Genomic DNA, 63,221 nt, shown 5'->3' on the forward strand with positions numbered 1-63,221 from the left:
TTCTGCTTTTCATTTAAGTCATCCCAATGAGGGGATAAGGCAGCCAAAACCCACTGGTTTGGGGGTTTTTTTGGTTTTTTTTTTTTTTTTTTTTAAGCTTCAATTTAAAAAATAACATACATGAAATGTGCAATTTTTATTGGGGCAGGCAGAGCTCAGAGCAAAGCCCGGCCCTGGGACTCTGACACTGTCCCAGCCCTGCCCTGAGCCCAGTCCCCTCCTCATTTCCCATCTGGCACAAACTGGGAGCAGTCATTCCCTCAGCGGTGCCCTGCTGAGTGGGGACACAGGAGTGACACAGATTTCACATCATCCCCGGAGTGAAAAAATTACAGGGATGGGAGGAGGCACAAAGTGACACAAAAGTCACAAAAGTGACTTTTTTTTTAATGTGTTTAATTGCTGTAACCCAGCCCCTGGGCACGCAGGTCTGAGGAATCGGAGGGATTTGTGTCTCCTGGCTGGACGCGTGGAGCAGCAATGACATTTCCAGTGGGAAAAACCCCCTTGGGGAGCAGCCAGGGGATGGCACACAGCGGGATCAGTGTTTGAGGGGTGCAGCCGCAGGTGAGGCCTGGAGCCTGCCCAGCTGCAGGCCACAGCTGGATTGGGAATTCCAGAGTGGCTCTGATGCCCTGGGGGATGCCCTGAGGTAGGTTCAGTCCCTGAGGAGTTGCTGGAGCCACCTCTGTCTCTCCTGGGCCAGGGCTCATCATCACCATCATCATCATCATCACCATCATCATCCTCTGCAGCCCCTGTCCCACCCCACAGTGATCCCTGCCCCTCTGCACAGGAGCTCCGTGCCCAGCCTGTGCCAGCCTGTCCTGGCAACTCCTCACCAGGCCAGGGGCTCCTGGAGCCATCGTGACATTCCTGTTCATTGCTGATCTCATTTAAGAGTTAATTACACGGCAAACAGACACAGCCCTAATGAGCTTGGAAAGGTCCCAAGCAGGGCTGGAGCAGCTCATCCTGGGGGTGGGAGTGCAGGAATTCCCAAATTCCCACACCTGCTGCTCACTGGGAGCTCCAGAGCTATAATGTCATTTGGGGTGGGGAATGGGGCACCAGCTCAGCTCCTGGAGGAGGGGAACACCAGAGACCCTCTCCTGGCCTCAGCAGGTGAGATCCAAGGTTGGACAGGGCTTGGAGCACCCTGGCATGGTGCCAGGTGTCCCTGCCCACGGCAGAGGTGGTACTGGATGGGCTTTAAGGTCCCTTCCCACCCAAACTACTCAGGGAATTCCTGATTCTCTAATTTCTTGCTTAAAATACATCCACAACAGGCTCGCTGCGTGGTTAAATCACACTTTTTCAGCCTCAAACCGTGCCCCTGGGGCATGTTTCCCTGGTGCTGGGCTGGGGGCTGTGCCAGAGGCTCTGGGACAGGCTGGGGAGCCTGGAGGGAGCAGCAGCACCCCCTGAAGTGAGGATGCTCTCCCCAGCTCTGCCCTGGGGAAGCCTGGCCTGGAGGAGAGGCAGGATGGACTCTGTGCCCTGAGACAGGCCCAGCTTGTCACCTGGGCTGGAGAATCCCGTCCCAAACCATCCCCAAAGCAGGCAGGACTCACTCAGAGCTGTTCCCAATCCAGCAGAGAGCAGCTGGGACTCATCCTCCTTCCCCTGAGTCACAGCCATGAGCTCCCCGTGGCCGTGCCCAATCTCTGTGGGAAATGGCTTTTTCCAAGCAAATCATTTACAAGTTTCCTATTTTTATTTTTTTTTTCCAAAGGGGGAAAAAAAAAATCTCCACCCATTTAGGAGCAGGGGGTGTTTTCCTTGTTTGCCATTAACAAATCCTGTTGCCAGGTGCAGATGGCCACGTTTAGGAGTCCGTGGAGGTCTGGCTAGCTCCATGCACAGGTGGGGGGTAGCTTTCCCCTGGCTCAGGTTCAGGCAAATATCCAGTGGCCAAAGGGAGAGAAAGGTGTGGGATTGAGGATTGGAACATCTGGAGCAGAGCCCAGCACAGGGAAACACAAAGTGAGGTTTGAAGGAGAACATCTCAGATGGATGGAGAGGGAAAAGGGGATTCAAAAGGCAATCAGAAGCAGAAAGGAGGCTCCCAGTGTCCTTCTTTCAGGTGCTGCTGGGGCTGGGACACAGGAAAAAAACGTGGTGTCAAAGAGGGACACAAAGCCCAGCATTGGATCAAACCCTGGCCAGCTGCACCCCAGCCAAACCTCCTCTGTGGGCAAGGCAGATCCCAGAGTTTAATGTGTCAAAACCCGAATTTCAGCAGTAGCAGCAGAATCAGGCTCCCAAGTCAGGCCAGAATCCTGAACTTTCACCCCTGACAGTCCCAGCCCCTGAGCTCCCATCCCTGGCAGTGCCCAGGCCAGGCTGGACAGGGTCTGGAGCAGCCTGGCACAGTGGGAGCTGTCCCTGCCATGGCAGGGGTGCCACTGGGTGGGATTTAATCCAACCCAAACCATTCCTGTGATCCTCATTTCCCCGAGCACTGCCACATCAGGGCCAGGGGGTCCTGCTGGAGCCAGCACCCCACGTTCTGGGTGGAAAACCCTCCTTTTCAGCAAATCCTCGGCTCTCCCTGGAGGAAGGGGCAGGGCAGGGCCGGCTGCCCCCGCAGAGCCGCACCCGGGCCGGCCCCGCTCATCGCTCATCGGCTGCGGGGCAGGAGCAGCAGCAGGGAAGGAGGGAAGGGCTGGAACGGCTCCAGAGCCGGCAGGGCGTGGGGCACGCTCGGCTCCCCAGCCCCGGGCTGCAATTCCTCCCGATCCAGCAATCCGGGATTGCCCCGGATCAATTCCTCCTGCTCCATCAATCCGGGATTGCCAACACACCTCTGGGATCTGCCCCGGATCAATTCCTCCCGATCCATCAATCCGGGATTGCTCCAGATCAATTCCTCCCGCTCCAGCAATCCGGGATTGCTCCGGATCAATTCCTCGCGGTCCAGCAATCCGGGATTGCTCCGGATCAATTCCTCGCGGTCCAGCAATCCGGGATTGCTCCGGATCAATTCCTCGCGGTCCAGCAATCCGGGATTGCTCCGGATCAATTCCTCCTGCTCCATCAATCCGGGATTGCCCTGGATCAATTCCTCCCGATTCAGCAATCCGGGATTGCCCCGGATCAATTCCTCCTGCTCCATCAATCCGGGATTGCTCCAGATCAATTCCTCCCGCTCCATCAATCCGGGATTGCTCCAGATCAATTCCTCCCACTCCAGCAATCCGGGTTTCCCCCACACCTCTGGCACCAGGATCTGTTCCGGATCAATTCCTCCTGCTCCATCAATCCGGCATTGCTCCTGATCAGTTCCTCCCACTCCAGCAATCCGGGATTGCCCGCACACCTCCGGCACCCCTCACCCCCCGGGGAAAGCCCCGTTAGGGACCGAAACCTCCTGGTGATGGATGTTCCCTTCATGGATCAAGCCCTGGAGCCCCTGGAGCAGGGAAGAGCCAACAGCCCTCTCTGGAGGGAGCTCAGGACCGGGACATGGCTGTCCCCACCCTGGGTCTCAGCCACCACCAGCTCCTGGGCACAGCTACAACCAGGAGAGCCCAGAAATCCAAAATGCTGGGGACAGGTTTTAGGATCACACCTTGGGGTGTGATCCTAAAAAAACCCTGGCAGAGCCCTGTGTGTCCCAAATTCCCTCCTGCACCAGGGCTGGGTCCCCATGGCAGTGCTGAGGGACAGGAGCAGCCTGGCACAGGGACCAGGGCACGGGTGACCTGGATCTTTTCCAGGCCCTTCCTCAGGAGCTCAGGCCACAGACAGGATTTGCTGGAGAGCTTTGGAGGCAGCCAAGAGGCAGTCAGGGGCTGAAATGCAGGGCCCAGTGCCTGCCACCCCTGGAGCTGGGACAAGGCTTTGGGATCTGCCCTGATGTGACTCCCAGAGCATCCCTGTCTCTTATGTCACCCCCACCTGTGACTCTCATGGCTGTCAGAGCTCCTCAGAGCATCCTCTGCCTCCCCAGAGCACCCAGGGCTGCCTGCTGGGGTCTCAGGGGTCTCCTCAGAGCCAGGAGTGTCCCCACCCCAAGCACAGAGCAGGACACGGGGCCAGCACCCCCCCGGGCCCCCCGTGGTCATTGCTACCCTCAGATCTTCGGCGTTATTAACAGCACACGTGTGGGTCTGGCCTCCCCTGGAGGGACAACATCTGGGGCAGAACATCTGGGGGACATTCATCACGGCCCCCGCCGCCGGCCGGGGATGGGTCACATCTGAGCTCTTGATGTGGAGTCATTACCATCGCAGCCTTCCAGCCCAATTACCCCGCAGATGAAATCAAGACCCGCCGGCCTCATTGTTCTCGTCTGGAGCCGCGCAGCTCGGCCCCGGCCGCGGCGCTGCCCGCGGTGCCTGCATCTGGAGGGGCTTTGCTTTCCCCCAGCCTGGCACACGGCAACACATCAAACACGGCCGGGAACGAGCCCAGCGCTCAGCTCTGCCCCTCCGAGAGGAGGAGGTGTCCATTTCCCATCCCAAAATCTCCGCCGGAGGTTCCCTCTCTCGGCCGCCCCAAGCCCAGGTGGGTCCCACCCCAAACCTGTTTGCAGCTCCAGTTTTGCAACCGAAGTGCTGCGATTTTCCCCGGCTGGTTTCGCACAAAGGAGCAATTATGCTTCGTTTCTACCCATTAACACATCGCGTTTGCTTTAGGAGGGGAATAAAGGCAATTGCATCAGAAATATTTGTGGTGCTGAAGTCAGCACGCAGGTGTTGGGTGACTCTGCCAGCGCCAGCCCGAGCAGAAATCTCCTAATCCCGGTGATTACGGCACGTAAACACGGGGGTGGGGATGGGGCTCACACCCCGGGCAGCCCCCGGGGTCGGCCCGGCCCCGGAGGTGTTGGTTGGAAGAGGAGAAGTTCATTTTCCTCACGTGTCCCTCGCTTTGCTCCGCTTGAGGAGCGGCTCCAGTGCGGGATGGGAAGCAGGGACCCCCAGAGGAGCCCCGAGCCCTCCAGGGCCACCAGGGCCAGCCTCGGGCAGAGCGGGGATGGCCCTGGGTGCTGCAGGAGCGTCATCCCCTGTGCAGAGTTCTGGTGTCCTCACGGTGTTTGCCTGGCATGAAAGATGCCCATCCATCCCTCATCCATCCATCCCTCATCCATCCATCCCTCATCATCCACTCATCCATCCATCCATCCATCTCTCATCCATCCCTCCATCCATGGATCCATCCATCCATCCCTCCCTCAGCAGGGGCGAGGCAGTGCCCTGGAGGCAGGCACGGAGCAGCAGGAGGAATTTGAGTTTCTTTCCCCTCCCCAAACCCATCTGTCCTTAATTTCTTTGGGGGTTTCACTCCAAATTCCTCAGATTCTGCAGCAAATGCTCCGCAGTCCTCGGCCCCTCCGCGCTGCCCAGCTCGGAGCAGAGGGAAGGGAAAACCCCAGCCCTGCCCAGTAACGGTGCCCAGGGGTTATTTCTTGTTCCGTGGGGGTTTTTTGGTTGGTTCTTTGCTGGCCCATCCCCTCCCTGCCCTGGGGGCTGTGCCAGCCCGTCCCTCCGTGCCGCAGGGGACAATAGACGTGGTGGCATGCGACACCAGCCCCTGTCCCAGCCCGCGTCCCTCCGTGGCCGCCCGGAGGCAGATATCTCCTTGCCAGAGCTCTGCTGGGAAGTGTTTCCATCTCCTCGTGTGGTTTGTAGCAACAAACCCCTTGTTTTTCCCTAAATTTGCAGCTACGAGGCGGCGGCTCCGGAGCGGGGCTCACGCCGTGCCTGGGCCGGTGCGATGCTCCCCGCAGCCGCTGCTAATTAGCCGCTAATTTTACAGACTGCTTTATGGTTTGCAGCCACCGGGGCTTCCTCGTGGGCTGCGGGGAGAGCAGGACCGCGGTGCCAGGCGGGTTATTGCCCCGGGATGCTGGGAGCAGCCTGGCCCTGCTGTCCCCAGCTCCCTTTGGATGCTCCCACTTTCCCCAGATCCAAAATATCCCCCCCGTTCCCCACCACCCTGCACAAACTCAGCCCCTGCACAACCCTGGGTGAAAACAATCCTGCCCCAACAGTGACCCACACAGAGAGGTTCAATTTGAGCCAAATTCGGGGATTTAAATGTTTTAGATTACCAGGAGAGCACAGATCCTCCCCGAAGCCTTGGTCCAGGTTTGATAAGCATCAGGACACGGCGCTGGCCTCAAACGGAGAAATTAAACAAATACCTGACATATTTGGGCGACTCACACACGTGAGCAGCTGCGATTGAGGACAGGACCCGTCTCGCCCCGATCCCTCTCGCCCCTCGGCGGGTGTTGGCAAATCCCAGCCCCTCCTCGCTGCGTTTGATCCCCGCCCGGCAGCGCCCCTGCTCCGCTTGGGAGGCTCCGAGCCCCGGAGCCCTGCCCGGCCTCACACCTGAGCCCACAAACCCTGCCCGCACACCCTGCCCTTCCTGTGCACCCCACAAACCCCTCTGCACCCCACAAATCCTGCCCACACACCCTGCCCTTCCTGTGCACCCCACAAACCCCTCTGCACCCCACAAACCCTGCCCACACACCCTGCCCTTCCTGTGCACCCCACAAACCCCTCTGCACCCCACAAACCCTGCCCACACACCCCGCCCTTCCTGTGCACCCCACAAACCCTGCTCCTCTCACCCCACACACCCTGCCCTTCTGCACCCCACAAACCCCTGTGCACCCCACACATCCTGCTCCTTTCCACCCCACAAACCCCTGTGCACACCACAAACAAACCCTGCCCGCACACCCTGCCCTTCCTGTGCACCCCACAAACCCCTCTGCACACCACAAATCCTGCCCACACACCCTGCTCCTCTCAGCCCACAAACCTTGCCTCTGTCCACCCCAAAAATCCTGCTCTTTTCCAGCTCACAAACCCCTCTGCACCCCACAAACCCTGCTCTTCTCCAGCTCACAAACCCCTCTGCACCCCACACACCCTGCCCACACATCCTGCCCCTGTCCAGCCCACACACCCTGCCCCTCTGCACCCCACACACCCTGCTCCTCTCAGCCCACAAACCTTGCCCCTGTCCACCCCAAAAATCCTGCTCTTCTCCAGCTCATAAACCCCTCTGCACCCCACACACCCTGCCCCTTTCCACCCCACAAACCCTGCCCCTCTGCACCCCACACACCCTGCCCACACATCCTGCCCCTGTCCAGCCCACACACCCTGCCCCTCTGCACCCCATACACCCTGCTCCTCTCAGCCCACAACCCCTGCTCTTCTCCACCCCACAAACCCCTCTGCACCCCAAAAACCCTGCTCCTTTCCACCCCAAAAACCCTGCCCCTGTCCACCCCACAAACCCTGCTCTTCTCCACCCCACAAACCCCTCTCCACCCCAGGCACCCTGCCCCTGTCCAGCCGGAATTCCCTGGAAAAGGGCTCAGCAGCCCAGCTCTGCCCGGGCTCAGCTCACCCCGACAGGCAGCAGGGAGCGCTGGGGGCCATCACCCCACACCTGGACACACAGACAGACAGACAGACGGACCGAGGGAGGCTGCACCTCCTGCCTGGCTCACAGCCCTGCCAGAGCCTCGGTGCTGCACCCACCGGAGCCAGCAGTTGAAATTAATCCGAGATTAAGAGATGTGGATTTCGGCTCTGGGTGGGATGCTGCGGGATTGGGTTCAAAGCAGGGGAGTTGATTTCCAGCAGAGCTGGCAGCAACAGCCCCGGCCATAAAACCCTGAGACGTCAGAGGGGAACAAAGATAGACTGTGATGCAGAAAAGATGCTCAAATTTAAAATAATCTGGGAGGAATGAGCACAGCCCTGCAGACACATGGCCCCAGCACCGCTCCCAAGAGCAGCTTTTCCTCTTTAAATAAACTCCACCACTTATTCCCTCCTGGTGGCTTTCAAGTCTTTCTTTTCCGCCTAATAATGACGCAGTTTAAAATCCCTGTACCCTCCCAGGTGCTCTGGGAAGCTCCCACCTCATCCCAAACATAACTTGGAGGTGACCTCTGAGCACCCGGAGCAAATGTGGGCTCTGAAGAAATTCTTGGCAGTCTTCCCACAGCTCCCCTACTCCTGAAACGAAAGAATAAAGCCACAACATCCCCTGCATGTGAATTAAAACGGGCTCTATTTACCGCTGCTGCTAATTGAGTTAGATGAACTCCGGGCTGGAGGATAAGCAGAGCCTGCCCCCGGTGCCTGGGTTTGTTCGAATTCGCTGTTCTGGCAAATTCCAGCGGGGCTCACAAGCACAGCATTGGGTCCTGGGCTGCTTCCATCGGCCCTGACGAGGCTGGGCGGGAATTCCGTGGGGAATTTTGGGAATTGTGGTGTGGAAGGGGTGGTGGATCCCCTGCAAAGGCTCCCTCTGGAGCTGGGGTGGCAGCAGTGTCACAGGGGGTGGCACCAGGGATGGCAGCACCTTCTCAGCCCTCATCTCTGCCGGGCAGGACCCGGCCTCACCCTCTGGCTGCTGCAGGATCCGTTCCCTGGTGCCATCCCTGCTGTTCCCACCCCGTGGGGGCACAGCCAGGCAGGCACAGAGGGCACAGCACCCCCCAAAATCTGGGGCAGCCAAGGGCTCCTTGAGGCACAGGACGGAGGTGTGGGTGGGGAAGGAGAGCACACCACCCTCCCTAACCTCACCAAGACAAACTTAATTCAAAAAATTCGGGCAGGAGGCTTCAATAAGCCCAGAGGAGCCTGCCAAGAGTCGCACTCCCCGTGTCCAAGAGCACAAAAGCTGGACATGTAAGACATGAAGAAAGCACTGTCAGGGCAGGCCAGTGCCAGCCAGCAAATCTGTAACAGTGGGAACATGAAATATTAATCACTGGTGCATAAAACAATAGGAAAAAGCTGCCTTTTGGGGCAGTCATCCATCCTCACTCAGCGGGGAACATCAAGAGACACTAATGCCATACAGGTTCTGCTTAAATATCTGCCTGCCCTAATGGTCAAGCGAGAAGCACTCGCTTTGAAGTTGAAAATAGTCTGTAAATGTCTTTTGTGTGAGATGAAACATGATAAGACATGAAACCAGGAGGCTAAACTGTAGTTAATCACGGCGGCTTTACAAGCAACAAATCACTGCTGCAGACAGTCGAGCGCAGGATGGTTTGAAAGGAGCAGCCGCGTGGGGAGAGAGCCCCGGCGGGCATCGCCCTCCGCAGCCCGGGCTTGGCGTGCTGGCACTCCGGGCTGGCCACCGGGGTGGCCACGGGGCAGCCGCGGGGCTGGCAGGATGCTCACGGGGCTGGGAGGGTGCTGGCAGAGCTGGACTGGTGCTCACGGGGCTGGGATGATGCTCAAGGGGCTGGGATGATGCTCATGGGGCTGGGATGATACTCATGGGGCTGGGATGAGGCTCACAGGGCTGGGATGATGCTCATGGGGCTGGGATGATGCTCATGGGGCTGGGATGATGCTCACAGGGCTGGGATGATGCTCATGGGGCTGGGATGATGCTCTCGGGGCTGGGATGATGCTCACAGGGCTGGGATGATGTTCACGGGGCTGGGATGATGCTGGCAGGGCTGGGATGATGCTCACAGGGCTGGGATGATGCTCTCAGGGCTGGCAGGATGCTCTCAGGGCTGGCAGGATGCTCAGAGGGCTGGGATGATGCTCAGAGGGCTGGGATGATGCTGCTGTGGGGTTGGAGCAGTGCTGGGAGGGCTGAACTGATGCTCACAGGGCTGAGATGATGCTCATGGGGCTGGGATGATGCTCTCAGGGCTGGGAGGATGCTCACAGGGCTGGGATGATGCTGGCAGGGCTGGGATGGTGCTGGTGTGGGGCTGGAGCAGTGCTGGGAGGGTTGAACTGTTGCTCTCAGGTCTGGATTGGTGCTGGCAGGGCTGGGCTGGTGCTGGCACAGGGCTGGAGTGGTGCTGGCACAGCCTGGAACATCCTCTGTCACTGTTGAGTCAGGGACAGAAAGAAAGAGTTTGGGCACAGCCTGGAACATCCTCTGTCACTGTTGAGTCAGGGACAGAAAGGAAGAGTTTAGTCTTCAGAAGGTGAATAAAGAACATTTAATAGAGAGTAACACATCTTTTTGTGATGCAACTCACTAAGCTTAGACTTGATTAGTCTCAGAGTAAAAACTTCTCACTCTAATAGTGAATTACGAATAACACACTCTAAAATATATCATAAACAATTTCAAAAAGAGAGATAATAATTGTTTAAATTCTTTTCTTTAAGTTTCTCAGGCTCAGCCTGAGCAAAATGATCTCTGTTCTTTCTTCAGCTAAACTGAGAATATCCACAATCCTCCCTGGCCAGCCCTTCCAGGGGGTGCCGTGGTTTGGGGTCACCCAGCTCCGGGCTGGGTGTGACAGCAGGGCTGTGACTGTCCCCTGCTGGCTCTGTCCCACGGCACAGGGGGGTCAGTGCCACCCCAGGCAGCTCCTGGCACACCCTCAAGGAAGCCACCCTCAAACACCTGGGATGTCTTGGGATGAGGAGGGACAGGGCTCTCCAGGCCCGGAATCATGGAGTTGTCGAGGTTGGAAAGGACCTTTAAGCTCATCAGGTCCAACCAGCACCACCGTGGTCACAACTAACTCACACCCTCAAGGGCCACCATCTCCTCCAGGGCTGCTGACTCCTCCAGGAGCTCCAGGCCTTTAAAATCTCTTCCACGGAAAAGTTTTCCCGTGATCCCACCTAAAGCTCCCGGTGCTGAGCACAGGAACACGCCTGGGACAGGCATTTCCCACCTGGGACAGGCATTTCCCACATCAAAAATGAAGCTGGTGATTCCAGGCGTGATTCCAGGCGATGCTCACTTGGGAGCAGGAGATCAGACCCCAAAGCAAGTGTCTAAGTATGACTGATTAACAACTAAACCCTCACTAATTACCTTAAAAAGTCAGATCTCGACAGCCAGGGAAGGGGGGAAAAAAAAAAAAGGATTAAAATTTTCCTCGGGCTAAACATTTTCCCGGCGTGCTCAGACTCGCTCTGGGTGTCTCCAGTCATTATCTCCCTAATTAACACACACGACAGACCCCAAACAGGCAGAGCTGGGGTTTGGGACAGGGAGGTGAAGCTGTTGTAGCTGGAATAAACCTTGGCTTCTCTGCAGCTGGAAGTGCTGGGACAGGTGAGGTGATGGAGGCTCCTCTCCTCCTGCCACCGGGAAATCACGACGGGGTAGGATTTTTATTCATTTCCATCCCTTTATTTCCTGTAATTAACACAACACCTGCATTTTCACAGCCCCCAAAAGAACCCAAATAATCCCTTAGAAGCAAACTGATGCCAAAGGGCACCAAGGGGGTGGGAGCTGGCACAGCTTGGCAAGAAGGCAAAGTCTGCTGGGAGTGACAGTGCCAGGCTGTGCTCCTGTCCAGAAGGATGTGTAACCCCCCAAAAGTGCTGCTTTGGCCTTTTGGAGCAGGAAAAACCGTGGGTCAGAGGATAAAATGAAATAAAACCACACAAATATGAAAGGAGCCATCCCTGCGATGCAGGGCAGCCGCTGGAAACGCACTGAGAATTCCAGGAGCAGGAAAAACCGTAGATCAGAGGATAAAATTCAGTAAAACCACACAAATATGAAAGGAGCCATCCCTGCGATGCTGGGCAGCCTCTGGAAACGCGCTGAGAATTCCAGAGTGCAGGAGCAGGAGCAGCCAGGCGCTGGCTCCGAGGAGCAGCGGTAATTAGAGCTTCCGAGTGCCTCCAGGTCATTTGCCTTTTCCTCGGATAACATCATTTCTATAGGGCTTGTTGTCTTATTGGAGAATTAATCTAAATCTTGGCGGGCTCTGGATGCTTTGCCGGCGGCTGGAGCCATCCCGGGGAGGGTCAGGGGCAGGTCCCGTGCGTGGCATTCGGGGGGAAAAAAACCCACAAAACTCAGAAGGGAGGTCAGCTGGAGGCTACGGGGGAGGAAATGAGCGATTTCTTAAACAAACAGGGAAGTTTGCGTCGGCCTGGAAACGTAATTTAATTTGTGTCGTTAAAGCTGGGCCGGGGCGGCTGCTCCCGACTGAGGAAAATCCTCTCGTTAAGGCAGAGCTGTCATTAGTGGGATAATTAAAGAAGGGGGAATGGCACAGGGAATGTCCGGGCCGTGCAGTGAGGGGGGAAAAGCAGAATTCCGAGTGCCCCCGGCTGAGTGTGTTCGGGGGATGGGATAATGGGATGGGATAATGGATGGGATGGGATGGGATGGGATGGGATGGGATGGGATGGGATCCATGGGACGGGATGGGATGGGATGGGATGGGATGGGATGATGGGATGGGATTCCTCCTGCGGGATTGTATCCTGAATCCTCAGCACCAGGCGCTGCCTGGAGCTCTCCACCCTCAGGTCTTCAATATTCCTGCTAAAATCCCCTCTCCAGCCAGATTTCCATGAAAATGCCCCACCCCTGTTTAAACCATCCCGGGGGGGTGGTTTTGGCTTCGGGGATATTTCCTTGTTGCTGCAGGGGTGGGTGCAGGGATCCCACAGGAGCATCCTCCTCCTTCCCTTCCCTTCCCTCCCTGGAAGGGTTGGGAAAGGCACTTGCACCCTCCCGTGCCCGCATCCACAAACTGCAAGGCAGCCTGGAATCCCGGCTGGATCCGCTGCGGGCAGGGCAGGGATGTTGGAATCCCGGCTGGATCCCTGGCACGGGCTGCTGGGCAGGGCAGGGATGTTGGAATCCCGGCTGGATCCCTGGCACGGGCTGCTGGGCAGGGCAGGGATGGATCAATCCCAGCTGGATCCCTGGCACGGGCTGCTGGGCAGGGCAGGGCGCCCCCCCCCCCCCCCCAGCCCCCAGCTCCCAGCCAGGGAGCAGAGAGGAACCCAGGGATGCCATTCCCAGCGTGTTCAACACTCCAACACAGTGAATCAGTGCTTTATTTCAGCATGGAGAGACCAGCAGTGAGCTCCAGGGGTGGCAAACCTCGCCTGGTGCCCCTGGATCCGTGGGATTGAGGGAAAACACGTGGAGAGAAAAGGCCCCAAGGTGTCCCCTGAGTGGAGCTGCACCCACAGCGCAGCCCCCAAAACCCCACGGGTCAGCAACAGCCTCTTCCCTCATTAAAGATCCTGGTGTACCCATTCCAGAGGAGGATTTGGCTCCTGGGACAGGCAGGAATGAGGCACTGGAATTCAGCAGAATCAGTGTGGCAGCCCTTGGGAGCACTGAGGCAGCACAGCCACGATTCCCAGAGCCTGAGCGGTGCCAAGCACAGCCCCTGGGCACAGGTCCAGCCTCCCTCCCACAGAGCAGGGCCAGGAGGACTCTGAGTGCCCCTGGAATTGATTGCACAGTGCTGAGTCAGGTGTAAGGCCAGGGCAGAGTCGAGGAGACTGGTGTGGAACCGTCCCTGCAGGGTGGGAGGTGGGCAGGGGGGGAAAACACCTGGATGCTGCCCAGTGGGACCATCAAACATCCCTGCCCCAGCACCCTGGAAGGGTTTATATAGGGCACTTCATAGCATGATCCCAGAATAGCTCCAGGGATTAACCCTGACCCTGAGCTCAGCTAATCCTGCCTCACTCCCTGGGAGTGCCAGCACAGCCTCCTGGACTGAGCAGTGCCTGCCAGGCTCTGGACACTGTCAGCAGCAAAGGCTCCCAGGCTCAGCACAGGCACTGCAGCTCCTGGGGTGGAGCTGGAACAGCCCCAGAGAGGAACTGGGCCAGGGAAACCTGGGGGGAACTGGGCCAGGGAAACCAGGAGAGAACTGGGATAGGGAAACCAGAGGGGAACTGGGCCAGGGAAACCAGGAGAGAACTGGGATAGGGAAACCAGAGGGGAACTGGGCCAGGGAAACCAGGAGAGAACTGGGATAGGGAAACCAGAGGGGAACTGGGCCAGGGAAACCAGGAGAGAACTGGGATAGGGAAACCAGAGGGGAACTGGGCCAGGGAAACCAGGAGAGAACTGGGATAGGGAAACCAGAGGGGAACTGGGCCAGGGAAACCAGGAGAGAACTGGGATAGGGAAACCAGGGGGGAACTGGGATAGGGAAACCAGGGGGGAACTGGGCCAGGGAAACCAGGAGAGAACTGGGATAGGGAAACCTGGGGGGAACTGGGATAGGGAAACCTGGGGGGAACTGGGACAGGGAGAACCTTGACAGGGAAACCAGGGAGGAACTGTCACAGGGAAACCAGGGGGGAACTGGGATAGGGAAACCAGGAGAGAACCGTGACAGAGAAACCAGGGGGGAATTGGAGCAGGGAAACCAGGAGAGAACTGGGATAGGGAAATCAGGGGGGAACCGTGACAGAAATCAAGGGGAACTGCAACAGGGAAAACAGGGGAACCCTGAGAGGGAAATCGGGGAATAAAACCCTGACAGGGAAATCAAGGGGAAACCGTGACTGGGAAATCAGGGAATAAAACCTTGAGGGGAACCCTGAGAGGGAAATCGGGGAATAAAACCTTCACAGGGAAATCAGGGAATAAAACCCTGACAGGGAAATCAAGGGGAAACTGTGACCAGGAAATCAGGGGCAAACTTGGACCAGGAGCATCCCTGGGGTTGCTCCTGCTGTGGGTCCCCTTGGCAGACAGTGCATCCCAGGCAGTGGAGGCAGGATTAGCCCAGGGCAGTGGCAGGTGAAGCAGCTCACTTACTTCTCCTTCAGGTCAGCTTTACCTAAAAACAGGGAGGAGCAATCAGGGCTCGTGTTTCTTCCTCCAGAACATCCAGCCCTTTTTATTTGGGGGTTTTGCTACACATGATCCCCACCACCACAGCCTGACCAGCAGGCCAGCAGCTCATGGTGTGCTGCTGCCTGGAATTTGAGGCCTTTCCACCTTTCCTTGGGAGTTTTTCCTTTCACAACTGTTTCTTCCTCCAGAACATCCAGCCCTTTTTATTTGGGGGTTTTGCTACACATGATCCCCACCACCACAGCCTGACCAGCAGGCCAGCAGCTCATGGTGTGCTGCTGCCTGGAATTTGGCCTCCTGAGGCCTTTCCTTGGGAGTTTTTCCTTTCACAACTTCCCCAGGGAGTGCCAGCAAACCCCCCCAGCCCCTCAGTGCCAGCACAGAAACTCCCTGCCCTCGCTCTGCACCCCCAGAGAAACCCCCCAAAACTCAGCCACCCCTCAAAGCCACGGAGTCCTGGGTGCTGCTCAGAGCCAGGAGCTGGGCAGAGTGAGCTGGATTTACCCCAGGAGCTCCAGCTGGGCTCAGGGAGCCCCGAGCTGGGCAGAGTGAGCTGGATGTACCCCAGGAGCTCCAGCTGGGCTCAGGGAGCCCCGAGCTGGGCAGAGTGAGCTGGATGTACCCCAGGAGCAGCTCCCTGGCCTTATCAGCCCGGCCAGGGCTGCTGCAAGCAGTGCAGCACTCACAGCATGCCCAAAACCAACTCCCTGCGCCTGGGACAGGGGCCAAGCCACCTCTGGTACCTTTGGGGACGAACTTCAGCGAGCTGCTGAATATTCAGAAGCGGGACTGGCCCCTCTTGGGGCCATCGTTGAGGAACTCGTGGCCCAGCCCGTTGCCACACTTGCCACACGTCACCTGGGGAAGGAAGGAGAGGGGTTGGCAGCAATGTGGCTTTCCAGGGGCTCACGGAGAGCCAGCCCCGGGTGGTTTTGTCCCAGCCCCGGGTGTTTTTGTCCCAGCCCGGGGGTGTTTTTGTCCCAGCCCGGGGGTTCGGGGGTCGCACCTTCAGCGCCCCCGGGCGCTCCTCACGCTTGGCCACGCTGTCCCCGCGCAGGGTCTCGGTGAAGGCTGGCCACGGCGACGAGTGCTCGTACTTGGCCCGGCTGGAGAACAGCTCATGGCCACACTTGGCACACACGTAAATACCTGCGGGGAGGGCACGGCGGGGGGACAGCGCGGGGACACGTCAGCGCGGGGACACGGGAGACCCGCGGGCTGCCGGACCCCCGGGCACCCCTAGGGAACCCCCAGGGCATCCCCAGGGAACCCCCAGGGAACCCCCAGACCACCCCCAGGGAACCCCCAGGGCATCCCCAGGGCATCCCCAGAGCACCCCCAGGGAAGCCCAGGGCACCCCCAGCGCGGGGACACGGGAGACCCGCGGGACAGCGCGGCTGCCGGACCCCCGGGCACCCCTAGGGAACCCTCAGGGAACCCCCAGGGAACCCCCACACCACCCCCAGGGAACCCCCAGGGCATCCCCAGGGCATCCCCAGAGCAACCCCAGGGAAGCCCAGGGCACCCCAGGGAATCTCAGGGCACCCCCAGGAAGCCCAGGGCACCCTCAGGGCCAGGCAGGGGGTGGAGGGGCAGCACCCCCACTCCCCACAGGGGTTCCCGCAGGGCAGATCCCCACAAGGGGCTCACACAGGGACCGAACCCCCGTGTCCCTATCGGGACCCTCCACCCTGTCGGGAGGACCCCAGCAAGCACCGCAGAGGGGGGACCCCCGCCCGGACCCTCGGCTGGAGGATGCTCGGCAGAAGGAAACCCCCCTAAAGCCCCCCTCAACCGCTCACCCGGAGGGGGAAGAGATTCTGGGGGGGGACACCCCCTGCCCGCCCCGCTGGGGACCCCCCGGGGCCCGCGGGGAGCGCCCCTCACCCGGCTGGAAGTGATCCTTGAATACCTCTCCCCCCAGGAAGGAGCAGAAGGACATGGCTGCGCCCGCCGCCCGTTCCGTTCCGTTCCGTTCTGTTCCGTTCCGTTCTGTTCCGTTCCGTTCCGTTCCCCGGCCGCGCCTCCGCCACGCCCATCCACCGGGCCAGCCCCGTGTCCCTCCCATCCACCGGTCCAGCCCCGTGTCCCTCCCATCCACCGGGCCAGCCCCGCGTCCCTCCCATCCACCGGGCCAGCCCCGTGTCCCTCCCATCCACCGGGCCAGCCCCGCGTCCCTCCCATCCACCGGGCCAGCCCCGTGTCCCTCCCCGGTCCCTCCCCGGTCCCTCCCCGGTCCCTCCCCCGGTCCCGCCCCGCCGCCCGCAGAGGGCGCTGCGGGCCCGGCGGTACCGGCGCGGTCCCGGAGCGGTCCCGGTACCGGGGGGACCCCGCTTCGAACCCCTCCGTCATCCCCCGGGACCCGCAGCTCGGGCAGCCCCGGCGGGGGCAGGGGGGGCTCGGGGCTGCGGATGCTCCGGTACCGCCGGTGCGAGCGGGGCGGGCGCCAGCCCGGCTCTGGGCATCTGCAACCGGCAGCGGGACCGCGGCGGGGCTGCCGGTACCGGCTCTTCACCGCCGGTACCGCAACCGGCGCCGCTCCGGCGCTGCTATCCCGGCACCGGCATCGCTCCTTGGATCCCGGCACCAGGACCGACCGGCCTCACTGACACCGGCACCGGCACCGGCACTGGCGCGGGCACCGGCTCTTCTTCCCCGGTGCCCCCGGTACCGGGACTGACCCCCCGTTATCCTCCCCCGGCGCTGGGACCGCTCCGATTCCCCGGCACTGCTCGTCCTTCCCTCCACCGGGACCGACCGACCCCTCCCGGCTCCCCGGCCCCCCCGCCTGCCGCAGGTACCGGCGCTGCGGGGCCCCGGGCCGGGCGGCGGGGCCGGGCAGCCCCGGTGTCCCCAGCAGGGTTGGGGGCGGATGGGACCGGGGGTCCCTCAGGCGCTCCGGGGATGGGTGCGGGCACCCCAGGGACCACCCCAGGGACCACCCTGTCCCGGGAGAGCAGAGCGGGGTCACCCGGGGGGATGCGGGGTCTGACCGGGGCCCGTGGTGGGTTCGGGGGTCCCGGGGAGGAGGAGGAGGCGACAGCCCGGCATGTGGCAAGGTGAGGGCTTTGAAGGTGAACCTGGGCAGGTTCCAAAGGGGCTGAGCTGCTGCAGCTCCCTTCTCCTTCCTGAGATCAGCACCGCAAATCCCTGCTCGGGTAGTTTATCCAAAACCTCTCTCCCGGATGAGTCCCCGGGCTTAGGCTCTGCTGGAAGCGGCACCTTCCTCGGTGGAAGAGGGAAAAAAAAAATAAAAAAAATCTTGGTGCCCTTTGGACAAAACGCGGGGTCTGGCTGTGCTGCCCTGGCCCTGCGCTGGGATGGATCCCGGCTCCCGAATGCCGAGGGACGCGCCCGGAGCTGCCCCGGGGCTGCGGGACCCCGGCGTGGGGCTGCCCTCTGCATGCTGCCGCTTTGAATTAGCTCAGGCTTCATCCCGGGCGGGCTGAGCTCCCGCCGCAGCCCCGCGATTGATGAGCCGGGGCAGGGGGAGGAAGGGGCTCCGCACGGCCGGGGACCGCACGGGAGGGAGGAGGAGGAGGAGGAGGAGGAGGGGGAGGAGGGGGATGCGCTGCTTTGAAAGCGCCTCCCGTAAGATCCACCGAGATCAGAGGAGCGGGATGTCAGGGAAAGCTGCAAATAGACTCCAGGGCCCCGCGCACCTCAGGGGTGTGGATTTGCAGGCGGTGGAAGGAGCTGCAGCTGCCAGGAGCTCTCGGCAGCATCATCCATGGGATAACTGCTGCTCCCTGCAATTCCTGCGGCGAGGCTGTGCCGGCGGGAATGGGATGGATGTGGGAAGTGGCTGGGTCCTTCCCCATGGCTGAGAGCCCCTGGAAGACGAGCAGAGACTGGGAATGGCTGAGAACGGGAGTGAGGCAGAGCCCAGAGAGAGGCAGGGCTGGGCTCCAGCCCTGGGATGCACAGGACAGGCTTTGGGAGTGGCTCCTGGGGCTGGCAGGCTCTCAGGCATTCCAAAGCCCGCCTGGCTCCTTGCTCCCCCAGCAGCACAAAACCCGCTCCAGGATCCACCAGTAAAACCCCTGTGATGTGGAACTGGGAGCAGAGGATGGAGCTGGGATCCCACACTGCCACCCCGCTGGCCAAAGTTACATCTGAGCTTGCAGAATTCCCTCAAAGCCACCCCAGTGCTCCCTGATCCCGGGATAATGCAGGGACAGAGTCACAGCCGGGCTCTGTCACGGTGTTTTGTGCAGATAATTAGAGAGGGATTTCCAGCTCCTTTGGCTGGCTGAGGAAAGCGCTGCTGTGGTGCCACGTCCCCGCCAGCAGCACCACTGCCACCCTAATTAACCACCGAGGACTGAGGGAAGTTAATGAAGTTGATATTTCAATTAACTCCCTGATCCTACAACCAAAGCAAAGACCAAGCAGGCGGTGCCCCCCCGGGAGCTCCCACCGTGCCAGGCTGCTGCCATGTGAGGGAATGTTCCAGGGGGAGGCACTCCAGGACACCAGCCCAAGCTGGGTCACAGCTTGTCTCTGTCAGGTCGTGTCAAGCCCTGAATTTGAACCAAATCTGGGAGCAAGGAGTGGAATTTTGGAGCTGGAATCCAGGGAGAGGCTCACTGATGGCCATGGCCCTGGTGTGTGCACACACAGCAAGGGGGGACATTGTCATTAGGGGCTCTTGTGGCCCTGCCCTGCACAGATGTGACTGTGCTGGGCTGGGTGTCCCTCAGCAGACACCCCACTCAGCCCCATCCTCCTCAGGGATGTCCTGGCAGGGGTGGCATCACCCCTCCAAAGCCACCATCACCCCACTGCCCCGTGACCCCACCGAGCCCACCCAGCTGCCCCCGTGACAACACTTGCAAGGACCTTCATGTCTGATTTATCCTGCAAAGAGCACAGAGATGCCCCTGATCCTGCAGGGCCACAGCCTGGGGACCAGCTGCAGGCTGGGAGGGGCCGTGCTGGGGCACCTCCACACTCAGTGCTGGCTCTCTGGAGCCTGAGGAGCAGCAAAGCCTCCCCCAAGGGTGCTGCTGGTCCAGCCAGGACAGCCAGCAGGGTCTGTCCTGCTGTCCCCACCCTCCCCAGAGGTGACTGCAGCAGCAGCGTAGCCCCCTCTGTACTCACCATCCCTGCCAGAGGAGAACTCCCATACAAACCCAGGCTATTATTATCTCTGTCTTCCACGGTGCTAATGGTCTCTCAGGAAACAGACTACAAAAAACATTTTTTTTTTTTTTTTTCTTTTTTTTTTTTTTTTTTTTTTTTTTTTTTTAGCTTTTAAAACCCACGAGTACGGGAGCGGTGGGAACGGAGAGCTGGGCACAGTGGAGTGGGGCACAAGGAGCACCAAGGCCAGCACTGGGGAGACACTGTCACCCTGACCTGGCAGGGACCCGCCGAGCACCAGCCCAGGGGCGTTCTGGTAGGAGCAGCCAGGGGTGCTGGGCAGTACTGGGCATACTGGGGATACTGGGCATGCTGGGGATACTGGGCATGCTGGGCACACTGGGCATACTGGAAGTGGGTGTGATGGGGCCACTGGGAGCCCTGCATGGTGAGGGCATGGTCCAGGCTGCAGTGCTGGGTGGGAGGTGGGCAGGGCCCTGTCCAGTGTCAGGGGAGGGCTCACAGAATCCTTGGAATCACAGAACCATGCAATGCTTTGGGCTGGAAGGGACCTTAAAGGGGCGCCTTCCCCTGGAGCAGCTTCCTCTCAGGCCCTGCTCACTCCTCCTTTGGCTGTTTTGGTGCCTTGCTGGTGGTGCCAGCAGTGCCACCAGCACCAGCCAGGCTCTGTGCCAGGGGCTGGGACCACCGGGACAACCACACGTGGCTGATCTGGGGTTAACAAGTGGCTCCTGCAAAGGAGAAGCGAAGCAAGAGCTGAGATTATATAAAGGGGGCTGGAGGCAGCTGCGGCACAGGCTGTGATTAATTCCTGGCACTGAGGAGCTCTGGAGATCCAGGGCGGCAGCCCCGGGGTCCCTGGGATGCATTCCTGCTGCTGCTGCAGGGCTGCTGTGAGGGGAAGGGGGCAGGGAGGGGCTGAGCACCCCAGGGACTCGCTGGGAGCTGACCCAGCACCGCGGTGGCCCGTCCTGCAGATCCCTTCTCCCTCCCAAAATCACAAAGGGGACATGGATCAGAGCGGGTCAGCCACGGCTGGGGCAGGAGAGCAGCAGGGAGGGGTGGTGGTGGCTGCTGGGGACAGGACAGGGGACAGGACAGCACTTCTTTGAGGTGGACCCCCTCAGGACAATGGAAACTTCGTGTTAGAAAAACTTTTGTCCTCTGCACCCCCAGTGAAGCCAGAGATTGCTGCCTGGGCACTGGGGCTGCAGCTTGGCCTGGCTCCCTTTTGGATCCATGCAGTGCTCGAAGCAGGGGCCAAACCATGAACTTTTAGAGGAGTCAGGGAGTCCTGCCCGCTGGCCTGGCAGCCCTGGGCTGGCACTGGGAGCAGTGGAATATCCCGGTGTGGAAAATCCCCCTGTTTGGCAGCTCCATTGCCCGGCTGGGGTTGATCCTCCTTGGACACGCGTGTTCCCACATGCAGCCACGGAGCTCAGCCCAGGAGCCATCCCAAAACAGGCTGGCAGGCGGGGTGAGGGTCCGGGAGATGCCCCGGGGCGATGCCCACGGGGAGGCAGGAGCGGAGCAGGGATGTTCTGTGCCCGCGGTGACACGGGGCCCTTCCAGCTGTGACCGCTGCTTCCCTGCCCCTCGGCAGTGCCGTCGGCGATGCGAGCGATGGCAGACCAGGCTGCGGTGGCAGCAGACGCCTCTCCAGCCCTGGCACCGAGCCCGGGCTCGCCTCGGCGTGGCGACATCGAGGGACCAACGCCGCACGCCGGCGGCACCGGGGAGGACGGAGGCGGCCGGGATGGTTGCGGGCTCCTTCCCACGGCCGAGGGGGACACGAAGCGTCCCCCCTCGCCCCAGCCCGGGGGGATGCTCCTGGCCGACCTCCCGCGGGCTCCCCATCCCCGGCTGAGCCCGGCCAAGTCGCGCACGGCTCCGTCGTCGCCCAGCGTGTCGCCGTCGGAGAGCCGAGCCGCGCTGCTCCGGCTGCGCGACGCCAGGCTGGAGGACACGAGGAGGCGGCTGTCGGAGGCCGTGCAGGAGCCCCTGAGCCGCCTGAGCCGCCTGATGGCCGAGGACAGCAGCCCCACGGGCCGGGCCAGGGAGCCGGGGGGCAGCCCCGGGGGCAGCCGCGGGGCCGGGAGCCGCCGGGGGCTGCGGGACTGGACACCCTGGGAGCCCACGCTGAACTGCCGCTACGAGATCTGCTCCTACGGGGACGTGATCCAGGTGGTGGAGGTGGCGCAGAGAGACACGGAGCCCCCGCTGGCAGCGGCCGAGGAGCCGGCGGCGGCGCGGTCCGGGGGCTCCGTGCCGGGCAGAGCGCTCGCCTCCATCGCCCTCCTCGCCTACGGCTACCTGGTGCTGCCGCTGCCGCCCTACGCCGCCGGGCTCTGCGTGGGGCTGCTCTGCGGGATGCTGCTGGGCTTCCTCGCCATCCTCCTCCTCGTGCCCAAGGCTCCGCCGGCCGCTCGGGGACCGTGGGGCCGCCTGCGCCCCAAGCTGCTGCCGGGGGAGCCGAGGGAAGCCCCCCACCTCCAGGTAGGAGAGGGGTGGTCCGGGATGAGGGGCTGGAGGTGTCCGTGGTGAGTGGGAGCAGCCGGGCTTCCCGCTCCCCGTTTTCCAGGGCTGGATGAACCAGCTGCACGTGTACGACCCCGAGCTTTTCCACCCGTCGCTGACGCACTCGGTGCTCGCCGTGCTGGACGGGGCCACCCTCAAGCTGTCCTACCCCAAGAGCAACATCCCGCGCCGAGCCACCTTCGAGGAGGACATCCTGGACGCCGTCTTCGTCAGCCACCGCTGCTACGACCTGACGGACGCCAAGGTGAGCCCGGAGGTCCCCAGGAGCCTCCCCCGGGGACCCCCCGTGCCCGGCCCGGGCTCACCCCGCTCTCGGTGCTGCAGGTCTTCCTGTGCCCCCCCAGCCTGGCCCGAAAGCGGACGTGGAACAAGAAATATCCCATCTGCGTGCTCCTCGCCCAGCCGGCGGAGGGAGAGGGCAGCGAGGAGCGGGACGCGGAGCCGCAGGGGGAGGAGGGGACCAGGAAGGTGGCGGTGGCCGGGCAGGGCGTCCCGGGGGACGGCAGGGACAGGTGCCTGTACCTGTTTGGGCGGACGGGGCGGGAGAAGGAGGAGTGGTACCAGCACCTCGTGCAAGCCTCCCGTGGGACAGCCAGCAGCCACGGTGACACCAGGGCAGGTGAGGGGCAGCCACCACGGCCTCTGCTCTGGGCCAGGACTGATCCAGGAGCACGGTGCCTTGGTGGGCAGCAGTGAGCGTGGAGGGACATGGAGGAGCCCAGAGTGTAGCCAAGAGGGTTCAGCTCGTCAGCACAGCAGGGGTGGCACGTCACTGGTGTCATGGACAGGCACCATGTCACCCCTGGTGCCATCCTGACCAAACAGAGTGGATATGAGGAACAATTCTTTCACGGAAAGGGCTGTCCAGGCCCAGGGCAGGGGTGGAGTGCCCATCCCTGGAGGGAGTTAAAGCCACATGGATGTGGCACTTGGGGACACGGGTTGGTGCTGGCCTGGGCGGTGCTGGGGCATGGTTGGGCTGATGACATTAGAGGGGTTTTCCAAGTGAAATGATTCTGTGATTCCACATGCCCAGGCACGGGATGGGCTCCGCAGAGCAGCGGCAGCAGCAGCGGGGGCAGCACCGAGGACATCCCAGCCACGGATCCCTCCAGGGACACGTCGGGAAGCACTGAGGAGATTTACCTGGACTATAACACCTACATGGCCCGGTTTGTGCCAGCACAGGGGGCAGGCAGCCCGGAGAGGAGCCCCTCTCATGGAGCTCTGGGCAGCCCCACGCCCACAAAGGTGAGTGGGACAAACCCAGCCCTGGGAGCGGGGCTGGAGGCTGATGGAGCCGCTTCCAGTGTGTGGTTTGAGCAGCCGAGCCCTGGGGCAGGGAGCACAGGACAGCAGGTCCCACTGCTCACGGGGCCACCTCGCTGCAGGGGCTGGCAGCTGCTGTCCCCTCCCACGAGGACACGGCGAGCATGGCCTGGATGAACGCGCTGGTGGGACGCATCTTCTGGGACTTCCTGAGGGAGCAATACTGGGCAGAGCAGGTGTCCAACAAGATCCAGAAGAAGCTGAGCAAGATCAAGGTGAGAGGCAGGAGCATCAGGTCACTCGGGGGAGCCCTGCTCCCAAGGCCCCACGGCGAGTGGTGACTGTCCACCGTGGGGGTTCCCTCCATCAGCTCCCGTATTTCATGAACGAGCTGACGCTGACAGAGCTGGACATGGGCACATCCATCCCCTCAGTGCTCAGTGCCTCCAACCCCACCATCAACGAGCGAGGTAAGAGCCCCACGGAGGGACAGGGACCCCAGTGCTGGCTCCAGGATGGCTTTACAGAGCTGCCAGCCCGGCGCCCAGAGCTGGAGGACTTGGCAGTGCACAAGCAGCTCTGAGCCCCGTGGTGCTGACCTGATCTCGCCCTGTCCCTCTCCCTGGCAGGGCTCTGGGTGGACATGGAGGTCACCTACAGCGGCTCCTTGCAGATGACACTGGAGACGAAGATGAACCTCAGCAAGCTGGGGAAGGAGAGCTCTGCAGAGGAGAGCGGCCCTACAGAGGCAGGCAGAGAGGGGTAAGAAATGTGCCCATGGATGGGCTCATCCTGCTCCTCCTGCCCCAGTGGGGCGAGGCCGCTGTCCCAGAGCAGCCTGTGATCTCCTGGGGCTCGCAGGGCCAGGCCACGGCTGATCCTGCTGGCAGACAGCGACGCGGAGTCGTCCAGCGCCGGCTCCTCCGACGAGGAAGACGGCACCGGTGCAGAGCCCCTGGGAGCCCCGGGGGAGCGGCTCCCCCCGCCTGGCACCGAGGGGTACGGGGGTGCTGGGGGTCTGTGCCACGGGGGGCACGGGGAGGGGCTGGGGACGCACGGTGCCACGTCAGCACGGGGGCATTGGGACAGTGTCCCCGGCAGGACGCACACAGCACATCGTGGCAGCCTCCAGAGGGGACTGTGTCCCTGTAGGGTGCTGTGACAGAGGGCTGGGGGACCCCAAAAACCAGCAGGGCTGAGCTGGCGCCCCTCTTGCTTTAGGCACGTCAGCGGGAACAGCACGAGCAGGAAGATCCTGCGCTTCGTGGATAAGATCGCCAAGTCCAAGTACTTCCAGAAGGCCACGGAGAACGAGTTCATCAAGAAGAAGATGGAGGAGGTGTCCAACACGCCGCTGCTGCTGACGGTGGAGGTGCAGGAGCTGGCAGGAACCCTGGCCGTGAACATCCCCCCGCCGCCCACCGACCGTGTCTGGTACCAGCTCTCCTTCCCCCCAGCACATCCTGCTGCCAGAGCCCCCTGCGAGCAGCCAGCCCCAGGGCTTTGGGCTCATCCTGGCACCAACAGCCCAAGGCTGCTCCCCAAAGGGGCGCACAGACCTCAGGCTCGATGCTCTGAGGCTGCACCCAGGCCAGCACAGATCTGGGGACTCTGAGCTGTCACCTCCTCCCTAAAAGCCAGCAGTGGCTGTGATCATCTTTGGCAGGTGATGCTTTCTGCCTGTCTCCTTTCCCCTCGCAGGTACAGCTTCCGAGTGCCCCCGCAGCTGGAGCTGAAGGTGCGCCCCAAGCTGGGCGAGCGGGAGGTGACATTCCTGCATGTCACCGAGTGGATCGAGAAGAAGCTGAAGCACGAGTTTCAGGTGCCTGGGCTGCTGCTCAGGGGCTCAGCAAAACCCTGCTGAGGCTTGGGCATTGCTGCCATCGGGGAGAGTCAACCTCAGTTCGGGCCAGTTGTTTCTGCAAAAAGCCAGCCCCTGGTCTGGTCTGGCCAGCTTGGAGCAGTGAAGATGCAGAACCCAAATAACCAGCTCAAGGGCTGAGGGAGAGTGATTTCCTCCCATCATTTGCAGGGAGGGTTTGGGGTGTCAGGCAGTCCCAGGCAGACACCCCCCAGAAGGGCTGAATCCACCTGGCCATTCTGGTTTGGGGATGTTTGGGAGATTTGCCTTCCCAAGGGTTTGTGTTCAACCTCTCACCTCTGCTCAAAGAGCAGAAATGTCCCCACACATACTTAGGGCCCCCCAAAAGCCACCCATTTGGATAGTTTCAAAATGCTTGTCCCTCCCCTCTGCTGTGACCACCCCTGCAGCCATTGAGGTGGCCAGGGCAAAGAAAAACTGTCCCTGCTTGTCCCCACCCTGATCCAGAGCTGGGACCCTCCTGGGGCTGCTGCTGTAGGGGTGGGAGCCCAGAACCTCCAGTTCACAGCCCTGGTCCCTGACCTGGGCCTGGCTCCTGCCAAGCCACCTCCAGGAGTGTCCTCGTGGTGTTCAAACCCACTGATTTGTTATTCTGGCTTCCTCTTTGTAGAAAATTTTGGTGATGCCAAACATGGACGATCTCATCATTCCCATCATGCGCTCTGGCCTGGATCCTTGGCCCCCCTCCACAGGACTGCCCCGGGACCCGCCAGCTGAGGGGGACAGGAGGCTCTGAAGCACAACTCCAGGGGCAGGGACACTGCCCAGGGCTCAGGGACCTCGCTGGGACACGGGACAGCCGGGCCTGGCCACTGCCTGCACCCAGGGCTGTGCCTGGATTCATCCTCATGCTCTGCTTCTGCAGATGAGCCTCCTGAAATCCTGCAAGCACACCTCCGGGGCACAGCCAGGCTGCTGGAGACCCAGGAATCCCACGGCCACGCTCCAGGACTCCTGGTCAAGCAGGCAGCTCTGCACAGTGGAGGGCTGGGCTTCCCACTGTCTGGTTCCAAAGAGGGTGCAGGACACCTGGATCATGGCACCGAAGGAGTTGGGATCACCGCTGATCCAAAATTCCCAGCTCCGGGCCATCCCCCCTCCCCACAGGCAGCTGGGCTGCAAGGCAAGCACGGGTGGGGAGGGTCCCAGGTGAATAAATCCATCGCTGCCCAGCCCTGCCTAGCAGCCCTCTTGTTGTGCACAAATTCCCACCTCTGCCAGGGTTCCAGCCAGGATCAGGGGGCTTTGAGTAGGGAGAAGGGTTGCACCTTCAGCTTGGCAAAGGCAGAGCTGGAGGTGTGTGGGAGGGGCACTGAGGGGACAGGCAGGGAGCCTGGGCAGAGCCAGGTCTTGGGCAGGCCCAGTATTCCCAGTGGAAACCGGGGCAGAAGTGCTGGAACGTGCTCTGCTCTCTGCTGGGTGAGAGGGAGGGGAGACTCCGTGGTGATTTGGGTGAGAGGGAAAAGTTCACTGAGGAAAGGAAAGGGAGGATCCAGAGGGCACAGCAGGCACTTGGCTGTCCCAGTTAGTCCCTGTCCATGTGTGACAGTCCCAAATGCCACTTTTCCCATCCCCACCTGCTGAGGAGCCTGAGAACAGGCAAGAGACCCCTCCAGAAGGAGAGAGGAGCAGGCATGGCTTGGAGCCCTTTTATTGCAAGTGCCCAGCCAGGCAGCCTTGGATCTCTGTCCTTAGAGCTCTTCCTGCACACCTGGCTTCTCCTTCACCAAATGTTTCTTCTGGGGGCCCTGGAAGAGAGCAGAGAGGAGAATTTGGATTTAGGGACACACAGACCTGGCCTGCATGGCTGTGTCTGGGTTGTGGCAGCCAGAAAGGCAGCTCAGGCCAGCAGATGAAAAATGGAGTTATCCCACAGCAAATCAATCCTATGGGAGCAGCTGGCAGGAATTACTTATGTCCCTCAACTTCCAGAAAAAATACCACAGAATCCATGGGATAAAATGGCAAAGAAAAGAGCTGCAGCCAGGTCAAACCTCCTCCTGTCACCGAGCTCCTCGTCACAGCAGCTCAGGGCTGGCAGTGACACAACAGGCTCCTGACACTGAGCTGAAGGAAATCAGCTTAACCTCTAAAGAGCTCTGCAAAGGCAGTGCCTAACCAATCCCCCTGCCAGCACTAAGGAGGCTTAGCCAGCTTCACATGGCATTTCTGGCTGGCAGGCCAGATCCAGACCCAGTTCACGTCTGCGTGGGACACAGGCAGTGGTTTCTTTCCCTTCTCCCTCTCCCTCTCCTGGTTTACTCAGTGCTTCCTCCTCTTCAGACTCAGACTCACACCAGCCTGGAGAAGGCTGCAAAACTCTTCAGGAAACTGCTGTGTTTGGATTATTTAATTATATTGGTTTTTGCCCTGGATTTAAGAAAAATATACTGCTTGGCCTTCTTGAAAGCTTCTGACAAAAGCACCACAAATTTGCATCTGAATTTGACCCAAACTTTTTTTCCTCTGAGAACATTAAAGCTATAAATCATTCCAAACAAATCAAAGCAGTGCACAATCCCAAGTGAAAGGCACCATATGGCCAAGACAGTGCCTGCCAAGTTAACTGCTTGTTTAAAACTTCCCATGGTGAATGGGAACTGGTTGCCCATATGGTCTTTTATTTGCTGGTTGAGTTGTCTTGGATCACTCACACAACCATCCTGTTCTTCTTTAGCATCATTTCTGCTCTGTGAACTGAATTCATGGCTGCCTTTAGGCAAGAGTCTCCCAACATTCACTTGGCTGTTGTTGTATCAAGAAACACACCACAGAATCGTGGAATCAGAGAATCCTGGGATGGTTTGGGTTGGAAGGGAACATAAAACTCATCCAGTTCCACCTCCCTGCCCATGGACACCTGGAAGAGGCTTGGTTGGAGTCAGTCAGTTGCTGTGGCCCCCTGAGGAGCTGGAGGCAGCCCGAGGAACTCACCATGAAAGCTCTCTTCTCCTGAGCTGTCTGGAAGCGGCCGTGGCCGAATTTGGAAGTGGTGTCAATGAATTTGAGCTCGATGGCTTCATGGGCCCGGCGGCTCGTGTGCACCAGGAGGGACTGGGAAAGAACAGCCACAACATCAGGAGAACGGTCACAGAACGTCAGGACAGCTGGTCTCATGGAAGCAGGGTTGGAATGTCCTCTAAACAAATATCTCCTCAAAAATCTGTGTTCTCAGAGCAACACCCTGGTGCTCAGGTGGTGGAGAGCTTGCAGAGCTGCTCTTTGCTCAGCGTTTCGCAGAATTATGACAGAATGACAGAATCACAGGATCAACCAGGCTGGAAAAACCTCTGAGATCACCAAGTCCAACCTATGACCTGACCTTGTCACCCAGACCATGGCACTGAGTGCCACATCCATCCACCAGGGACTCCACCACCACATCCCTGGGCAGCCCATTCCACTGTCACCTTTCTGCGACAACCCAAGGTTTCATTTCTGAAATGAACCACAGCCCCCAGAGCTCTGAAGCTCTCCAGCTCCATCCACCTGCTGACACTGCACCAAGGACCCACCCAGTGTCCCTGCCCAGCACTTGGAGGGTTCTCCAGGTGGGGAATGTGCTCCTGGGGAGCTGCAGCCCATCCCAGCCTGGAGCTCTCACCTTGCGCAGGGTGAGCACGCGCTTCCTGGTGCCCACCACGCAGCCCTTCAGCATGAGGAAGTCATTGTTGACCTCTCCATAATGAGGGAAACCACCCTGTGGGGAGAGCAGAGAGGTTGGTGGGCAGGAGAGCTGGCTGGGAGAGTCGGGGGGGCACAGCCCTGTCACCCCTCAGCCCTCACCAGAGGCGTGATGGTCTTCTCGGTGATGTCGTAGTGCGTCGAGGCGTTGTTCCTCACCACTTTGCCATCCTCCACGTGGATCCCGTGGCCAATGCGGTAAATCTGGGAACACACAGGCAGTGGAGATGGAGACTCTCCTGCCCCTTGCTGAGGAGCTTCCCGGGCTGCCAGAATCCCCCACAGATTCACGTGGTTTTCACCACGCTGTGCCCTCGAGCAGCAGAAAACCACCAGGAAAGACATGGAGATGTCCAGGGAAACATCCGTGAGGATGCAGGGAGCTGAGGGCACCGTGGGGAGGAGGATGTGACAGGATGGGAGGCCTGAGGGAGCTCCCCTGGGCCATACCTTCTTGTTGATCTCGGTGCGGTGGTGGTAGCCCTTCTGGCCAGCCCGGGCGATGGAGTAGCCCACGCGGGCCGGGTGCCAGGCCCCGATGCAGGCCACCTTCCGCAGGCCCTTGTGTGTCTTCCTGGGCAGCTTCTTGGTGTGCCAGCGGCTGGTCACCCCTGGGAGCGTGGGGACAGAGGGCAGGGTCAGCAGGCAGGGCTGGGGCTGGGGAAGGGCAGTCCCATGGCTCTCCAAGGGATATTCCCATGGCTCTCCTGAGGAACATGCACTGAGGGACTGTCCCATCACTCTCCTGAGGGACAGTCCCATGGCTCTCCTGAGGGACAGTCCCATCGTTCTCCTGAGGGACAGTCCCACCACTCTCCTGAGGGACATTCCCTGAGGGATAATCCCATCATTCTCCTGAAGGACAGTCCCATGGCTCTCCTGCAGTTCTCACAAGAGGCCGTGTTGGGAGGAGATCGGGAGCTGTTCTCACTTCCCAGGGCTCTGATCAGACCAGGAGGTGTTCCATGCACACACCCAGGGACACCCAGAGCCCTGCACATGTGGGGTTTGTGAGACACACACCATCACAGAGCGGTTTGGACTGGAAGGGACCATAAAGACCATCCAGTTCCAATTAGACATCTCCCATTAGACCTGGTTGCTTTATCTACTGACAGTACCTCTGAGCCTCCTGGGAGGAGGCCTTCACTGGCCTTAATCTCAGGGAAACTTTCCACCACAGGTTACCTTGTCAGCTCCTCTGTATCTGCATCAGAGGTGCCCCTGTTGAGTTCTTCCCTTGCTGGAATCCCTGAGAATAAGGAAACCGAGCCCTGCCACAACAGAACTGGATGTCCTGCTTAAGATCCTGAGGATTTTTGCTACAGAAAGTTAGGGATTCTCAGCGTGGTTAACACTCTGCTGCCCCAAAACCACCTGATGGGCAGAGCCCTGTGAGGAGGACAGCCCCAAAGCCCTGTACCTTTCATGCCGTGGCCCTTGGTCACGCCGATGACATCGATCATCTCGTTCTGGCTGAAGACACTGTGCACAGAGATCTGCTTCTCCAGCCTCTCCCGGACCCAGTCGACCTTCTCAGGCACTGTCCCCCCATTCAGCTGGATCTCCATGATGTGGGCCTTCTTCTGCCTCAGTGGCAGCAGCCTCATCTGCAGCACACAGTGCTTTAGGGTGACATGTGGCCCCTCACCCCACAGACAATGAGGGGCACAGGGGTGAGCAGAGCCACTGCTTCACCTCTCTGCCACAGTCACCCCCTTTCACAGCAGCCCTGGGTCAGCAGCTCGTTATATCTGGGATTTTACAGAGCCAACTCCTTGTCCTTGAGCCCAGAGACCCTGTCTGGCCTTGAGCCAGCTCAGCTCTCCTCCACACCCCAAAGCAGCCCTTAACTCCAGGGATCAGCATTAAAATGAGGCCCACGTGTATCCAGCAATCAGCATCTGGCAAAACTGTGCCTGCCCGTGGGGTTATTTTTGCCCAAAACATTTGACACCAGTTGCTAATTTGAGGTGATCATGAGGCCCGAGGTCCTTTGCTGACACAGGACTCAGGCTCTGCTCTCCTGCTCTCCTCCACGGGGTGTGTGAGCTCCCATAGGGATGTGGGGGCTCCCCAGTGATCCCAAACCACAGCCCCATGGCAGTCCTGGAGCAGGAGCTCTGGCAGGGCACTGGGAGGTCAGGAGGCAGCTGGAAAAGTCAGCCAGCACCTCCCATCACCATCTCACACCCTCTGCTCTCTCAGCCTCTGTGACCCCACCAAAACACCCCCTGGTCCCATTTCCAGGGGGCTGAGGAAGCCCCCGAGCCTCCTGCCCATGCCAGGGGGAGGCTCTGACCTGTGTGTGCATAATGACACGGATGACCTTGCAGTACTTCTTCATGGCTGCAAAATCCTTCTCCAGCTGCCTTTTGCCAGCCTCATCCTGCCATTTTTTGCAGTACTTGGTGAACGCCTTCTTCTTGCTCTTGTGCCTAAGGACAGAAGTGGTTAACACCCATCAGAGCTGATAAAGGGCTTGTGACAGCTCAGAGAGGGGACAGGTCACCTTGACAGCCACCTCCTCGGAGGCACAAGGAACCTGTGGATACCTGAGCCTCACCTGACAGTCAGGACCTTGGGGTGGGAAGAGGGAGGTGGATAATGAGCCGTGAAAAGGGCTTGTTCGAGGGTAATTCAAACCTTTCTGCATGAGGAATGCGTTTGTCTCCCACTGACTGACTCAGCACCGTCAAAACAGGCGCAAAATCAGAGAAAGCAGGGATCAGAGGATTGGCGTGGGTTCGTCTCCATGGCACTCACAGGAGATTCCTGCAGCCAGGAAATCACACAGGCACTTCCCTGCTACCTGTGGCTACCCGAGCCTCACCTGACTGCCAAGGGCTTCGGGTGGGAAGCGGGATGAGCCGTGAAAAGGGCTGACAGGAGGAAAAGGGGATCAGAGGCGTGTGGTGGGTGGGTCTCCATGGCGCCGTTACAGGAGACCCAATTCCTACAGCGAGGAAATTCGTGTTCCCACTTCCCTCTCTGCCGAGGGCTGTTGATATTTATGAGGGCCAGGGGCCACGTTCTGCATCAATTTTCCCCCTGGCAAATCTGGTTTCAGTCCAGCTCAAGATTCTGGTTAACTGGGGAGCCGAGGAGCCCGAGCTACACGAGGGAAAAGGAACCTGCCATATGATATTGTGGAGAGAGCTAACTTGGTTCAGCTATTAGAATAAATTTACATATGCAAACGCTGCTCCCCAGCGTCGGGCTGTCTGCAGCATCCCTGTGCATGACTAAATAGGCAGCAGTTTCACTCCACAGGAGCTGAGCTGTTTGGGCATCCCGGAGAGCCTGTGGAATTCCTGCCAGAGACAGGCAGCCCCCCAGGAAACCCCCAACTCTGGGAATCCCAGGATCACTGAGGTTGGAAAAGCCCTCCCAGACCATCAACCTGTGACTGATCCCCACCTTGTACCCCAGCCCAGGGCCACATCCAGGGGTGCCTTGGACACCTCCACCTCCTCCCTGGGCAGTCCCAGGGTTTGATCCCCTTTTTGGGAGCCCGTACCAGTTCTTGTAGAAGCGCCGCCGGCACTCATCGCTGATGTGCTCAGCAAAAACAGTCTTGAAATTCCTCAAGCCCTTGGGTGTCTCGATGTAGCCCACGACCCCCACCACCACCATCGGGGGGGTCTCGATGATGGTCACGGCCTCCACCTCCTCCCGTTTGGAGATCTCTGCAAGGCAGCAAAGGGAAGGAGAGCTTGGCATCCTCTGGGATCACTCCCTGGAGGATTCCCGCTGTCACAGAGAGTGCTGGGGGTGAGGTCGTGCTTGATCTCAGCCAGCCCCAGCCTCCCACCCTCCCAAACCACCACTCGCCATCCCAGTGGGGAGAGTTCCACTTTGACCATCCAAGGTCTGGAGACAGGCAGGATTTAACCCAGGACTGTGGGCTCCACCGCCCCTTTCCATAAAGAGCCTTTCCCAAGGAGGCCATTCCCCCCTTTCCCTCCCCCTGTGCCAAGCCTTACTGAGCCCGGGCCGGTGCACCTCCCGCACAGTGTGGGTCATTCCAGCCTTGTAGCCCAGGAAAGCTGTCAGGTGCACTGGTTTGCTGGGGTCATCCTTGGGCCAGGCCTTCACCTTGCCTCGGTGCCGGCGGCTCCGCTTGTGGGGCAGGAAGCCCAGGTGGCCGTGCCTGGGAGCCGAGAACTTGCGGTGGGACTGCGGAGGGGAACCACAAAGGGGGGCTGCACTCTCAGCTCCCCGGCAAGCGGGGAGAAGAGAAACATGATAAACACAACAAAAAATTCCCTCCTTTCAGATGGGAATGCCACAGAGATTCCAGGCTCTTCACTGAGTCCTAACAGGGCAGGGTTTTGTTCAAGCTTCTGTTGTGTACATGGAAAAATGGCATGGAATGCTGGAATGGTTTGGGGTGGAAGGGACCCCAAAGCCCATCCATTGCCACCCTGCCATGGCAGGGACACCTTCCACTGTCCCAGGCTTCTCCAGGCCCATCCAGCCTGGCCTTGGGCACTGCCAGGGATCCAGGAGCAGCCACTGCACCCTGTACCCAGAGCAAGGAAAGGATTCCTTCTTAACACCCATTCCAGATCTACTCCCTGTCAGTGTGAAATTTCTGGGCAAATGATGCCACTTAAATAAAAAACCTAACCTAACCTCCCTCCTTCAGCTTCTTCTGAAGGACTTTGAAGGAGAAATACATTCTTTACTAGGTCTGTCCTTCCGCGCTCTTAATGATGATAATTTATTTTGTTTCCTGTAGCACCAAAAAGGCCTGCTTGGAATTCCTGGGCTTCATGTCACCAAGGCAAATGGCACAAAACAAGCACAGCCATGGGTAGGGAAAACAGGGGAAAGGATGCCCAGAGGAATGGGCAACAGGAACATGCACAGGTTCTAAAGGCACCTTGAAAGCCAGACGAGATAAATACATAAACCTCAACCACAAGCAGCAAAGGGTTAGTCCTGCACCCACTGCAGCTCCTTCCTAGCTCAGATCAGTCCCAGTGCCCGGCTGTGCTTTCCAGCAAGCTCCTTTTCCAGCCTGGGTGGAACTCTGAGGATTCTGACCCCGTTCCTGTGGCACCACCAGGAGCAGAACCCAGCCCTGCTCGCCGACCCTCGCACACAAGCGGCTCCAGCAGAGCTGTACCAACCATGGGACGTCTTCAGGCCAGGGCAGCAGCAGAGAGAGGCTGTCGGGAAGTGCGTCCCCAGATTAATACTTAAGATGGGTATGGGTCTGAAGACACAAATTTAGCCGCTCGCTTCACCCGCCGCGATATTCATTTCATTCCTGGCAGGTTGGACACGACAGTTGTGGTGGGATAAAGGTCAATTGCTGCTGGCTCAGTTTACGCTTCTCCCTCCTGAACAGCTCTGATGTGAATGGGGAATTAGGGCAGTTTCCTGAATTTGGGCAGTTTCCAAAAGGGGCACCACACCCCCAGCGCTGTGAACACCTGTGCCAGGGACCCCCAGCACAGGCTGAGAATCCCTGTCAGCCCAGGATTGTGATCCTGACTGGAAAAAGAGATTGAGACAATACATCTCACAATCACAGAGCAGTTTTTAAAAATCATCCAGTGCCAGCTCCTGCCATGGGCAGGGACACCTTCCATGGCTGAGAGGGGCCCGGTGTCCCCGTGTGCGGGGAGGGACGGAGAAGGGACCAGGCTCTGCTTCGGGGGCCAGCAGTGGCACCAGAGCCAAGGCAGAACCGATCCCAGGCAGCTCCACCTGGACACCGGGCAGAACTTTATCCCTGTGCGGTGACTGAGCACAGATCCCACGGAGGGTGTGGAGCCGCCCTCAGCGGGGATGTCCCAAAGGCATCTGCTCGCAGCCCTGCGCCATGTGTGCGGGATGGCCCTGTGAGTGGGGAGGGGGACAGACAGGAGGGGGACAGACGGGATGGCCCTGTGAGCGGGGATGGGGACAGACGGGATGGGGGCAGACGGGATGGGGACAGACGTGATGGCCCTGTGAGCGGGGATGGGGACAGACGGGATGGGGACAGACGGGAGGGGGAGAGACGGGATGGCCCTCCCAGCGCCAGCTCCGACAGACGGGATGGGGACAGACGGGATGGGGACGGATATGATGGGGACAGATGGGATGGGGATAGACGGGATAGGGACGGATGGGATGGGGACAGACGGGATGGGGACAGACAGGATAGCCCTGTGAGCGGGGATGGGGACAGACGGGATGGGGACAGATGGGATGGGGACAGACGGGATGGCCCTGTGAGCGGGGATGGGGACAGACGGGATGGGGACGGACGGGATGGGGACAGACGGGATGGGGATGGACAGGATGGGGACAGACGGGATGGCCCTGTGAGCGGGGATGGGGAGGACGGATGGGGAGACAGACGGGATGGGGACAGATGGGATGGGGACAGATGGGATGGCCCTGTGAGCAGGGATGAGGACAGTGAGGATGGGGACAGACGGGATGGGGACAGACGGGATGGCCCTGTGAGCAGGGATGGGGACGGATGGGATGGAGACAGACGGGATGGCCCTGTAAGCAGGGATGGGGACAGTCGGGATGGCTCTGTGAGCAAGGATGGGGACAAACGGGACACTGTGAGCTCTGCCGACCCGCCCCATCCCGGGCTCCTGGGATCCCCTCACGGAGGAGGGACTCGCGCACTACAACTCCCGGCGTGCCCCGGGGCCGCCGCCATATTCCCGCGCCCGGCCCCCTCGGGGTCGCCGCCATATTGCCGTGCTCCCGCCCCCTCAGGGGTCGCCGCCATTTTCCCCCGCCGCCGCCGCGATGCCGGAGGATCACGACTGGGAGGCGTACAAGGTGCCGCCGACCCGCACCCCCGTCTCCGAGAGGACCACGTCGGTGCCCAATCCCGTCGACTACTTCCAGACCGCCTTCAACTATGTCCTCGACGCGCCCGTCACCTTCATCCGAGGTACCGGCGGGACGGGACATCCTCCCCCCCACCGGCGTCCCCCTCCCCGTGGGAGCTGAGCAGCGGCGCGGGGACGGGGACACCGGCATGGGCACACCGGGGCACGGGGCCAAGGCGGGGGGACACGGGCACCTGCACCGGCAAAGGACACGCGCAAGGACACAGGGACACTGGTCCTGATAGTAACAACACAGGCAGAGGGACAGGACACAGGGACACAGGGACATGGGACATGGACAAGAACACAGCATGGACACAGGGACACGGGACATGGACAAGAACACAGCATGGACACAGGGACATAGGACATGGACAAGAACACAGCATGGACACAGGGACACGGGACATGGAAAAGAACACAGCAGGGACACGGGACATGGACAAGAACACAGCATGGACACAGGGACAATGGACATGGAAAAGAACACAGCATGGACACAGGGACATGTGACACAGACAAGAACACAATACTGGTAGTGGGACAGGGACACGAGACATGTCATGGACACTGTGACAGGTACAGGGACATCAGGACACACCTCGGACACCGGGAGAGGTGCAGGGGATGCAGTGACACAGTGACACAGCGTGGACAGGACACGGGGCACAGCACAGAGGGCACACACAGCTGGGCACAGCGTGGCCCCCCTGCTGCTGCCGGGGCAGGTGGCAGAGGGCAGTGCCAGCGCTGGGGCTGCGTGTCACCGGGCTGTCCCTGCAGACTTGGTCGAGCGGTGGCAGAACAAGGACAAGTTCTACTACTACCACCAGAAGTTCCGCCGTGTGCCTGACCTGAGCCAGTGCCTGGAGGGTGACTACCTGTGCTACTACGAGGCCGAGGCTCAGTGGAGGAGGGACAGGTAGGCTGCCCCTGGGCTGTCCCCAGGCGAGGTCACAGCAGAGCACAGCTCTGGGACCTGCAGCGTTTTGGGGATGCTGGGGAGCTGAGGCAGCACCTCCATTACACATCAGTGTCCTGCTGTCCCTGCAGCACACCTGGGCATGGTGGCAGCATTAGGGTGCTGGAAGTCCCAGAGCTGACATTGCACAGGGTGTCCTCGGTTCAGCTTTTCTCGTGGCTGCTGTTGCATTCCTCACCATCTCTCCCCAGGATGGTTGATCAGGAAATCGTGGAGATAGTCCGGGAAAGGATGGCTGCGTGCAAGCAGAGGGAAGGGCCCAACCAGTTCCAGAACTGTGCCAAGGAGATGGAGCTGCTGGCACAGGTCACCAAGGCCTACCAGGACAGATGTGAGTGTGGCAGCAGCACACGGGGCAAGGGCTCTAAACCCAGGGAAGGGGCTCTGGAAGCACATCCCACTGCATGGAACACGGTGGGAGGCACTGCTCAGGCATCTCCTTTCTTTTTCAGACGGTGATCTGGGTTACCATGGCAATGCACGGACATGCCTGATGAAGCAGAAGCACAGGATGATGGAGGAGAGGAAAGCAGCTCAAGAGAATCAGTAGAGCGACAACAGTTCCTCCCTCCATGCTGACTGCATGCTGCTTCCTTGGCCTCCACAATAAACACACATCTGTACAGCTGGGCTCTGTATTCGTTCTTGGAACAGCTCTGCTCAGCTCCAGGCTCTTGGGGCTGCCACTGCTGGGGTTTGCCCTCTCCTCCAGGAGCCTCCAGAACACTCCGTGTGCTGCTCTGCCCTGGCTCTGAACTCCAAGTGCCCAAGGCCAGGCTGGACAGAGCTTGGAGCAGCGTTGTTCACTGCAAGGTGTCCCATGGCAGGAGCTGGAACTGGAGGAGCTTCCAGGTCCTTTCCAACCCTCCCATTCCATGGCTTAACCCACCTGCCCCGAGCACCACCCCATCACAGGAAGCAGATTCCTGGTTCTCTGATCAATTTATTCTGCTACAAAACCCTTCAGGTGGTGGCCACAGCGGCTGCCTGGGTCCTCTGCACCGACACCCTGGTGTGGGTCTTGGCCAGATGATCAGTGAACTCCTGCAAAGAACACCAACGGGGTTATTCCCTCCAGCCCCTCACGGGTTCCTCAGCACCCCTCCCTCGTGTGCACTGGGGCGGGGGTGGCTCTGCTTTAGAGCTACCAAACCTTCGGGTACAGAAATCCAAACGTTAGGGGCAAGAAGGTCTGAGCTGTAAGTTAGCCAAATGCTCTTACCTGGTAGGGAGACTTGGTGAAGACAGTCTCCTTCCAGAGGTCAGGAGTCAGGTAGCTGTAGGTCTTGGAGATGGCATCGAAGGTGGCTTTAGCTGCAGAGATGTCACACAGTCACACACTGCCACCCAACGGCTGCAGAACCAGCCCGCCGATCAACCCACAGCTCCAGTATCCCCCAGTCACAAAAATGTGGAATTTTGCAAGGATCAGGGAGACCAGGGAGGGCCCCTCTGATGAACCCACAAAGCTCAGGTTGCTCTCTCTCTCCAGTTACGACAATTACACCACGGCACACAGGTGCAATCGCGCAGATTGGGAGATTCAGGAGTGTTGAACCCCGCGGTTCTGTAACTCCGCCAGACCCTGCGGCAGGACTGACCGTGCTGTCAGCACGAGGCACGAACCGCTGTCACACGGAGCTGCTGTGGCAGCCCCAGAGCTCACCGAAGTTGCCCAGCGTGGCCGTGCAGCCCCGCGCTGACGTGTAGCAGTCATCGATGCCGGCCATCATCAGCAGCTTCTTGGGGACAGGAGCGGACACGATCCCGGTGCCGCGGGGGGCCGGGATCAGGCGCACCAGCACGGAGCCGCAGCGCCCGGTGACCTGCGGGGACACGGTGGGTCACAGCCCCGAGGGCACCGGGATGAGCGTGGCCGTGCAGCCCCGCGCTGACGTGTAGCAGTCATCGATGCCGGCCATCATCAGCAGCTTCTTGGGGACAGGAGCGGACACGATCCCGGTGCCGCGGGGGGCCGGGATCAGGCGCACCAGCACGGAGCCGCAGCGCCCGGTGACCTGCGGGGACACGGTGGGTCACAGCCCCGAGGGCACCGGGGCCAGCGGGACGCTCACCTTGCAGGGCACCCACCCTGCAGGGCACCCCACCGTGCAGGGCACCCCACCTTGCAGGGCACCCACCTTGCAGGGCACCCCACTGTGCAGGGTACCCCACCTTGCAGGGCACCCACCTTGCAGGGCACCCCACCTTGCAGGGCACCCACCTTGCAGGGCACCCCACCTTGCAGGGCACCCACCTTGCAGGGCACCCCACCTTGCAGGGCACCCACCTTGCAGGGCACCCCACCTTGCAGGGCACCCACCTTGCAGGGCACCCCACCTTGCAGGGCACCCACCTTGCAGGGCACCCCACCTTGCAGGGCAGCCACCTTGCAGGGCACCCCACCTTGCAGGGCAGCCACCTTGCAGGGCACCCCACCTTGCAGGGCACCCACCCTGCAGGGCACCTCACCTTGCAGGGCACCGTGTGCGGCTTGCCGATCTTGTTGCCCCAGTAGCCGCGCCGCACGGGCACGATGGACAGCTTGGCCAGGATGATGGCCCCACGGATGGCCGTGGCCACCTCCTTGGAGCACTTCACCCCCAGCCCCACGTGGCCGTTGTAGTCCCCGATGGCGACGAAGGCCTGCAGCACAAGAGGAGTTCTCACCGCCCCGGCCAGGGTGGGGTGCGCTCAGCAGGAGCTCGCAGCTCACCCCCAAACCTTACACACAGTTCTCAAAACCCGCTTTTGCCCTCAGAGTTCATCCTTCAGGCAGAACCAGCCAGGCACTGGGAATCAGTTCCCTGCTGCAGCCTCACTCTGGTCACAATTCCCCACGATTTCACAGCAGCGTTCCCTGCTTATTCCCCACACTTTTCCCTGAAAACCCAATGCTGCTGTGCAAGAATTTGACAGCGTCAGAAAAGTTTTCTTAAGAAGTTTCAAAGCCCAACTTTTGGGCCAGTGCTGCTTCAAGCAACATCTGCACACATCACTGATGTTTTAAATTTAATACATTTAACAAACTGCTAATGATCCTCACAACAAAATAATTATTTACTAGACGTGACAGTAGAAGACGTTTGGAGTGATTGAAGTGACTCTGGAAGTGCAGAAAGGGAAGATCCAGAGAAAGGGGGTTACCTTGAACCTGGTGCGCTGCCCAGCACGGGTCTGTTTCTGCACAGGCATGATCTTCAGCACCTCATCCTTCAGCGAGGAGCCCAGGAAGAAATCGATGATCTCCGACTCCTGCAAGAGTCAGCACTGAGCGCACAGGAATCACGGAATCCTGCGATGGTTTGGGGTCACAGGTCAGCTAACCCAACCCCCTCCCAAGGGTAGGGACATCTGCCACCGTCCCAGGCTGCTCCCAGCCCCATCCAGCCTGGCCTTGGACACTTCCAGGGATCCAGGGGCAGCCACAGCTTCTCTGGCAATCTGTGCCAGGGCCTCACCACCTTTACAGGAAACAATTCCTCCCCAGTTTCCTATATGATGCTGTCCCAAGTCCCTCTCCAGCTCTCCTGGAGCCCCCTTAGGCTCTGAGGTGTCCCCAGAGCCTTCCTTTCCCCAGGTGAACAACCCCTGCTCCCCCACCCCTTGGAGCATCTCCCTGACGCTTTGCTTCTATATCCACAGCAACTCACCTTGATGGGAAGCGAGAAGAGATAAATCTCCTCGAGAGACTTGATCTTCATATCCTTGACCAGGCGCCCGAGTTTGGTGACAGGAATCCACTGGCAGAGAAATCCACGGGCAAGAGTCACCGGGGGCCAGCACCCGCCGGGACGCGGCTCTGCTGCCCCATCCTGGGGCTGGCAGCGCCCCCGTCCCCGCTCCCCGCTCCCCACTCACCTCCTTATCCTCGGCTTTACCCCCGCGGGCCCCGCGGCCTCTCCCGCGGCCCGTCCCAGGCTGCTCCCAGCCCCATCCAGCCTGGCCTTGGACACTTCCAGGGATCCAGGGGCAGCCACAGCTTCTCTGGGAATCTGTGCCAGGGCCTCACCACCTTTACAGGAAACAATTCCTCCCCAGTTTCCTATCTGATGCCGTCCCAAGTCCCTCTCCAGCTCTCCTGGAGCCCCTTTAGACTCTGAGGTGTCCCCGGAGCCTTCCCTTCCCCAGTGAACAACCCCTGCTCCCCCACCCCTTGGAGCATCTCCCTGACGCTTTGCTTCTATATCCACAGCAACTCACCTTGATGGGAAGCGAGAAGAGATAAATCTCCTCGAGAGACTTGATCTTCATATCCTTGACCAGGCGCCCGAGTTTGGTGACAGGAATCCACTGGCAGAGAAATCCACGGGCAAGAGTCACCGGGGGCCAGCACCCGCCGGGACGCGGCTCTGCTGCCCCATCCTGGGGGCTGGCAGCGCCCCCGTCCCCGCTCCCCACTCACCTCCTTATCCTCGGCTTTACCCCCGCGGGCCCCGCGGCCTCTCCCGCGGCCCCTCCCGCGGCCGCGCCCGCGGCCCCGCAGCCCGGTCCCGAATCCACCGCGGAAGCCCCCGCGGGCCGCTCCCGCTCCTCCCGCAGCACCGGCGTCGTCCGCCATTTGCTGGAACAAAGCGGGACATCAGGCGGGCGGCGGCGGCCACGGATGGGGCCGGATGGGGCCGGATGGGCCGGGCCGGGCCGGGCCGCTCCCGCCATACTTACGTGATTCCCTCAGCGTAGAAGGCCGCGCTGCGGCGCCGCGCGCTATTTATACCGCGCGGGCATCTCGCGAGAGCCGCGCGGGCCCTGCGCGCTGGATGATGCATACACGGCGGGGCGGAGCGGGTGTTGTTTATGCAGTTTGCGTTGTTTATACAGCGCGCGGGGCGGGCGCGGCTCGCGGGGCCTCCGGGCGCGCGCGGGCGGAGCGCGCAGAGCGCAGCGCGGCGGCGAGCGGTGAGGAGCTGAGGGTGCGGGCGGGCGGGCGGGACGGCACTGCCGCGTCTCCCTCCTCCCCTGCGCCTTCAGCCGCTGTAAAACTCTGCCGGGAAACGGTTGTGGTGCTGCCCGAGCCGCTGCCCGGCCGCTGGAGTGCAGGGAGCGCCCCGGAAAGGCGCTCCGGGGGACGCGGTAGCGCCCGGCGCGGTCTGAAAATCACTCGGGGTCTGCTGTGGCCCCGGGTGAGATAACGGCGCCCAGAGCATCGGGAACATTAAGCTTGTTGCCCACGGCCGTGTGTGGGGAATGAAACCCATGTTCCCATAAGCGCCGTGCCGGCGGGTACGGGCGCTGCGGGTTCCGGGGCTGGGCCTCAGCTTTGCTCTCCGCCCCAGGTGCCGTTCCGGGCCGCCGGGAGCTCCACGGCCACGCCGTCCACCAGGAGCTGTGAAGAGCACGGGGCTGCCGCGATGGACGGCGACGCGGGAGTCACAGCTGGGAACGACTCGGCTTTGTGTTGTGATGTGCAATAAAAGATGAAGTGCTTAAAAGATGGAGCGTCTCGCTTGTTTCTAATTGTCAAAAGTTCTACTTCTCGCTGTGGTCAGGGAGTTCTATTTTACGCTTCCTTGGGGCGGTTGTGCTGGAGAACGCTCCGGACGGCGGAGGAGCTGCTCGGGGCCGGGCTGTGGCCGCTTGCTCGGAGGAACGGGCAATTCCCATCCCGTTCTCCGGAGCCGCTCCCCGCGTGGCGCTGGTGGCGCCCCTCGTGGCGTCACTGGAGCGGCCGGAAGCGTTCCCTCACTTCCCGGAAGTGGCGGCCGGAAGCACGTGGGCCGCGGCCATGGCGGACACGGACGCGGCCGCCGCCGTTCCCGTGCGCTTCAAGAGCAAGTGAGGGACCGGCGGGACCGGGCTGGGGCTGCGAGGGCGAGCCCCGGGTCGGGCCGGGCCTCGCCTCGCCTCGCGACCGGAGCCCCCCGGCCGCCGCCGCTCCGCTTTAACGGAGCCTCTCCGCGCGTTTCTTTCCCTTCCAGCTACGCCGCGACGCGGAAGATCGAGCCGTTCTACAAAGGAGGGCGAATCCAGGTAATCCCGGCTCTGGAGGGACAGCTGGCAATGCGGCGCCTCCTGGCTCTAACGTTCCCGATCCCTTTTCCCCAGATTAGCCGGGATGGGAAGTTCATGTTCTGCCCCTGTGGGAGCAAAGTCAACGTGATCGATGTGGAAACCGGAGCGCTCCTGCACAGCCTCCAGCAGGTGACCGGGACCGGCCTCTCCCGAGCGGTCTGCGAGGCTCCCGGAGGGTTTTCTCCCTGCGGATACAAAGCTCCCAGGAGCGAGGAGTGCAGGGAGGGTGGGAACGGCCCAAGCGCAGGTTTTGGGTGGTCCCGAGCTGTGCTCAGGGTCAGCAGAGCCCTCAGAGAAGGGAGCTCTGAGATCTCTGCAGGGATGGTTTCACTGTGGCATTCCCCTCTGTTTTGCCAGGATGAGGAAGAGGATGTCACAGCATTCGTGCTGAGCCCTGATGATGAGGTGGGTTGAGCACCTGGGACAGGCTGAGCCAGGAACGGGGAGGGGATTTTGGGGTGTCTCTGCAGGGCCAGGGCTTGGACTCGATGATCCTTGTGCATCCCTTCCAGCTGGGGATACTCCATGGTTCCATTCCATGCCCTGTGTGCTTCCTGAGATCCCCTGGGAGCCTTCTCAGGGGGTCACACTCACCCCTGTGGGTCACACTCACCCCTGAGGGGCACACTCACCCCTGTGGGTCACACTCACACCTGCCCAGAGCCTGAGCTCCCCAGCAGCTCCCTGTGCCATGTGGCACTGACAGGAGCCTAAACCCAGCCCGTGTTCAGGCTGTCCCTTGTCCCTGTGTCCCTTGTCCCTGTGCTCAGGCTGTCCCTGTGTCCCTTGTCCCTGTGCTCAGGCTGTCCCTTGTCCCTGTGTCTCTTGTCCCTGTGCTCAGGCTGTCCCTTGTCCCTGTGTCCCTTGTCCCTGTGCTCAGGCTGTCCCTGTGTCCCTTGTCCCTGTGCTCAGGCTGTCCCTGTGTCCCTTGTCCCTGTGCTCAGGCTGTCCCTTGTCCCTGTGTCTCTTGTCCCTGTGCTCAGGCTGTCCCTGTGTCCCAGGTGCTGGTGACAGGCAGCCGGGCGCAGCTGCTGCTGTGATTCAGGCTGTCCCTTGTCCCTGTGTCCCTTGTCCCTGTGCTCAGGCTGTCCCTTGTCCCTGTGTCCCTTGTCCCTGTGCTCAGGCTGTCCCTGTGTCCCTTGTCCCTGTGCTCAGGCTGTCCCTGTGTCCCTTGTCCCTGTGCTCAGGCTGTCCCTGTGCCCCTTGTCCGGCTGTCCCTTGTCCCTGTGTCCCTTGTCCCTGTGCTCAGGCTGTCCCTGTGTCCCTTGTCCCCGTGCTCAGGCTGTCCCTGTGTCCCAGGTGCTGGTGACAGGCAGCCGGGCGCTGCTGCTGCGCCGCTGGCGCTGGAGGGAGCCCAGCTGTGAGCGCTCGTGGCGAGCCGTGCACACCGCGCCCGTGGCCACCATGGCCTTCGACCCCACGGCCACCCTGCTGGCCACAGGTACGAGCCACCTCTGTCACAGAGGGCCTTTCCTGCTCCTGCAGAGCTCCCAGGGCAGGGCCAGCAGAGGTTCAGGCCCAGAGCCGTGTCCAGCCGGGATTTCTGCTGGATTCCCACGGCTGTCCCCTCCGGAGCTCAGTCCCAGGTGTCCTTCTCTTCCCAGGGGGCTGTGACAGCACCATCAAGGTCTGGGATATGGTCAAACACTACTGCACACACAACCTGAAAGGATCCTCTGGAGTGGTTCAGTAAGGAGCAGTGCTGTTTGTCAGCCCTTGGCTGTGCTGGGATGCTGGGATTGAGGTGCAGTTCTTGAGTTAATGCAACATTCCCAGCAGGTTCTGGGCTCTTCCTGGCTCTTGAGAGCAGGGTTATGGCTGATTCTGCCCAGAGAGGCAACAGTTTGCTCAAGAATTTTCAAGGAATCACAGAATTGTTGGGCAGGGACACCTCCCCCTAGGCCAGGATGCTCTGGGCCCACCCAAGCTGTCCTGCTGTGGGGTGGGCATTATTCAAAGGCCGGGGGTTTATTCCTGTGCTGTCCCTCTGCTCCTGCCCAGCCTGGTGGAGTTCCACCCCGACGCCTCCCGCCTGCAGCTCTTCTCCTCCTGCATCGATTACAAGATCCGCATCTGGGACCTGAGCTCCAGCAAGTGTGTGGCAGTGCTGGAGGGACACTTCAGTGCTGTCACCTCGCTGGCCTTTGCAGACGGGAACAGCCTGCTCAGGTACCTCCTGGCAGGGCTGGGACCTCCATCCATTCACCTCCTGCAGCGCTGGGGGATCCTGGAGGGTCTGGTGGGTTCTGCTGGGAGGGGGAAGGGGTTGTGCAAGTGCTCAGTGGGTGTGCATTGGAATCATGGAATGGTTTGGGTTGGAAGGGACCTTAAATCCCATCCAGTGCCACCCTGCCATGGGCAGGGACAGCTTCCACTGTGCCAGGGTGCTCCAAGCCCCATCCAACCTGCCTTTGTTCCTGGGAATACCCTGTGCTGGCACAGGGAATGCTGCTGCTCTCTCTCATGGCCTCTCCAGAGAGGTGTTGAGCTCCCACAGTGCCAAATTTGCACCCAGAGCCAAGCTGAACAGGTTTAGCACTAAAACTGAGCTTTTTGTTTGCAGCTCTGGCCGTGACAAGATCTGCATGGTCTGGGACCTGGAGAGCAGGCAGAGCAAACGAACCGTCCCTGTCTACGAGGTGAAACTGCTTTTTGTTCCTTCCTTTGATGCCCTCTGTCATTTCTAGGCCATGGTCTCCCTGTTCAGGGTCTGTATGTTGTGAAATCAGGTTTCTTCCCTTCCCAGGGGTTTCAGCTCTGGGTCTGTGCCTCTCTGACTCTTGCAGACCGTGGAAGCTGCTGTGTTGTTGCCTGAGGAGGGAGATTTCTCTCAGCTGGGCGTGAAGAAACAAGGGCTGCACTTTGTCACAGCTGGCAGCAAAGGTGAGTGTCACTTTTGGAGCCTCAAGGGTGGCACTCAGTCACTTCAGTGCTGTTATTCCCAGGCTGTGTGTTCTCCATGTGGCAGGAGCCTTGGGTGGAGAGCAGAGCCTGCTCCTGTGTTCCTTGGCAGGGTGGCACAGATCCATTTACTACTCAAACACATTTATCTCTCTTTTCCAACTCGATGAGTTTGATTGAAGAAGCAAAACCTCGAGGCTTTTCCAGCCACTGCATCCTGCCCAGTCTCGCCTTTGGAGCTGCGTGCCTTTTCCCACCGTGCTTTGGATGATGTTCCCTGGACATCCACTGTGTGAAGCAGTGGCTGTGCCACAGTTTCTCCTGTTTCCCCAGGCATGCTGAGGGTGTGGGAGGTGGCCACAGGTGCCTGTGTGCACAGCCAGGCCGTGCCCTTCGCGCTGCGGGAGGAGCCGAGCGAGCGCAGCCTCTCCCAGTGCCAGTTTGTGCCCGCCAGGAACGAGATCCTCACCGTGTCCATGGAGCACAACATCGTCTTCTATGATGCTCAAAGCCTCCAGCTCAGGAAGCAGGTGACAGCCCTCAGCATCCCTGTCCCTTTGTCCGTGCTGCAGGACCAGCTGTGCTGCTGGAAAAAGCACCGAGGGTGCCTTGGCTCCAGCCTGTTCTGGGATTGTTCCATGAGGCCACAGAATTCCACTGGTTTTGGGGGAATGTTGTGAGAGACCGACACAGGAACAAGAAAACAGAACAGACTTAGCCAGAAATGCCTCCTGTGTGTAGAAATTACACCCAGTATGAGATGAAAACCAGGCACTCCCACCTCTCCTTCAGCTGCCTTTTCCCTCCTGGGCTGTTTCTGCTGCAGCTCGCAGGATACAACGAGGAGGTGCTGGATGTGAAGTTCCTGGGCCCTGGTGACTCTCACATCGTTGTGGCCACCAACAGCCCCCAGCTGAAAGTGTTTGAGCTGGCAACGTCCCACTGCCAGATCCTGTACGGCCACACAGGTGGGTGACAGCGCTGCCCTGGGGGACGTGGGCAGCTCTTCCTGCATCCAGCTTCTCCTGGAGCTCTGGTGCAGAGCTGTCCCTGAGTTCTTGGTGGAGCAGCATCACAGCAGGTTTGGGAGTTGTGTGGAGAGAGGATGTGTCCCTTTGTCCCTGTCCCTGGCCTTGGTGGAGCAGCATCACAGCAGGTTTGGGAGTTGTGTGGAGAGAGGATGTGTCCCTGGTAGTGAGATCAGTTTAAACTGGAGCTGAAGGTGCAGGGGTGTGACAGGCTCAGTCCTTAGGGACCAGCCGTGTCCCAGACCTGTCCCCTGGCTCATTAACTGGGCTCATTAACTCACCCCTTTCTGTTGTCCCATCTCAGCGTTACTCTGCACCCACCAGCTTTTATTTCTTCTGTTTAGAAACAATCCTGGCTTTGGACGTCTTCAGGAAAGGCCTGATGTTTGTCACCTGTGCCAAGGTGTGTCACTGTTCTCCATTTAATGAAACTCTGCATTCCTAGTGATCCTTGTGGGCAAAACTGTGGTTTTTTAGGAACTCCAGAAAGGGCTTTTTGTTCATACAATCCCTGTCTGCTGCATGCTCCAAATAGGTTCTCCCTCTATCCTTTTTTAACATTGTCCCTGGGAAAATTGGTTGTGTTTTATTGGCCTGAAGGAGATGTTTCCTTCTCTAAACATCCTGGTCTGGTGTTAGAGTACAGAAAAGTTGTTACTGTGAGATTGATGAGGGAAAAGGTTCCAAGAGCCCTGACAGACCCAAAAACCAAAGCTCTGAGACAACCAGAGATAAACCTCCATGCTGGAGCCCCAGAGCGGGGGCTGATCTTGCCACCTGCCGTGACAGAGATGAATTCAGGCTGGAACACCAGTGACCAGTGGGGCTGAGGGAGGTGGTGAAAGCACAGGGACCTGCTGCCTCCCCAGAAAGCTGAGGCATTTCTGTCCTTCCCCCAGGACAGAAGCCTGCGGGTGTGGCGCATGGGCAGGGCTGGCAGGGTGACCTGTGTGGCACAGGGCCTGGGCCATGCCCACGGCGTGGGCGCTGTCGCCTGCTCCAGGTAACGCAGACTGGGGCAGGGAGGGAGGGAGGGGAACGTCCTGGTGGGTGCTGCCCCCTCCCAGCTGGGCTGCTTCTCATCCCTGCTCCCAGCTTCTCGTGGTGCCTGAGTGTGAAGGGGTCATGGGATGGTTTGGGTTGGAAGGGGCCTCAGATGTCATCCAGTGCCACCCCCTGCCACGGGCTGGGACATTTCCACTGTCCAACCTGGCCTTGGGTATCCCAGGGATGGGGAAGTCTCTATGAAAGAGCTTGGAAAGCCATTAAACCACTTTTCCACACCCAGCAGTGGCTGAGTGTGGAGATCCCAGTCGGGGAGGAGAAACCACGGAATTGTTTCTCTGCCCTTGATGGTTTCATTGCTCTCAGGCTGAAGGAAAGCTTTGTAGTGACCAGCAGCCAGGACTGCACCATCAAGATCTGGAACATCCCGGAATCCCTCACTTCCAAAGCAAAAGCAGCCTTGATCTCCAGTCCAGAGCCCCTCCATGCCAGGGTCACTGAGAGGGGCCATGACAAGGTACAGCTCCACCTGATCTTTCAGTGCTTCAGCCTCCCTCCTGCACTGCTTCCTCTGTTCTGTGTCCCACAGCTGAGGTCTGACCCTCTTCCTCCTCCTCTTGTGGCTCCCCCAGGACATCAACAGCGTGGCAGTGTCCCCCAATGACAAACTGCTGGCCACGGGCTCGCAGGACCGCCTGGCCAAGCTCTGGTCCTGCTCCGACTGCTCCCTCCTGGGGGTTTTCTCTGGGCACAAACGTGGCATCTGGTGTGTGCAGTTCTCCCCTGTGGACCAGGTGCTGGCCACCTCCTCGGCTGATGGGACCCTGAAGCTTTGGGGACTTCGGGACTTCAGCTGTCTGAAGGTGATGAGAACTTTGCCTCTTGCCCTGGGCAAAACCTTGGGGTTCCTTAAGGATCCTTCCAAAACATGGGGCTTATTCCTTTGGGCTTTGTGAGTAAATGGGATCCTTTGGGGTCTCTCCAAAGGCCTGGCACTGCTGAGCTTCCTTTCTGTTTTGCAGACCTTTGAAGGCCACGATGCCTCAGTGCTGAAGATCATCTTTGTGAGCCGAGGGGCTCAGCTGCTCAGCAGGTTTGTGCCTGGTTCCAGAGTTAAGGGAATGTCTGAGCTCATCATCAGCACCAAGAGGAATGACTCTTGTGTCCAGAGAATCTTTGGACAGATTTATAGGAAGATGCCATGTTTAGGCCAGGCTTTCTTTTAATCTTCCTCCTCTCCAGGTGTCCCACGGGTTGCATGTGGCTGCTGTGGCACTGCTGGGTTGGGACAAACTCAGTAGACAAAGCTAAGGGTGCATCTTGCCCTTCACATTTTTGGTTAACTCTGCTCCTCTTTGGAAGGAATTGGGATGGGACAAGTCCATCTGATATGTGAGGTGGGACAGAGTAAGAACCAGTGATTCTTTCTGTTGTGTTTCTCTTCCAAAAGTGGATCCGATGGTCTCTTAAAACTCTGGACAATTAAAACAAACGAGTGTGTGAAAACATTAGATGGCCATGAGGATAAAATCTGGGGCCTTCACTCCAACAAGAAAGATGACATGGTTGTGACAGCCTCCAGTGACTCCTGCATCACCCTGTGGCAGGTACAGCAGGGGGCTGGTTCCTCCCTGGGTTAATAATCGGGGTAATTGGAGAGCTCAGGGTCTCATGGCTTGTTTTTCTTGTGTTCTCCTTGTCTGCAGTTTGAAATTAGGTCAGCAAGGCTGACCTTGGGGTTTGGGGGTGTTTTTTTGGCCATCCTGTATTTCCCCAGAGCAGCAGATGGGCTCCAGTACTGGAGGGAAGTTGGGAATTGCTGGATTTAACATTTAAATTACTTGACCCTGAGATTTTGCTGCAGAAACTTGTCTCACAAAAGACAAGTGATGTCAAACATCACTTGATGGCTAAATCAAAACCCTTGTATATTAAAGCATGATTTGATAAAGTTTTAACCTGTTTTTTTTAACAGGATGTGACTGAAATTGAGGAGAAAGAAGCACAGGCTAAACAGGAGGAGCAGATTATGAAGTGAGTTGATCTTGTGCCATAAAGAGCTGTGAAAGGCAAACTGTGCAGTGGAGCTGTCCACACCTGGAGCCATCCAGCTCCACCTGATCCCAATATTGGTGTGAGGGCATTTATTGACGAGCACCACAAACTTCTTAACTGTTATTGCCAAATCTGCTGCTTTTTCTGTAGTTTTGGTTTTTTCAGCACCCAAAGATTGGTCTCACTCTCACCCCTGATTTGTTTTCCAGAGAGCAAGAGCTTTCTAACCTTCTCCATGAGAAAAGATACCTCAAAGCTCTGGGCCTGGCCATCTCCCTGGACCGGCCTCACACAGTGTTGACCGTGGTCAAGGGTGAGTCCAGGGCGTGTTCTGAAGGCATTTCCTGCCCTCCCTCCTTTCCTGGACACCTCTTCCAGTTAGTTCAAGGCTTCAAAGTCCAGTAATTAGTCTGAAAGCCTGAGTTTTCCCTGAGTGCCATCACCCAGGGTGTCCCTGCTGTCGTTTCTCTCTCCAGCCATCCTCAAGGAGCCTGAGGGGAGGAGGCACCTGGAGGAGAACATTGTTCGGCTCCGCAAGGATCAGAAAGGTTTGTGGCACGACTGAAGCGCTGAAAGCTTTCAGGTCACAGGCTGAAATTAGAATCCTACAATCCTGGAATGGTTTGGGTTGGGAGATTGTCCAGTTCCACCCTCTGCCGTGGGCAGGGACACCTTCCAGTAGACCAGGACCTGGTGCTGGGCACTTGCAGGGATGGGGAATGTCCGTGTGGCACCTGAACCTCTGTGAGAGCCCCGGGATGTTTCCCAGTGCGGGCTCTGCTGTGTGCCAGCCTGGCCAGGCTTCCTTCCCCCACAGAGGCCGTGCTGGCCTTCCTGGTGACGTGGAACACCAACTCCCGGAACTGCCACGAGGCCCAGGCCGTCATGGAGACGCTCCTGAAGCACGAGGCACCCGACACCCTCCTGCAGTTCTCGGGGATTAAATCCGCCGTGGAGTCCCTGCTGCCCTACACGGGTGAGGCCCTGTGGGGACAGGCGTGGCCTGGAGGGGCTGGCTTGGATCAGGGATCGTGGAATGGTTTGGGGTGGAAGGGACAGGTCGGGTAATCCACCCCTGCCATGGCAGGGACACCTTCCACCATCCCAGGGTGGGATTTCCCCATCCCAAGCCTCAATGTCCAGCCTGGCCTTGGGCACTGCCAGGGATCCAGGGCAGCCACAGCTGCTCTGGGCACCCTGTGCCAGGGCCTGCCCACCCTCCCAGGGAACAATTCCTTCCCAGTATCCCCCTATTCCTGCCCTCTGGCAGTGGGAGCCATTCCCTGTGTGCTGTCCCTCCATTCCTTGTCTCCCGGAGCCCCTTCAGGCCCTGGAGGTATCCCTGGCGTGTTCCCTTCTCCAGGCTGGGCATTCCCAGCTCTCCCAGCCGGGCTCCACGTTGGAGGCCGGGCTCTGGTGGCTCCCCTGTGACCCGAGCCCTGCCTCCCTGCAGAGCGCCACTTCCAGAGGCTGAGCCGCCTGCTCCAGGCCTCCACCTTCGTCGAGTTCATGTGGCACAACATGAGGCTGGCAGAGGTGGCCCAGCAGGACCAGGGCACTCTGTGACCCACCTGCCACCAACTGCTCTTTCCAAAGAGCTCTTTCTCACCAGGATTTTTAGTTGCTGTATTTTATAATAAATGTTTTAATTTCTAAAAAAGTCTAAACATCTAATCTCCTCAGGGATGAATGAAAGGAAAACACAACAGAAATGGTAATTTCTTTGGCCAAGCTGGGGTTTGTGTTTTCACACCCTGAATTTTCAGACTCACAAACAGCAGGTAGTTTGGGATTAAAAAAAGGCAGAATCCCAACAAGCAATTGGGATTTAAAGGGTTCATGGAGCTGGGATCTTGCTTGGGCAAAGCAGCCTGGACCAAGGCAGGGGTCTCACCCGTGCCCACCCAAAATTTAGCACCTGGGAGGAAGAGAAGCACAATTTAAATTCCCCAAAGAGTAAATTTTTAAAGCATAAAACACAAGCAGGCTTCAGAGATATTTACATGTATTTTATTTCATAGACAAAAATGTATAAAATTCAAACAACATAAACACATCTCAAGTTCTTTATAAAAATATAACAGATACCTGGGAGAATAAGTACAATTAAAGCCATCAGTGTAGAGAAAAGTCTTAATTTTCCTATAACTCTTTTTCTAACTCATTTCTAGCAAATGAGTTAAGGATTAGAATTGTTGTGAGTTTCAGTAACTAGCCAGTCCCCTGTGAAGAGGAATGTTTTGTCCATAAAAGTGACCTCTGTTCCCAGCCCCAGGTGGGACACCAGCTGTGGCTCCCCTGCTTGTGTTCCTGTGCCTGCACAGACCTGGCTGGAGAGAGCAGGGATGAGCTTTCTCCCCAGCAGGTTTTTTATTCTCAACCATTAAGCAGATCCAGTCCATCCCTATATTTCATGGCCTCTCCACTAACCTATTAAAAAATCCCAAACCAACACCAAAAGTCAAAAAGTAAAAAAAAAGTCTATAAAATAGGGGGTTCAGTAAGTACCATCACACAGGTGCCCCATCCCATCCCTCCCCAGTCCCGTGACTAGCTCAGGGTGCCAGGGGGCACGGAGGCACCCTGGTGGCACTGAGGCACTGGTGCCACTCCCGTGCCCGTGGCTGTGCCAGCTGATCCTGGCTTGGGGAATAACCCAGCTGTACTGCCTGGGGAGAGCGCCCAGAGCTCCGAGTGAGCTCCAGCTCTGGAGCTGCTGGCTGTGACCCCACTCAGCCCTGTCCCTGGTCCCTGGGCAAGCTGCAGCTGCCCAGGGAGGTGATGGAGGGGTGTGTGTCCCTCGGGGAGGGACAGTCCCAAGCCCTGACACTCCGGAGGTGTGTGTGTCCCTCGGGGAGGGACAGTCCCAAGCCCTGACACTCCGGAGGTGTGTGTGTCCCTCGGGGAGGGACAGTCCCAAGCCCTGACGCTCCGGAGCCGCTGCCCACGGCTCGCAGGGGACTCCAGCGAGCGGGGCGTCAGCGCTGTCCCCGTGTCCCCTGCCCAGGGCCACTAATGCCGGCTGGGGAGCGGCAGGGCCGGCCGGGGAGCCGACTGCTGCACGGCGCGCTTGGTGACGGTGCTGCACCGCTGCAGGATCTCCTGGGCGGAGGGACGGGCTGGCACCTTGGGGACACCCGCGGCCAGCCCAGGGTCGGCGAGGGGCAGCTCGGCTGCGGAGGACTCCACGAAGCCGGAGTCGTTCCTGTCCCTGGCGCTGAGGTGTGGGGATTTGCCGCTGTGCGTGGCCGGCCCGCGGCTCGGGCCAGGAGAGCTCTTGGCCGGCTCCACCTCGGGCAGGGACCGAGACAAGTCGGTTTTCCAGGCGCTGCTGCTCGGCGAGCTCAGCGAGGAGCCGTCCGAACCCAAATCCAGCTCCGGGGTGGAGCTGGCCCGCGGCAGAGAGCGGGATCTGCTGCTGGGAGAGCCGCCGTGCTCCGCCCGGGCCGGGCCCCGCGGCTGAGGGGAGCTGAGGCCCGGGGTGCAGGCGGGGAGGCCGCAGCTCAGCATGGTCTGCAGCTTGTGGTGAGGGTTCTGGTAGGGCCGGAGGCACAGCGAGGGCATGTAGCCGGTGCAGCCGTTGTACCTGAGGGCAGGGATGGAAAGGACACTGAGAAAACCCTTCCAGCGCCTCGGGCCAAGGGGAGGGAGCACTTGGGGAGCAGGTCCGTGCTGTACACGGGGTGTGAGGACAGGGAAAGCGTCCCCAGCCAAGGGCATCCAGCTCAGGGAGCTCCTGTGCATCCCACACGGGGAGAACAGCAAGCAGCTCCCTCGGGCAGCCAGGGCTTTGGGAAAGCCTCCTCACCGGATCAGCCACCAGCCGTTGTGGGATGTCCTGAGCACCTCCACGACCACCCCCTGGTTCAGCGAGAGCTCGTCTGCCTTCTGAGCCTCGTAGGCCTGCACCACAAAGTACAGGCTGCCTGCAGAGACAGGGAGAGGTCAGATCTGCCTTGTGGAGAAAATGCTCTGATCCCTGTGAGAGACCAGCCCAGCTGTATGGCAGCTGTCCCTGAGAGTGACTGGTTTGCTCAGGAACCCCAGTCTGATCCATTTAAGTTGGATATAAACATACAAGGGGTGTAGTGGCCCTGAAAGAGGTTGCCCAGAGAAGCTGTGGCTGCCCCTGGATCCCTGGGAGTGTTCAAGGCCAGGTTGGACAGGGCTTGGAGCAACCTAGGACAGTGGAAGGTGATGGGGTTGGAACTGGATGGGCTTTAAGCTCTCTTCCAACCCAAACCACTCCATGGGTCCGTGACCCACAGGTGGTGGCAGAGCCAACCAGAAAAGTCAGAGGTCCAGGCAGTGGGTAAAGTGGTGGGGATTTGCAGAACTCATGTTTTGAAGGAGGAAAAGACTTACCCTCCTCGTCTGAGCTGAAGGCATCCTGGATGGGCAGCTGTCCCTGAGAGTGACTGGTTTGCTCAGGAACCCCAGTCTGATCCATTTAAGCTGGATATAAAGAAGAAGTTTTTTACAAAAAGGGTGTAGTGGCCCTGAAAGAGGTTGCCCAAAGAAGCTGTGGCTGCCCCTGGATCCCTGGGAGTGTTCAAGGCCAGGTTGGACAGGGCTTGGAGCAACCTAGGACAGTGGAAGGTGATGGGGTTGGAACTGGATGGGCTTTAAGCTCTCTTCCAACCCAAACCACTCCATGGGTCCGTGACCCACAGGTGGTGGCAGAGCCAACCAGAAAAGTCAGAGGTCCAGGCAGGGACTCCAGGCAGTGGGTAAAGTGGTGGGGATTTGCAGAACTCATGTTTTGAAGGAGGAAAAGACTTACCCTCCTCGTCTGAGCTGAAGGCATCCTGGATGTCCTCACAGGCATCAAGCTCTTCCAGGTACGAGGCTGGGAACCAGGCTATCTGTTTGTCTGCATTTTCCACCAGCCACCAGCCTACAAAGAGGAAAAATACCCAGATTGTAACAGCAGGTCAAGACATGACAGACAATAATCCCTGTGTAGGGGACACAAGAGACAGGAGGGACATTCACTGTCACACAAGTGCAAACACCTGAACCCCTGAAACTACCTCAGCATTTGCCTAGCTATGAACCCATCTGTCCATCCACCCCAGCTCTGAATCCTCTCAAACCTACCAGTCATGTCCTTGATGAGCACTTCCACAATCTCCTTCTGAGCCACTGTGAAGGGTTTGTTCTTTGTGTCTTTGGTTTCAAAGGCCTCGATGCAGTGGTAGCTCTGCGACGCCTGAGGGAGGGTGATGGAGAGGGGCTGGGGGCTCTTCTCCCTTCTGAACACTGATGGCATGATCACCACACTGGAAAGTAAAGGTGCATGTCAAAAACTCACATGAGAGGTTGAGTTTAGTACTGATTTTGGTAAAATCATTTCTGCAGTAGGCTGAGAACAGCTTCAGGCATCAGAAACAAAATTCAAAGCACCCAGCTGAGCTGCCCTGGAGTGTAACTGGTGTTTCCCTTCTATCCATATCCATAACATTTCTGTTTCACCAAGAAACAAAAAAATACAATTCATGTTTCATACCTGTTTTCAGGGAAGGAGGGATCGAGGTCTTGAGTCTGTGCCTTGAAAAACTGATTCACCTCTTCACCCCGGGAGATTTTCACATCTGTTTTCAGCAGCTCCTGGGAATACGTTTCCAGCAGTTTCAGGATCTCCAGGCACCTGTTCAGCTTCCCACCCTTCCTCTGCTGCATAGTTATTCCTTCAAAATAACAAGGGCACAGCTGGGATAGGACAGCAATGGATCTGGATCCCTGGGAGCAGCATCTTTTCCCTGAACAGCAGGTGCCCTCACCTCCCACCCTTCCTGCCCAAGCCCAAACTCTACAAAGTCACTGTCCCTGCCTCCCTGTCATTTTTAGCAGCTCCTGATAGGATTTTTTAACACCTAAAATGTCTCTTTTTTTCACATGTGAAGTTTCAAGAAGCTCTAGGTCAATATTTGAAGTGTAGCATTAATTTGCCAAGTGCAGCTATCTATTAAAAAAGCCTTTCTGGGTCATTTTAAGTCAGTACTAGACCCAAACAAGCTGATGTGACCCAGTGGTGTCATAGCAGGAGCAGGAGTGAGCCCCTGATCTGTTCCAGAGGAAGGTCAGGCTCAGAGGCTTCAGTCTCTGTCATGGATTATGGCTGTCCCTGATCACTCTTGTGTTTGTTGGTCCATCAGAGATTTGTCCTTACCTTTAAACCTGGGCAAACTCCTCAGTGACCCACTCTCAGTGGGGAATTTTCTCTTCAGCTCTTTCTAAAAGCAAGGAGAAGGAGAGAACAGTGATTTCTCACAGCTGACATGTGGCCAGGCTCTTTCTCCTCCCCAGGACAGGAACCTTGAAATTTCAGGAATTGAAAATTCACTTACATGGAATTTCTTAAAGTCTTCAAATGTCCTGTAGATGAGAATGTTGTTCTGATCTGACCAGGACACAAATATCATGTAGTTCTGGGAAAAGAAAAGGAAAAAGAAAAGCAGTTTAATCATAATGTTCAATTTTGAATGCTTCCAGACAATCAGCATTTGCTGTGGTTTAGTTGAGGCTTTTAACATCACATTAAAAAATTAAATAAAACATTAAACCTACAAAAATATGTCTTTAATTTCATAGTCCCAAATGGGTAATCATTGCTGAAACCAGGAGAATCTTATGGTGCTGTGACAAAAAGAGAGCAAACCCCAAGACATTAAGCTCAGTAAAAAACAAGTCCCCTTATCCTAGACCCCTAGGCTCCAATCCCAATACTATGGGGAATGAGCAAACATATCCCTGGAAGAACAACTCAAAACCCTCTAGTCTCCTAATTTGTAAATTATATTTAAGGAAGAAAACAAAGCCCAAAAAAAAGAATAAAAATTAAAATACCTTCTGTTTCCTGCACTGCATGAAGCCGACAGCCTTCACATCCACGGGATACCTGCTGCAGCTCATCTTCCCCACGGCCGCTGCTCCTCCTTCGCAGGGAGCCAGAGGGATGAGAGAGGGAGGGATGAGAGCTGGAGGGAGCAGAGATGCAGCTCCAGCCCGACTGCCGAGTTTAAATAGCCCGGAGCAGGAGGCAGGGGCAGAGGTGTTCCCGAGCTTCCTCCTCCGCCCAGCGGCCGGGCAGAAATTCCGCGATTTGCCAAACTGCCGCGTGCCTTTTACCTTTCCCCCCGCTTTTAACATGCAAATGCTGCCCGGTGCAGGCGGGACATAGTTCAGGTAGCCGGGGAGGAAAACCAGAGTCTTTTATCACATCCTTACTAACCAGTGCCGGGAAGGAAGGGAAGGGAGGGTTAGAGAAGGTCACAGGGGCTGCAGCACCTGCCCCGAGATATTTCCGGGACACAGGTGAGGTTTTTATGGCTGTATCACACGGACCTGCAGCTCGGGCTGAGCTCAGGCTGATTTAGAACGTGGGTTGTAAAACACAGATCAGGCACCATTAAACGTGAGTAATATTTGTTGCAAATATTTTTTTTCCTGCTTTGTCCCACCTGCCGAGTTACTTTAAATAGATTTCTGACAGTTTTATCAATATCTCCGTTGAGATGCTGATGTAATGAACAGACACATCCCCAGGATGTAACTAAAAGACTGAAAGGTGTAAATATGTGATGGAAATTCAGCTCTGAGTGCTCTGCCCTGTGTCCAGCCAGGTGTCCACACCCTCCCAGGGCAGCCAGCAGCTCTTCCTAAGGAGCAGCTCCACTGCCCAGAGGCACAGCAGGAGAGATAATTCCAGCCTTGGCCAGCCTGTCCTCTCCCTGAACCTCAGGGCTGATGGGCACTGTGTGATCAAACCGCCTCTTCTTTGATAAAGCCTCAATTGAACCATTATCACTATAATTATCTTTATCATTATCATTATTGGAACCCAAACTGAGAGGCTCAGCCGTGCCTCCCTTTCATTTCCCAGCTACACCTGGTGCCTCAAACCCTCAGCAATGGCTGCAGGTGATTTTTCATCTACCAAAAAAACCCCCAGAACTGGAACAGGGAGCCAAACCAGATTCCTTCTGGAAAGTACAATCAGGAGGGTCTTGGTTTGTGATCCAGGAGCACGGGAGGCTGCTCTCACACAGCAGGGCGGCAGCTTGTGGAGACAATGAAAGCAGGTTTATTGCACTTGGGTTTATTGCTGCTGGATATCTGTCCTGCATTAAAAAGGGGAAAGTTATCCAAACAGCACTTTGGTCCAGTGTGGATTTTGGAGAGAAGAGCTCTCTAACAGCCTCTCCAAGGCATTTTCTGGCACAGGAGCTGCCCTGTGAAAAAGGGATGTGGAGCAGCTCCCTGCCCTCCACAGCCCTGGAATCAGACCCTCCTTCTCTCTCTTATAAATCCTCCAGCCAAACCATGTGCTGGTGAGTCTCCCCAGATCAAAGAGTGAGGATTTTATGGAGTGAGAGGAAATCACTTAATCCAGCAGATTTATTGAGAAAGTTCCAGTCTCTGACGTGTCAAAACCCTTTGCTGACTCCATGTCCTCAAACCTACACTCAGTGGCTTCTCCTTGGCAGCCAAGCCAGGGCCAAGCTCATCCTCATGTGGCTCTTGGAAATATCTGGGACCAAGACTCCCAATGAAGCACCTTCTTGGTTTCCTGTCTCAGAGCAAACACAAATGACAACGTGGCTCTTGGAAATATCTGGGACCAAGACTCCCAATGAAGCACCTTGGCTTGGTTTCCTGTCTCGGAGCAAACACAAATGACAATGTATGTTCAAGAACATAAAGGTTTAAACATGTTTATCCTGACTTGGAAAAGCCAAAGACAAGGAAAGCTTTGGAGGAACTGCAGGATGAGGAGATAGCTGGGGAGGCACTGAGAGCACCTTGATCTGAGGATGCCATAAAAACCAGAGAAGTAGGAAACAGCCTTGGTTTTTCTGTGTTTCATCATTCTCAGGGAATTCAAGCAGAAAGGGAGGTGTGGAAAACGTCTAATGGAATGTTACAACAGGAAGGTGAAGCTACACAGGGGTTTACAAGTCACCCGAGGCAGAAGGACCAGCCCTGCAGCTCGCAGAGCTGATCTTCTGGAAAAGATTGGACTGACTGGGAGATTGCTGGTGATAGTGGTGTTGTATAAAACCAAATATGAGCAAAACTGCTCAAAACTCAATAACTGGTTATTGAGAAAACGTTTTGTGGAAGCGAAGGACTCTGTGACACAGAACTGAGGTGCAGGGAGGGAGGGGAACAGCCTGCCACTCCTCTGACACACCAACACCTCTGCAGTCACCTGGAGGGCTCAGGCCAGGCTCTGCAGCTGTCACAGCAGTATTGGTGTCCTGGCGGTGTCAAATGTGATGTCACGAAACTGCCTGCTCCAGAATGACCTCAGGAGCCACGTCACATCTGCAGTGACACCGCCTACGAAACCAGACGGAGGCTGGGCCAGATGGCCCTTGGAAGGGTAAAGTGCTCCTCAAAGCTCTCCACAACTCCCAGCCATGGCAGGGCCATTCCTGTCAGCAAGGATGGGTAACCCACCAGCAGACGCCATAATTCCACTTCTCTGCTGGATGCATTTGGACTCGCTTATAAAAAACAAGACAAACATTTTTCCAGCATTATCAAGTTTACTTTGTATCTTCTACAGTTTCCGTGTCATCCTGCTGTAAATCAGTGCCTCCTCATGGGTAATAATTAATGGCAGAAGAGGAGGGTTCTGCCCAGAAAAAGTGATACTCAGCAAGAATTACTGGACGCTGCTGCTTCATCATCTATATTTATTTACACAGTTCTGAGGGCAGCAGTTAATTTTCCTTTGGTTGTTTTACAAGGTGCCAAAGAGATCATAAATTAACAGGCAATATGTAAGATTGCCCTGCCCAGCTTTGCCAAGATGCAGGAAACACGGATTTTTCCATAAAGACTCCCATAATTTTGCAGTCTGCTCCAAGAGAGCCTCCTGCACCCCACCAAGGAGCAGCTCTGCTGCTCAAGGAGCGTCACTCCAGCCACAGACTGCTCCTCTGGGGACAGAAACATGTTTGTGTCACGGCAGGTGACTAAGGCACTGTCACAGGGAGTCACACCAGGCTGCCTGCCCCAGACTGCCCATGGCTGGGAAGATGAAGTAGGTCAGCCAGAGGTGCAGGAAGGCCCCACAGACACCAGGGCTGTCCCACTGAGTATTTCCATCCCAAGATCAGCCTCTCTTCCATGACAAATGAACACTGATGCTCTGCTTTTCTATTCATTTCAGTGTGGATGAGGAGTAATTTCAGCAGAAGCAGAATCTGAGTGCACAGATGCTCGGGGGCAGCCAAAGGCAGCTCCTCTCCAGCTCCTCTTGAGCCTTTTTCCAGGTCCAGCAAGAAACAGCCATGTCCCAAATGCTTGGAGAGGAGCAGCTGTGTTCTGAACATCTTTCCCACACACACAAGTCGTGTCTGGGCTGCTGAGTGACCTGTGCCCCTCATGGCTGACAGTGTGTGGGACTCTGCATCAGGGATTTCTCCTTCTGTGGCCGCCACAGGAAAGGCAAAGAGAGGAAAAGTCCTCAAACCACCCCCAGGACACTGCAGCTGTGAGGAAGAGATACAGAAAGGAGCTGTGGGCACAGCCAAGGGGGGCCTGGAACAAAGCTGGGGGAAAAGCTTCATCTTTCCCTTGCTCACCTTCAGGATCAAAACCTGCCCTTTACTGTTCTTGAAGGTCACCTGTGATGACACATGACCTATCAGCACCTTTAATGAAAAGCCCAGATGCTAAAAGCCGATTTTAAAAGTACAAAGAGGTTTTAGACTTTTAATAAATAGAGACACAGACCTTTATTTAAAAAGAATAATGAAAACTCAGACACTGGAGTTGACAAAAGTCTCCTTCACCTCATGAACAAAGGAAGCAGTTGAACTTTCACACAGGCTGGGATGAGAGATTTTGCAGTAACTAATCCAGAAGAAAGTATTTCATTTTATCCTAATTCCAGCAGCTGCTGCAGGCACTAAAGCATTTCTCTGTGGCAGACGCAATTCAGGAACTCTTTGAGCCCAGGCAGCAGCTCAGCCCTTTCCCACTCCATCACATCCCTCTTCAGTGCAGGGGGGCACTCACTCCTCACAGGCAGCTTTATTTCAGAATTGAAAATCACAGCATTGCATCAAAGTCTCTCAAACCTCACTCCCGAGGTGTCATTTTCTTTGCAAAGCCCCTGGGGTGGCCCCGGCCAGCCCAGGGAGAGCTCTGCCTGTCTCAGGAGCTTTGCTCGCTGCCTGGGGCACGCACAGCAGACGGGCTCTTGTTTACCAAGCACTTGTTGAAATAATTTCACAGTTCTTGTATAAAAGTGACATGTTTTCCTAAGGTTATGCAAAATACAAAAGTGTGATTCAAGAAGGAATCTTCCAGAAAGGGTGAGAATGTAACTTAAGCTGCTTCAAGAAGAGGAGGTTCCCTGAATTATTTTCTCAGGAAAACACGGTGTTTGCTGAGTGCATGGCATGAGGCCAGTGTTTTGTGGACGTGCTGTGACCCAGGAATGAGATGTGAAGGCAGAAGAAAAGGAGGGTGAAGTTTCCAAGGGGAAACTCAAACGAGGCTCTGCACTGCTCAGCCTGCCCACATTCCAAAATCTGGTGGGAGAAAATCCCAGCAACACCAGTACAGCCAACAGCAAGTGCAGCAAGCACCAGCGAACATGGAGAAATACTGCTTTCACTTGGGGAAAATCTGTTCTTACATCATGCTAAATATAGTAAATTGATCGGAGACAAGACCGTTGTGTTCCTTCCAGATTAGTCAGAGATGCTCATCCCACTCTTTCCCTTTCCTCATTCCCCACGGCCATCGAGGAGCAGAGATGCAAAGCCTTATCTCTCCTGGGGATTCCACCAGCACCAGGAGCTCTGGCTAAAAATCCACCCGTATTTCAGAGCAAAGACAGCAACTTGTGTCCCTTGGCCCCTGCAGAAACCAGGGAAAACCAGATCTTCACTCAAAAGCCTGGTGGGAGAAGAACAATGTAGAAGTAATTGTTCTTTCATTTGGGTTTAATTCTTAATGAGTCCAAACATAGCAGCTGTTGCCTGAGGAAAACCTCTTCCACTGAAGGAGACTTCCTGTTAAATTCCTTAGATCTCCTTCTGGAAAAAAGGAATTGGCCCAAATCAGGGGCAACTCCCCTTTTGCAAAGCCAAGGGGAGCAGGAGCTGCTCACTGAAGACTTTGTTTTTCAAGAGGACAATAGGAACCCCCAATTTTGCTGTGTTTGTCCTCAGAATGGATGAACTGTTCCAGGGATGCTCAGAGTGGGTCTGGGAAGGAGGAGATAGATTGGAGCACAACACAAGCAGGGCCACCTAAACCAACCTGCAGAAATAATTTGGTTTTCTCCCTGCCTCTGCCATCACCATTACTCATGGATTCTCATTTTAATCAGCAAGAGGATCCACACATAAAAATGGCACCAACTTTAAAAGAACAAACTCAGTGTTGGGTGTAGGTGCCCAGACTTGAGCAAGGCAGTGCCTTGTGCTGTCCTACACTTCAGGCTGTTCTGAACACATTTCAACAGTTCTGGATGGATCTGAACTGAGACATCTCACCCATTCCCTGCCAGGGGGGCTGCAGGCTTCTTCCTGCTATCTGGGGGATAAATTCATACTTTTGGGAAATTTTACGGGTGGTAAAGGTCTTATACATAGGCAGAGAGGATCAATATGATTCACTCACTTAGAAATGAACATCTTTTTTTTGTTATTGCTATTTCCTAGTTGGCTGTAATTTCTCAAACAAGTCTATGACTAATTCCTGCTGCTGATTTATCACTGGTCAGACTTTAGGCTCACATTCTTACATGTAAATACAACCCAGCTTCCTGCTGTATTGCAGGAGTACAATCCAGGCTGTTCCACTATCCCAGGGTGCTCCAAGCCCTGTCCAGCCTGGCCTTGGGCATTGCCAGGGATCCAGGGGCAGCCACAGCTTCTCTGGACACCCTGTGCCAGGGCCTGCCCACCCTCACGGGGAAGGATTCCTCCCCAAAACTGAATTTATGTGAGGAGTTTGTTTGGTAACAGGCTCTAGCACACTCCAGCTCCTAAATCAGTGCTGGGAGCAGAGGGTTGGGTGGGTTAGGGCTGTCCAAGGGGGAGCAGGAGGGAATGTTCCCTCATCATTCCTCGGCTCTGCACCACATTCCTTCCTTTGGATGGAAATAATTTGGCTCCGCACTTAGAATCATTTAGAGACAGTAAAGTGAATTTCCTTGCTCTGACTTGAATTGGAGCATTTCTCCATTTTTTAACTTTGAAATCCAAGCTGATGCTGGACCTGAAGGCAAGTGGAGAAAATTGGGAGGACCTTTTCCTAAAGAGGCAGCTCTGCTCCTAGAGCTGAGCAGGAAAGGGGCGAGGGGATCA

General features: G+C 58.0%; 7 protein-coding genes, 1 long non-coding RNA gene and 2 other non-coding genes across 15 annotated transcripts; 5 read left to right on the plus strand and 5 right to left on the minus strand.

Moving 5' to 3' along the window:
* Nucleotides 1-12,776: 12,776 nt before the first annotated feature.
* On the minus strand, nt 12,777-16,634 carry MSRB1 (methionine sulfoxide reductase B1). 4 transcript variants are annotated; one of them, XR_005952468.1, is made up of 6 exons: nt 16,453-16,603; nt 15,572-15,714; nt 15,309-15,423; nt 14,332-14,548; nt 13,968-14,292; nt 12,777-13,592 (listed from the first exon to the last, which is right to left on the minus strand). XR_005952468.1 is itself a non-coding variant. In XM_041402010.1 (4 exons), exons 1-4 carry the CDS (start codon nt 16,602-16,604, stop codon nt 14,523-14,525), a joined length of 411 nt encoding a protein of 136 aa, XP_041257944.1. In that variant the 5' UTR covers nt 16,605-16,634; the 3' UTR covers nt 14,317-14,522. The 4 variants fall into 4 exon arrangements, 3 of the variants coding, with proteins under 3 accessions (XP_041257944.1, XP_041257942.1, XP_041257945.1); XM_041402010.1 differs by lacking the exons at nt 12,777-13,592; nt 13,968-14,292 and having other exon boundaries at nt 14,317-14,548; nt 16,478-16,634; XM_041402008.1 differs by lacking the exons at nt 12,777-13,592; nt 13,968-14,292 and having other exon boundaries at nt 14,317-14,548.
* Nucleotides 16,635-16,825: 191 nt separating this feature from the next.
* LOC121334516 (testis-expressed protein 2-like) lies at nt 16,826-26,891 on the plus strand. Its single transcript, XM_041401741.1, is given in 13 exon segments — nt 16,826-17,362; nt 19,819-19,966; nt 21,275-22,167; nt 22,253-22,453; nt 22,534-22,828; nt 23,246-23,551; nt 23,554-23,753; nt 23,849-23,948; nt 24,108-24,240; nt 24,340-24,477; nt 24,700-24,912; nt 25,180-25,300; nt 25,971-26,891. Coding segments are annotated over 11 exon segments (2,715 nt in total). The 5' UTR covers nt 16,826-17,362; nt 19,819-19,966; nt 21,275-21,285; the 3' UTR covers nt 26,097-26,891.
* A 104-nt stretch (nt 26,892-26,995) lies between these two features.
* RPL3L (ribosomal protein L3 like) lies at nt 26,996-34,331 on the minus strand. 2 transcript variants are annotated; one of them, XM_041401742.1, is made up of 10 exons: nt 34,183-34,331; nt 33,031-33,223; nt 32,565-32,733; nt 31,347-31,482; nt 30,468-30,654; nt 29,495-29,655; nt 29,147-29,248; nt 28,965-29,060; nt 28,295-28,414; nt 26,996-27,108 (listed from the first exon to the last, which is right to left on the minus strand). In XM_041401742.1, the coding sequence occupies exons 1-10, from the start codon at nt 34,183-34,185 to the stop codon at nt 27,052-27,054; spliced, it is 1,224 nt and encodes a 407-aa protein (XP_041257676.1). In that variant the 5' UTR covers nt 34,186-34,331; the 3' UTR covers nt 26,996-27,051. The 2 variants fall into 2 exon arrangements, with proteins under 2 accessions (XP_041257676.1, XP_041257677.1); XM_041401743.1 differs by having other exon boundaries at nt 34,097-34,192.
* A 1,418-nt stretch (nt 34,332-35,749) lies between these two features.
* Nucleotides 35,750-37,505, plus strand: NDUFB10 (NADH:ubiquinone oxidoreductase subunit B10). The gene is made up of 4 exons (XM_041401690.1): nt 35,750-35,960; nt 36,682-36,820; nt 37,072-37,211; nt 37,333-37,505. Exons 1-4 carry the CDS (start codon nt 35,813-35,815, stop codon nt 37,428-37,430), a joined length of 525 nt encoding a protein of 174 aa, XP_041257624.1. The 5' UTR covers nt 35,750-35,812; the 3' UTR covers nt 37,431-37,505.
* Nucleotides 37,506-37,803: 298 nt separating this feature from the next.
* RPS2 (ribosomal protein S2) lies at nt 37,804-41,560 on the minus strand. Of its 2 annotated transcripts, XM_041401845.1 has the most exons (8): nt 41,546-41,560; nt 41,286-41,444; nt 41,084-41,173; nt 40,028-40,135; nt 39,353-39,526; nt 38,547-38,706; nt 38,103-38,194; nt 37,804-37,924 (listed from the first exon to the last, which is right to left on the minus strand). In XM_041401845.1, the coding sequence occupies exons 2-8, from the start codon at nt 41,439-41,441 to the stop codon at nt 37,844-37,846; spliced, it is 861 nt and encodes a 286-aa protein (XP_041257779.1). In that variant the 5' UTR covers nt 41,442-41,444; nt 41,546-41,560; the 3' UTR covers nt 37,804-37,843. The 2 variants fall into 2 exon arrangements, with proteins under 2 accessions (XP_041257779.1, XP_041257777.1); XM_041401843.1 differs by lacking the exons at nt 37,804-37,924; nt 38,103-38,194; nt 41,546-41,560 and having other exon boundaries at nt 38,583-38,898.
* On the minus strand, nt 38,288-38,424 carry LOC121334689. Its single transcript, XR_005952471.1, has one exon. It is a non-coding gene; the product is annotated as a small nucleolar RNA SNORA64/SNORA10 family (small nucleolar RNA).
* Nucleotides 41,561-41,571: 11 nt separating the features above from the next.
* On the plus strand, nt 41,572-42,314 carry LOC121334580. The gene is made up of 2 exons (XR_005952457.1): nt 41,572-41,779; nt 42,157-42,314. It is a non-coding gene; the product is annotated as an uncharacterized LOC121334580 (long non-coding RNA).
* Nucleotides 41,966-42,090, plus strand: LOC121334691. The gene has a single exon (XR_005952473.1). It is a non-coding gene; the product is annotated as a small nucleolar RNA ACA64 (small nucleolar RNA).
* Nucleotides 42,315-42,596: 282 nt separating the features above from the next.
* TBL3 (transducin beta like 3) lies at nt 42,597-51,541 on the plus strand. The gene is made up of 22 exons (XM_041401655.1): nt 42,597-42,655; nt 42,799-42,850; nt 42,926-43,021; nt 43,250-43,297; nt 44,192-44,333; nt 44,497-44,581; nt 44,894-45,061; nt 45,456-45,531; nt 45,679-45,775; nt 46,127-46,323; nt 46,620-46,761; nt 47,166-47,224; nt 47,721-47,824; nt 48,193-48,343; nt 48,459-48,689; nt 48,849-48,919; nt 49,277-49,433; nt 49,802-49,860; nt 50,091-50,194; nt 50,358-50,429; nt 50,699-50,857; nt 51,335-51,541. Exons 1-22 carry the CDS (start codon nt 42,606-42,608, stop codon nt 51,445-51,447), a joined length of 2,433 nt encoding a protein of 810 aa, XP_041257589.1. The 5' UTR covers nt 42,597-42,605; the 3' UTR covers nt 51,448-51,541.
* Nucleotides 51,542-52,893: 1,352 nt separating this feature from the next.
* Nucleotides 52,894-56,306, minus strand: NOXO1 (NADPH oxidase organizer 1). Its single transcript, XM_041401598.1, has 7 exons — nt 56,232-56,306; nt 56,054-56,117; nt 55,391-55,571; nt 54,982-55,163; nt 54,665-54,778; nt 53,690-53,807; nt 52,894-53,467 (listed from the first exon to the last, which is right to left on the minus strand). The coding sequence occupies exons 1-7, from the start codon at nt 56,304-56,306 to the stop codon at nt 52,894-52,896; spliced, it is 1,308 nt and encodes a 435-aa protein (XP_041257532.1).
* Nucleotides 56,307-63,221: the final 6,915 nt, after the last annotated feature.

This window comes from Onychostruthus taczanowskii, unplaced genomic scaffold (assembly GCF_017590055.1).
Source record: "Onychostruthus taczanowskii isolate IOZ18803 unplaced genomic scaffold, ASM1759005v1 scaffold19, whole genome shotgun sequence".
Lineage (NCBI taxonomy): Eukaryota > Metazoa > Chordata > Aves > Passeriformes > Passeridae > Onychostruthus > Onychostruthus taczanowskii.

Bases quoted from the DNA above. Each gene is read 5' to 3' on its own strand.
- MSRB1 (XM_041402011.1), bottom strand. From the start codon at position 16,507: ATGTCCTTCTGCTCCTTCCTGGGGGGAGAGGTATTCAAGGATCACTTC. The intron at 15,715-16,452 runs GTGAGGGGCGCT...CCCTCCCCGCAG, and splicing joins CAAGGATCACTTCCAGCCGG to GTATTTACGTGTGTGCCAAG. The intron at 15,424-15,571 runs GTGCGACCCCCG...TTCCTTCCCCAG, and splicing joins AGCGCCCGGGGGCGCTGAAG to GTGACGTGTGGCAAGTGTGG.
- RPL3L (XM_041401742.1), bottom strand. The intron at 32,734-33,030 runs GTAAGGCTTGGC...GCTGCCTTGCAG, and splicing joins GGTGCACCGGCCCGGGCTCA to AGATCTCCAAACGGGAGGAG. The intron at 28,415-28,964 runs GTGAGAGCTCCA...GTTCTTTCCCAG, and splicing joins GCGTGCTCACCCTGCGCAAG to TCCCTCCTGGTGCACACGAG.
- NDUFB10 (XM_041401690.1), top strand. From the start codon at position 35,813: ATGCCGGAGGATCACGACTGGGAGGCGTACAAGGTGCCGCCGACCCGC. The intron at 35,961-36,681 runs GTACCGGCGGGA...CTGTCCCTGCAG, and splicing joins GCCCGTCACCTTCATCCGAG to ACTTGGTCGAGCGGTGGCAG. The intron at 36,821-37,071 runs GTAGGCTGCCCC...ATCTCTCCCCAG, and splicing joins GCTCAGTGGAGGAGGGACAG to GATGGTTGATCAGGAAATCG.
- RPS2 (XM_041401845.1), bottom strand. From the start codon at position 41,441: ATGGCGGACGACGCCGGTGCTGCGGGAGGAGCGGGAGCGGCCCGCGGG. The intron at 40,136-41,083 runs GTGAGTTGCTGT...TGACTCTTGCAG, and splicing joins TCTTCTCGCTTCCCATCAAG to GAGTCGGAGATCATCGATTT. The intron at 37,925-38,102 runs GTAAGAGCATTT...TGTTCTTTGCAG, and splicing joins TCACCAAGTCTCCCTACCAG to GAGTTCACTGATCATCTGGC.
- TBL3 (XM_041401655.1), top strand. From the start codon at position 42,606: ATGGCGGACACGGACGCGGCCGCCGCCGTTCCCGTGCGCTTCAAGAGC. The intron at 44,334-44,496 runs GTACGAGCCACC...TTCTCTTCCCAG, and splicing joins GGCCACCCTGCTGGCCACAG to GGGGCTGTGACAGCACCATC. The intron at 44,582-44,893 runs GTAAGGAGCAGT...GCTCCTGCCCAG, and splicing joins GGATCCTCTGGAGTGGTTCA to CCTGGTGGAGTTCCACCCCG.
- NOXO1 (XM_041401598.1), bottom strand. From the start codon at position 56,306: ATGATATTTGTGTCCTGGTCAGATCAGAACAACATTCTCATCTACAGG. The intron at 54,779-54,981 runs GTAGGTTTGAGA...TCCTCTTTGTAG, and splicing joins GCTCATCAAGGACATGACTG to GCTGGTGGCTGGTGGAAAAT. The intron at 53,808-54,664 runs GTAAGTCTTTTC...CTGTCTCTGCAG, and splicing joins CTTCAGCTCAGACGAGGAGG to GCAGCCTGTACTTTGTGGTG.